Source organism: Glandiceps talaboti, unplaced genomic scaffold (assembly GCF_964340395.1).
Source record: "Glandiceps talaboti unplaced genomic scaffold, keGlaTala1.1 scaffold_32, whole genome shotgun sequence".
NCBI lineage: Eukaryota > Metazoa > Hemichordata > Enteropneusta > Spengelidae > Glandiceps > Glandiceps talaboti.
Window position 1 is genome coordinate 126,886 of NW_027554291.1, and position 72,089 is coordinate 198,974.

The 72,089-nt window shown below is 40.8% G+C and overlaps 1 protein-coding gene across 1 annotated transcript; it reads right to left on the reverse strand.

Moving 5' to 3' along the window:
* Positions 1-20,337: 20,337 nt before the first annotated feature.
* On the reverse strand, positions 20,338-21,606 carry LOC144453270 (uncharacterized). Its single transcript, XM_078144542.1, has one exon. It carries the CDS (start codon positions 21,604-21,606, stop codon positions 20,338-20,340), a length of 1,269 nt encoding a protein of 422 aa, XP_078000668.1.
* Positions 21,607-72,089: the final 50,483 nt, after the last annotated feature.

Genomic DNA, 72,089 nt, shown 5'->3' on the forward strand with positions numbered 1-72,089 from the left:
TTGACCGGTTTAAAACCAGTGTTGACTGGTTTTGATCAGTTTTGACTGGTTTTGATTAGTTTTGACTTGTTTGCACTGGTTTTCGACCGTTCTGGACCGGTTTTGAAAGGTTTGGACAGGTTTTGACAAGTTTTGATCGGTTTTGACGGGTTTTGTGTTGTTTGCACCTATTTTTGACCGGTTTGGACCGGTTTGACAGGTTTGCACAGGTTTTGACCTGATTTCACTGGTTTTAAACCGATTTGCGACAGGTTTTGACCAGTTTTTATCAGTTTTGACCGGTTTTAAACCTGTGTTGACTGGTTTCGATAGGTTTCGACAGGTTTGAACCGCTTTTTACAGGTTTTGACCAGTTTTGATCTGTTTTCACCTGTTTATAACCAATTTGGAAGGTTTTGACCGTTATTGATATGTTTGCACAGGTTTTGACCAGTTTTGATCGGTTTTGACGGGTTTTGAGTTGTTTGCACCTATTTTTGACCGGTTTGGACCGGTTTGACAGGTTTTGATCAGTTTTGACTTGTTTGCACTGGTTTTGGACCAGTTTCGATAGGTTTTCGACCGGTTTGGACCGGTTTTGACAGGTTTGGACAGGTTTGGAAAAGTTTTGACTGGTTTTGACGGGTTTTGCACCTATTTTAGACAGGTTTGGATAGGTTTTTGACCGGTTTGGAGAGGTTTGACCTGTTTGCACAGGTTTTGACCAGTTTTCACTGGTTTTAAACCGGTTTGCGACAGGTTTTGACCAGTTTTGATCGGTTTTGACGGGTTTTGAGTTGTTTGCACCTAGTTTTGACCGGTTTGGACCGGATTGATAGGTTTTGATCAGTTTTGACTTGTTTGCACTGGTTTTGGACCAGTTTCGATAGGTTTTCGACCGGTTTGGACCGGTTTGGACAGGTTTGGACAGGTTTGGAAAAGTTTTGACTGGTTTTGACGGGTTTTGCACCTATTTTAGACAGGTTTGGACAGGTTTTTGACCGGTTTGTAGAGGTTTGACCTGTTTGCACAAGTTTTGACCAGTTTTCACTGGTTTTAAACCGGTTTGCGACAGGTTTTGACCAGTTTTGATCGGTTTTAAACCGGTGTTGACTGGTTTTGATCGGTTTTGACTTGTTTTCACCAGTTTTGGAATGGTTTCGATAGGTTTCGACAGGTTTGACCAGTTTTGATCTGTTTTCACCTGTTTATAACCAATTTGGAAGGTTTTGACCGGTATTGACTCATTTTCACCAGTTTTGGTCTGCCTTGTATAGGTTTTCGACCGGTTTGGACCGTTTGGTCAGGTTTGCTCAGGTTTTGACTCATTTAAACCTGTACACAACAGGTTTGGAAAGGTGTCGACCGGTTTGCGGTTTGGTCGGGTTTTGACAGTATTGTTTATGTTTTAACTAATTGACCGATCGCCGAGATTGATTGACAGATTCTATTGACCAATCAAAGAGCGTAATTCCGCCATGTGCACTTGCACGTGTCACAGCCTACGACAAACAAAGCAATCTGTCGTAGGTTCTCAGCGTGTATTGAATGCAAGGGCCTTGACCTTACGATCGGTTCTCGTATATAATATTTGCTTACAAACATTAAAATTATCGTAAAATACTAGTCATGGGATCTGTATAATATAAATGATCACTATCCCGAAGGATAGAGAGGTTGAATATTATTTTTACACTTTCTGAAGCCGAAAAAATATCGACAATGCAATGTTGACCTACACGATCAAGAAGATGGACCGCCATTACGGCAATTTACGTGCATTTTCTGAGGTATGTATGTTGATATTACTGTGAGTCAAACTATTTCACCGATCTATTCATATAATTAGATTTTTTTCAGCCCAAAATTGCCTATGATTAGTGCTTTATCTTGTCGGTCATGGTGGCGGCCAAATTAAATGTTGGCCATACCGCATACGATATTGCCGTAGTTTCTGGCGTACCATGGGCGTACAGACGTGCATGTACGTGCAATGTCATGGTGTCATAGTGATACCCATGCCATACGCAGTTATTGGCGGTGTACCCCGTGCTTTCTGTGTGTCAAATTTTATACTCAACTAAAGACTTCATGTATATTTTCACATCTAATGCTAAAAATTCCTCTCTCAAGTTTGGCCCGCAAAAATCCATTGTCGACAGTCAAACTTGTATTTCTGAGTACGAGTGCATGCAGTGAATGGTTCGGCCTGTGTTTGAGCCGTACTACATCCATCCATGGTTTGACAGGCAAACACGATTAATCAAATGAAATTTCACTGTAAATGTGCAGGGACATAGTTTGGTAACATCAATGAACACCATTTCTTCATTTTTTATACTGGCCTTCCCGTAATATCGGTATACAGCCCTTTGAAAGAAAGTCGTCATTTCAATTTGTGACCTTTTGACGGGATTGACACACAGGGTGACCTGCATGTTTTTATTTATTGTTTATATTTTATAATTATATTCATTACTCCCCATTATGTACTCTTTGGTTTCAGGAATCACATCAATAACTGAATTTTTATCATAATGTGATATATCTTAATGGTGAAAGTATATGTAATATTGTTGGGCCTACATAGGCTATATATGCATTTTAGTAACTACCATTTTTTTTATTTTTGACTGTTTTATACTATTACCACTTTGACAAAGAAGTTATCAAATTTCTTTTAGATGGAATAAGAGGTCTTTTATCTCTAGGTGTATTTCCTGTTTGCTTTAGTGAATCCAGATACAAAACAAAAATGTCAAGCAACAAGATTGCAATTAGATATCAGAATTTGTAAATACCACTGACATGGCTCAAAATTAGTTATATTGTTGAAATATTTTACATCACTACTTGTGCATCTGATCCATTTCATTTTCAGTAAATTTTTTATTGAAATAATAAAAGCAAGAAATGTGATAAATATCTTCTGCAAGAGCAACCCCCAAAATAAATGAATAAACAAATGTAAGTAAATAAACAAAAAACAAAGATGATTTGTATATGGGGAAAGTATTTATACTTGTACAGTAGTGGCCTATTTTAATGTGTACAACTGGTACCTTATTTCCCATTTAGTGTAATAATTTAGTCATGTAAAAGTAAGGTGACCTTTACCAGAAATTAAAGCGAAAAGAATGTTTTTATATAGTGAAACAACATTACTACATTTGTTACTATATAACCCTTTGTAGTAACAGTTTAAAAGTAATATCATGTCAAAACGAATGAAAAATGGTACTTCATTCAGATTGTCAGGAAATTTTATTACAAGTAATTAATTTATATTCGTGTGTCATGCATCATAGACATAATAATGTACATCTCACTGTTGTGACACTATGAAATGTTGAAAATAAAAAAAGAACGATTGTTTTCAATATTTTCAGAAGACTTAGTGTTCTAAGTTGATGCATATACATTTCCTTTATTCATATTCCTTTGATGACTTGTGTGTTGATAATCCATCTAACACCTAATGGTGATCTCAGCATAGCTACCCATTGCTGTCATAGCAACTTGACAACAGTCAACTCATATTTTTTAGAAACAACATCTCCACAAACAATGTTGCAGTCGATTGATGCCTTGAATATTAGATACAGAAGTTCTTCCTGTAAAATAAAACAAAAATATACATGAAACATGAATAATAATGTCATCTCCTTTCTTGTAATTTCAGGAGTGGTTTCTAGTGGATGTTGGTTTGCAGAGTGATAAAGTAACCACATGAAAATGTCTTAACATTTGAAATCCTCTGACTATGAATTAAAAAGGAGATCTTGTAGTGTCTCTGATTTAAAGTTAGGAATTTTGCAGCTGATGGATACCATGGCTTATGTATCAAAAATATTCTACAAGCTACATGAAAACTCCTATCATACTTTGCTACACCTTATTTCATGACAATCAATAGTAACAATTCCTTTGGATTTTATTTTCTGTTTATAAATATTACAAGACATTATCAAAGACAAACACACATTGGACTTGTTATTGTCATTTTAAGGAGATTTTGTATTTGGTGTTGGATAATTAAATCACTTCATGAATTGTGAGTTTCAAGTTCTTTTCCTTGTGTAATAAATCAGAGATTGTAAAAAAAAATGTCAATTACTATTGTGTAGTTGAATGCAAACGAACTTTACAAATTCTATGGTCTAGGAATTTATTTTTTGCGTCTCTATATTTGCCATTTAAAAAAAAATATCTGGGCTTCACTGGCTTCACAGTTCATATTGGTTCACTTTTGTCAGTGTGGGGTGCCAGTAATGGATGATTGCTTGTAAATGCCAGACAAAGAAATATCCATTTTTGGAGAGCTACACCTTGTTCAGTGCCACAAAGTTAACACTGACTAGGCAAGTTTGAAATAAATATACAACTAGAAAAAAAATTAACATAAAATTAGGAAGTATTTGTTGATCCACTGGACTTCAGAAAGAAAAGAACGGTTTTTTTTATTACCATAAGTTATTGTTATGATTATGATTATCAGAAATTGATACTCTGAGAGTATCAGACAGTAAATAATCTGCAAAATAACTACAGTTTGAGGTAAACTTAAACGAGTGTCTATTTTTTCAAGTCTAATATGAGTTTCTTTTTTTTCACTGTGCAACTGCAATGCTTGTGAAAGAAATAGAATTTAGAATAGAAATGATATATGGTACGTTGTAGTTGACTTGCGTTGTCGTGTGCAGTGAATAGTTAATTGATGGCGACTGTTATTTCAGAAAATCGTTGAGGTTTGCAGTTATAACGGTCGGCACGACTGACATTTAAAATTGTGAATTCAAGGGTGTTTTTTCCCCTTCAGTTTGCCTACTATACGCCTCTACACTGCACGTACATCAACAAATTACATACCGTGCAGGCCAGGACGCTTATTTCAACTTTTTGATACATCGTATCCTGCAAGTCAAACAAGTGACCTCTCATACCGTAAAATGCTATAAATTGAGCTGTTTCTACTTTTTGCATTTATTTGTATTGATGGAATAGACGTGTGATTGTTATGTAATACCATTGAAGATACAAATCAAACCATTTTTCGTCAATAACAAACTTGTTATTCATAATATTCTATATCGTAGCGATGCAACGGTGAATCATATTAGTTTACTTCTCATCTGATGATTTATCACGGTCACCTAGTGGAATTTATTATAAAACAAAAAGTATTGCTATGAAATGTGAAAATCAATGAAAACATCAGTGAAATAAATAAATACGTACCCAGTTGTACAGGAACGGGGACGGCTATGATGTAAAATCTTATTCAACATGCATCTGCCATGTGGTTTCTCAGACTTCGATAAAATTTGATGAACTGACACTACCCGAACTAAAATAAATTGTTTCCATCGATGTGTCGACCGTAGGAAAGCCTGTGATACATCATCTTTGCCTTGGTGGCAGTGGAACGATAAAGAACTCTCAAATTATGAATAGCATTTTTCAGCGATCGCCACGTTGGACGCCATGTTTTACCTACGACAAACCATGCAAAACGTGCGAAGTTGTCGTAGTAGCAACGGTAACTAAGGGGGGCGTGGCTACAGTGCTCAGGGCGATCGGTCAATTATGATCGGATTTGACTGGTTTAAAACCCGTATGGACAGGTTTTGACCTTTTTTGTCTTGTTTGCAATGGTTGTGGACCGGTTTGGACAGGTTGTGACCGGTTTGAAATGGTTTTGGACCGGTTTGGACAGGTTTTGGACCGGTTTTGATATGTTTGCACAGGTTTTGACCAGTTTTGATCAGTTTTGACTGGTTTAAAACCAGTATTGACTGGTTTTGATTAGTTTTGAATTGTTTGCACTGGTTTTCGACCGGTTTGGACCGGTTATGAAAGGTTTGGACAGGTTTTGACAAGTTTTGATCGGTTTTGACGGGTTTTGAGTTGTTTGCACCTATTTTTGACCGGTTTGGACCGGTTTGACCGGTTTAAAACCAGTGTTGACTGGTTTTGATTAGTTTTGACTTGTTTGCACTGGTTTTCGACCGTTCTGGACCGGTTTTGAAAGGTTTGGACAGGTTTTGACAAGTTTTGATCGGTTTTAACGGGTTTTGAGTTGTTTGCACCTATTTTTGACCGGTTTGGACAGGTTTGACAGGTTTGCACAGGTTTTGACCTAATTTCATTGGTTTTAAACCGGTTTGCGACAGGTTTTGACCAGTTTTGATCAGTTTTGACTGGTTTTAAACCTGTGTTGACTGGTTTCGATAGGTTTCGACAGGTTTGAACCGGTTTTGACAGGTTTTGACCAGTTTTGATCAGTTTTGACCGGTTTTAAAACGGTGTTGACTGGTTTTGATCAGTTTTGACTTGTTTGCACTGGTTTTGGACCAGTTTCGATAGGTTTTCGACCGGTTTGGACCGGTTTTGACAGGTTTGGATAGGTTTAACTGGTTTTGACGGGTTTTGCACCTATTTTGGACAGGTTTAGATAGGTTTTTGACCGGTTTGGAGAGGTTTGACCTGTTTGCACAGGTTTTGACCAGTTTTGATCAGTTTTGATCGGTTTTAAACCGGTGTTGACTGGTTTTGATCAGTTTCGACTTGTTTGCACTGGTTTTGGACCAGTTTGGATGGGTTCTCGACCGGTTTTGAAAGGTTTGGACAGGTTTTGACAAGTTTTGATCGGTTTTGACGGGTTTTGAGTTGTTTGCACCTATTTTTGACCAGTTTGGACAGGTTTGAACCGGTTTGGACAGGTTTTGGACCGGTTTTGATATGTTTGCACAGGTTTTGACCAGTTTTGATCAGTTTTGACCGGTTTAAAACCAGTGTTGACTGGTTTTGATCAGTTTTGACTGGTTTTGATTAGTTTTGACTTGTTTGCACTGGTTTTCGACCGTTCTGGACCGGTTTTGTAAGGTTTGGACAGGTTTTGACAAGTTTTGATCGGTTTTGACGGGTTTTGTGTTGTTTGCACCTATTTTTGACCGGTTTGGACCGGTTTGACAGGTTTGCACAGGTTTTGACCTGATTTCACTGGTTTTAAACCGATTTGCGACAGGTTTTGACCAGTTTTTATCAGTTTTGACCGGTTTTAAACCTGTGTTGACTGGTTTCGATAGGTTTCGACAGGTTTGAACCGCTTTTTACAGGTTTTGACCAGTTTTGATCTGTTTTCACCTGTTTATAACCAATTTGGAAGGTTTTGACCGTTATTGATATGTTTGCACAGGTTTTGACCAGTTTTGATCGGTTTTGACGGGTTTTGAGTTGTTTGCACCTATTCTTGACCGGTTTGGACCGGTTTGACAGGTTTTGATCAGTTTTGACTTGTTTGCACTGGTTTTGGACCAGTTTGGATGGGTTTTCGACCGGTTTTGAAAGGTTTGGACAGGTTTTGACAAGTTTTGATCGGTTTTGACGGTTTTTGAGTTGTTTGCACCTATTTTTGACCAGTTTTGACCGGTTTGGACCGGTTTGCGACAGGTTTTGGACCGGTTTTGATATGTTTGCACAGGTTTTGACCAGTTTTGATCAGTTTTGACCGGTTTAAAACCAGTGTTGACTGGTTTTGATCAGTTTCGACTTGTTTAAAACCAGTGTTGACTGGTTTTGATTAGTTTTGACTTGTTTGCACTGGTTTTCGACCGTTCTGGACCGGTTTTGAAAGGTTTGGACAGGTTTTGACAAGTTTTGATCGGTTTTGACGGGTTTTGAGTTGTTTGCACCTATTTTTGACCGGTTTGGACCGGTTTGACAGGTTTGCACAGGTTTTGACCTAATTTCACTGGTTTTAAACCGGTTTGTGACAGGTTTTGACCAGTTTTGATCAGTTTTGACAGGTTTTGAACCTGTGTTGACTGGTTTCGATAGGTTTCGACAGGTTTGAACCGGTTTTGACAGGTTTTGACCAGTTTTGATCAGTTTTGACCGGTTTTAAAACGGTGTTGACTGGTTTTGATCAGTTTTGATCGGTTTTGACTTGTTTTCACCAGTTTTGGAATGTTTTCGATAGGTTTCGACAGGTTTGAACCAGTTTTGACAGGTTTTGACCAGTTTTGATCTGTTTTCACCTGTTTATAACCAATTTGGAATGTTTTGACCGGTATTGATATGTTTGCACAGGTTTTGACCAGTTTTGATCAGTTTTGACCGGTTTAAAACCAGTGTTGTCTGGTTTTGATTAGTTTCGAATTGTTTGCACTGGTTTTCGACCGGTTTGGACCGGTTATTAAAGGTTTGGACAGGTTTTGACAAGTTTTGATCGGTTTTGACGGGTTTTGAGTTGTTTGCACCTAGTTTTGACCGGTTTGGACCGGATTGATAGGTTTTGATCAGTTTTGACTTGTTTGCACTGGTTTTGGACCAGTTTCGATAGGTTTTCGACCGGTTTGGACCGGTTTGGACAGGTTTGGACAGGTTTGGAAAAGTTTTGACTGGTTTTGACGGGTTTTGCACCTATTTTAGACAGGTTTGGATAGGTTTTTGACCGGTTTGGAGAGGTTTGACCTGTTTGCACAGGTTTTGACCAGTTTTCACTGGTTTTAAACCGGTTTGCGACAGGTTTTGACCAGTTTTGATCGGTTTTAAACCGGTGTTGACTGGTTTTGATCGGTTTTGACTTGTTTTCACCAGTTTTGGAATGGTTTCGATAGGTTTCGACAGGTTTGACCAGTTTTGATCTGTTTTCACCTGTTTATAACCAATTTGGAAGGTTTTGACCGGTATTGACTCATTTTCACCAGTTTTGGTCCGCCTTGTATAGGTTTTCGACCGGTTTGGACCGTTTGGACAGGTTTGCTCAGGTTTTGACTCATTTAAACCTGTACACAACAGGTTTGGAAAGGTGTCGACCGGTTTGCGGTTTGGTCGAGTTTTGACAGTATTGTTTATGTTTTAATTAATTATGATCGGATTTGACTGGTTTAAAACCCGTATGGACAGGTTTTGACCTTTTTTGTCTTGTTTGCAATGGTTGTGGACCGGTTTGGACAGGTTGTGACCGGTTTGAAATGGTTTTGGACAGGTTTGGACCGGTTTGGACAGGTTTTGGACCGGTTTTGATATGTTTGCACAGGTTTTGACCAGTTTTGATCAGTTTTGACTGGTTTAAAACCAGTATTGACTGGTTTTGATTAGTTTTGAATTGTTTGCACTGGTTTTCGACCGGTTTGGACCGGTTATGAAAGGTTTGGACAGGTTTTGACAAGTTTTGATCGGTTTTGACGGGTTTTGAGTTGTTTGCACCTATTTTTGACCGGTTTGGACCGGTTTGACAGGTTTGCACAGGTTTTGACCTAATTTCACTGGTTTTAAACCGGTTTCCGACAGGTTTTGACCAGTTTTGATCAGTTTTGACTGGTTTTAAACCTGTGTTGACTGGTTTCGATAGGTTTCGACAGGTTTGAACCGGTTTTGACAGGTTTTGACCAGTTTTGATCAGTTTTGACCGGTTTTAAAACGGTGTTGACTGGTTTTGATCAGTTTTGATCGGTTTTGATTTGTTTTCACCAGTTTTGGAATGTTTTCGATAGGTTTCGACAGGTTTGAACCAGTTTTGACAGGTTTTGACCAGTTTTGATCTGTTTTCACCTGTTTATAACCAATTTGGAAGGTTTTGACCGGTATTGATATGTTTGCACAGGTTTTGACCAGTTTTGATCAGTTTTGACCGGTTTAAAACCAGTGTTGTCTGGTTTTGATTAGTTTCGAATAATTTGCACTGGTTTTCGACCGGTTTGGACCGGTTATTAAAGGTTTGGACAGGTTTTGACAAGTTTTGATCGGTTTTGACGGGTTTTGAGTTGTTTGCACCTATTTTTGACCAGTTTGGACAGGTTTAAACCGGTTTGGACAGGTTTTGGACCGGTTTTGATATGTTTGCACAGGTTTTGACCAGTTTTGATCAGTTTTGACCGGTTTAAAACCAGTGTTGACTGGTTTTGATCAGTTTTGACTGGTTTTGATTAGTTTTGACTTGTTTGCACTGGTTTTCGACCGTTGTGGACCGGTTTTGAAAGGTTTGGACAGGTTTTGACAAGTTTTGATCGGTTTTGACGGGTTTTGTGTTGTTTGCACTTATTTTTGACCGGTTTGGACCGGTTTCACAGGTTTGCACAGGTTTTGACCTGATTTCACTGGTTTTAAACCGATTTGCGACAGGTTTTGACCAGTTTTTATCAGTTTTGACCGGTTTTAAACCTGTGTTGACTGGTTTCGATAGGTTTCGACAGGTTTGAACCGCTTTTTACAGGTTTTGACCAGTTTTGATCTGTTTTCACCTGTTTATAACCAATTTGGAAGGTTTTGACCGTTATTGATATGTTTGCACAGGTTTTGACCAGTTTTGATCAGTTTTGACGGGTTTTGAGTTGTTTGCACCTATTTTTGACCGGTTTGGACCGGATTGATAGGTTTTGATCAGTTTTGACTTGTTTGCACTGGTTTTGGACCAGTTTCGATAGGTTTTCGACCGGTTTTTACCGGTTTTGACAGGTTTGGACAGGTTTGGAAAAGTTTTGACTGGTTTTGACGGGTTTTGCACCTATTTTAGACAGGTTTGGATAGGTTTTTGACCGGTTTGGAGAGGTTTGACCTGTTTGCACAGGTTTTGACCAGTTTTCACTGGTTTTAAACCAGTTTGCGACAGGTTTTGACCAGTTTTGATCGGTTTTAAACCGGTGTTGACTGGTTTTGATCGGTTTTGACTTGTTTTCACCAGTTTTGGAATGGTTTCGATAGGTTTTGACAGGTTTGACCAGTTTTGATCTGTTTTCACCTGTTTATAACCAATTTGGAAGGTTTTGACCGGTATTGACTCATTTTCACCAGTTTTGGTCCGCCTTGTATAGGTTTTCGACCGGTTTGGACCGTTTGGACAGGTTTGCTCAGGTTTTAACTCATTTAAACCTGTACACAACAGGTTTGGAAAGGTGTCGACCGGTTTGCGGTTTGGTCGGGTTTTGACAGTATTGTTTATGTTTTAACTAATTATGATCGGATTTGACTGGTTTAAAACCCGTATGGACAGGTTTTGACCTTTTTTGTCTTGTTTGCAATGGTTGTGGACCGGTTTGGACAGGTTGTGACCGGTTTGAAATGGTTTTGGACAGGTTTGGACCGGTTTGGACAGGTTTTGGACCGGTTTTGATATGTTTGCACAGGTTTTGACCAGTTTTGATCAGTTTTGACTGGTTTAAAACCAGTATTGACTGGTTTTGATTAGTTTTGAATTGTTTGCACTGGTTTTCGACCGGTTTGGACCGGTTACGAAAGGTTTGGACAGGTTTTGACAAGTTTTGATCGGTTTTGACGGGTTTTGAGTTGTTTGCACCTATTTTTGACCGGTTTGGACCGGTTTGACCGGTTTAAAACCAGTGTTGACTGGTTTTGATTAGTTTTGACTTGTTTGCACTGGTTTTCGACCGTTCTGGACCGGTTTGGACCGGTTTGACAGGTTTGCACAGGTTTTGACCTAATTTCACTGGTTTTAAACCGGTTTGCGACAGGTTTTGACAAGTTTTGATCGGTTTTGACGGGTTTTGAGTTGTTTGCACCTATTTTTGACCGGTTTGACCGGTTTAAAACCAGTGTTGACTGGTTTTGATTAGTTTTGACTTGTTTGCACTGGTTTTCGACCGTTCTGGACCGGTTTTGAAAGGTTTGGACAGGTTTTGACAAGTTTTGATCGGTTTTGACGGGTTTTGAGTTGTTTGCACCTATTTTTGACCGGTTTGGACCGGTTTGACAGGTTTGCACAGGTTTTGACCTAATTTCACTGGTTTTAAACCGGTTTGCGACAGGTTTTGACCAGTTTTGATCAGTTTTGACTGGTTTTAAACCTGTGTTGACTGGTTTCGATAGGTTTCGACAGGTTTGAACCGGTTTTGACAGGTTTTGACCAGTTTTGATCAGTTTTGACCGGTTTTAAAACGGTGTTGACTGGTTTTGATCAGTTTTGATCGGTTTTGACTTGTTTTCACCAGTTTTGGAATGTTTTCGATAGGTTTCGACAGGTTTGAACCAGTTTTGACAGGTTTTGACCAGTTTTGATCTGTTTTCACCTGTTTATAACCAATTTGGAATGTTTTGACCGGTATTGATATGTTTGCACAGGTTTTGACCAGTTTTGATCAGTTTTGACCGGTTTAAAACCAGTGTTGTCTGGTTTTGATTAGTTTCGAATTGTTTGCACTGGTTTTCGACCGGTTTGGACCGGTTATTAAAGGTTTGGACAGGTTTTGACAAGTTTTGATCGGTTTTGACGGGTTTTGAGTTGTTTGCACCTAGTTTTGACCGGTTTGGACCGGATTGATAGGTTTTGATCAGTTTTGACTTGTTTGCACTGGTTTTGGACCAGTTTCGATAGGTTTTCGACCGGTTTGGACCGGTTTGGACAGGTTTGGACAGGTTTGGAAAAGTTTTGACTGGTTTTGACGGGTTTTGCACCTATTTTAGACAGGTTTGGATAGGTTTTTGACCGGTTTGGAGAGGTTTGACCTGTTTGCACAGGTTTTGACCAGTTTTCACTGGTTTTAAACCGGTTTGCGACAGGTTTTGACCAGTTTTGATCGGTTTTAAACCGGTGTTGACTGGTTTTGATCGGTTTTGACTTGTTTTCACCAGTTTTGGAATGGTTTCGATAGGTTTCGACAGGTTTGACCAGTTTTGATCTGTTTTCACCTGTTTATAACCAATTTGGAAGGTTTTGACCGGTATTGACTCATTTTCACCAGTTTTGGTCCGCCTTGTATAGGTTTTCGACCGGTTTGGACCGTTTGGACAGGTTTGCTCAGGTTTTGACTCATTTAAACCTGTACACAACAGGTTTGGAAAGGTGTCGACCGGTTTGCGGTTTGGTCGAGTTTTGACAGTATTGTTTATGTTTTAATTAATTATGATCGGATTTGACTGGTTTAAAACCCGTATGGACAGGTTTTGACCTTTTTTGTCTTGTTTGCAATGGTTGTGGACCGGTTTGGACAGGTTGTGACCGGTTTGAAATGGTTTTGGACAGGTTTGGACCGGTTTGGACAGGTTTTGGACCGGTTTTGATATGTTTGCACAGGTTTTGACCAGTTTTGATCAGTTTTGACTGGTTTAAAACCAGTATTGACTGGTTTTGATTAGTTTTGAATTGTTTGCACTGGTTTTCGACCGGTTTGGACCGGTTATGAAAGGTTTGGACAGGTTTTGACAAGTTTTGATCGGTTTTGACGGGTTTTGAGTTGTTTGCACCTATTTTTGACCGGTTTGGACCGGTTTGACAGGTTTGCACAGGTTTTGACCTAATTTCACTGGTTTTAAACCGGTTTCCGACAGGTTTTGACCAGTTTTGATCAGTTTTGACTGGTTTTAAACCTGTGTTGACTGGTTTCGATAGGTTTCGACAGGTTTGAACCGGTTTTGACAGGTTTTGACCAGTTTTGATCAGTTTTGACCGGTTTTAAAACGGTGTTGACTGGTTTTGATCAGTTTTGATCGGTTTTGATTTGTTTTCACCAGTTTTGGAATGTTTTCGATAGGTTTCGACAGGTTTGAACCAGTTTTGACAGGTTTTGACCAGTTTTGATCTGTTTTCACCTGTTTATAACCAATTTGGAAGGTTTTGACCGGTATTGATATGTTTGCACAGGTTTTGACCAGTTTTGATCAGTTTTGACCGGTTTAAAACCAGTGTTGTCTGGTTTTGATTAGTTTCGAATAATTTGCACTGGTTTTCGACCGGTTTGGACCGGTTATTAAAGGTTTGGACAGGTTTTGACAAGTTTTGATCGGTTTTGACGGGTTTTGAGTTGTTTGCACCTATTTTTGACCAGTTTGGACAGGTTTAAACCGGTTTGGACAGGTTTTGGACCGGTTTTGATATGTTTGCACAGGTTTTGACCAGTTTTGATCAGTTTTGACCGGTTTAAAACCAGTGTTGACTGGTTTTGATCAGTTTTGACTGGTTTTGATTAGTTTTGACTTGTTTGCACTGGTTTTCGACCGTTGTGGACCGGTTTTGAAAGGTTTGGACAGGTTTTGACAAGTTTTGATCGGTTTTGACGGGTTTTGTGTTGTTTGCACTTATTTTTGACCGGTTTGGACCGGTTTCACAGGTTTGCACAGGTTTTGACCTGATTTCACTGGTTTTAAACCGATTTGCGACAGGTTTTGACCAGTTTTTATCAGTTTTGACCGGTTTTAAACCTGTGTTGACTGGTTTCGATAGGTTTCGACAGGTTTGAACCGCTTTTTACAGGTTTTGACCAGTTTTGATCTGTTTTCACCTGTTTATAACCAATTTGGAAGGTTTTGACCGTTATTGATATGTTTGCACAGGTTTTGACCAGTTTTGATCAGTTTTGACGGGTTTTGAGTTGTTTGCACCTATTTTTGACCGGTTTGGACCGGATTGATAGGTTTTGATCAGTTTTGACTTGTTTGCACTGGTTTTGGACCAGTTTCGATAGGTTTTCGACCGGTTTTTACCGGTTTTGACAGGTTTGGACAGGTTTGGAAAAGTTTTGACTGGTTTTGACGGGTTTTGCACCTATTTTAGACAGGTTTGGATAGGTTTTTGACCGGTTTGGAGAGGTTTGACCTGTTTGCACAGGTTTTGACCAGTTTTCACTGGTTTTAAACCAGTTTGCGACAGGTTTTGACCAGTTTTGATCGGTTTTAAACCGGTGTTGACTGGTTTTGATCGGTTTTGACTTGTTTTCACCAGTTTTGGAATGGTTTCGATAGGTTTTGACAGGTTTGACCAGTTTTGATCTGTTTTCACCTGTTTATAACCAATTTGGAAGGTTTTGACCGGTATTGACTCATTTTCACCAGTTTTGGTCCGCCTTGTATAGGTTTTCGACCGGTTTGGACCGTTTGGACAGGTTTGCTCAGGTTTTAACTCATTTAAACCTGTACACAACAGGTTTGGAAAGGTGTCGACCGGTTTGCGGTTTGGTCGGGTTTTGACAGTATTGTTTATGTTTTAACTAATTATGATCGGATTTGACTGGTTTAAAACCCGTATGGACAGGTTTTGACCTTTTTTGTCTTGTTTGCAATGGTTGTGGACCGGTTTGGACAGGTTGTGACCGGTTTGAAATGGTTTTGGACAGGTTTGGACCGGTTTGGACAGGTTTTGGACCGGTTTTGATATGTTTGCACAGGTTTTGACCAGTTTTGATCAGTTTTGACTGGTTTAAAACCAGTATTGACTGGTTTTGATTAGTTTTGAATTGTTTGCACTGGTTTTCGACCGGTTTGGACCGGTTACGAAAGGTTTGGACAGGTTTTGACAAGTTTTGATCGGTTTTGACGGGTTTTGAGTTGTTTGCACCTATTTTTGACCGGTTTGGACCGGTTTGACCGGTTTAAAACCAGTGTTGACTGGTTTTGATTAGTTTTGACTTGTTTGCACTGGTTTTCGACCGTTCTGGACCGGTTTGGACCGGTTTGACAGGTTTGCACAGGTTTTGACCTAATTTCACTGGTTTTAAACCGGTTTGCGACAGGTTTTGACAAGTTTTGATCGGTTTTGACGGGTTTTGAGTTGTTTGCACCTATTTTTGACCGGTTTGACCGGTTTAAAACCAGTGTTGACTGGTTTTGATTAGTTTTGACTTGTTTGCACTGGTTTTCGACCGTTCTGGACCGGTTTTGAAAGGTTTGGACAGGTTTTGACAAGTTTTGATCGGTTTTGACGGGTTTTGAGTTGTTTGCACCTATTTTTGACCGGTTTGGACCGGTTTGACAGGTTTGCACAGGTTTTGACCTAATTTCACTGGTTTTAAACCGGTTTGCGACAGGTTTTGACCAGTTTTGATCAGTTTTGACTGGTTTTAAACCTGTGTTGACTGGTTTCGATAGGTTTCGACAGGTTTGAACCGGTTTTGACAGGTTTTGACCAGTTTTGATCAGTTTTGACCGGTTTTAAAACGGTGTTGACTGGTTTTGATCAGTTTAGACTTGTTTGCACTGGTTTTGGACCAGTTTCGATAGGTTTTCGACCGGTTTGGACCGGTTTTGACAGGTTTGGATAGGTTTAACTGGTTTTGACGGGTTTTGCACCTATTTTGGACAGGTTTAGATAGGTTTTTGACCGGTTTGGAGAGGTTTGACCTGTTTGCACAGGTTTTGACCAGTTTTGATCAGTTTTGATCGGTTTTAAACCGGTGTTGACAGGTTTTGATCAGTTTTGACTTGTTTGCACTGGTTTTGGACCAGTTTGGATGGGTTTTCGACAGGTTTTGAAAGGTTTGGACAGGTTTTGACTGGTTTTGATTAGTTTTGACTTGTTTGCACTGGTTTTCGACCGTTCTGGACCTGTTTTGAAAGGTTTGGACAGGTTTTGACAAGTTTTGATCGGTTTTGACGGGTTTTGAGTTGTTTGCACCTATTTTTGACCGGTTTGGACCGGTTTGACAGGTTTGCACAGGTTTTGACCTAATTTCACTGGTTTTAAACCGGTTTGCGACAGGTTTTGACCAGTTTTGATCAGTTTTGACTGGTTTTAAACCTGTGTTGACTGGTTTCGATAGGTTTCGACAGGTTTGAACCGGTTTTGACAGGTTTTGATCAGTTTTGATCAGTTTTGACCGGTTTTAAAACGGTGTTGACTGGTTTTGATCAGTTTTGACTTGTTTGCACTGGTTTTGGACCAGTTTCGATAGGTTTTCGACCGGTTTGGACCGGTTTCGACAGGTTTGGATAGGTTTAACTGGTTTTGACGGGTTTTGCACCTATTTTGGACAGGTTTAGATAGGTTTTTGACCGGTTTGGAGAGGTTTGACCTGTTTGCACAGGTTTTGACCAGTTTTGATCAGTTTTGATCGGTTTTAAACCGGTGTTGACAGGTTTTGATCAGTTTTGACTTGTTTGCACTGGTTTTGGACCAGTTTGGATGGGTTTTCGACCGGTTTTGAAAGGTTTGGACAGGTTTTGACAAGTTTTGATCGGTTTTGACGGTTTTTGAGTTGTTTGCACCTATTTTTGACCAGTTTGGACAGGTTTGGACCGGTTTGGACAGGTTTTGGACCGGTTTTGATATGTTTGCACAGGTTTTGACCAGTTTTGATCAGTTTTGACCGGTTTAAAACCAGTGTTGACTGGTTTTGATCAGTTTTGACTTGTTTAAAACCAGTGTTGACTGGTTTTGATTAGTTTTGACTTGTGTGTACTGGTTTTCGACCGTTCTGGACCGGTTATTAAAGGTTTTGACAGGTTTTGACAAGTTTTGATCGGTTTTGACGGGTTTTGAGTTGTTTGCACCTAGTTTTGACCGGTTTGGACCGGATTGATAGGTTTTGATCAGTTTTGACTTGTTTGCACTGGTTTTGGACCAGTTTCGATAGGTTTTCGACCGGTTTGGACCGGTTTTGACAGGTTTGGACAGGTTTGGAAAAGTTTTGACTGGTTTTGACGGGTTTTGCACCTATTTTAGACAGGTTTGGATAGGTTTTTTATTATAACTTTATTGCAGGATACACTCCCATATACTATAAAAAACACAACATTTACATAGTACACAAGACAAACGTTAAAAAGAGCACTCTAAAATAGACAGACAGAAAAGATATTTTAAAAATACATTAAATTCATATATTTTGAAGTTATCTTCGAGCGTAAAAAACAGTCGGAGGAGAATACCGCCGAAATTAATAAGTTCGAGCTACTCTTCACCCTGTCAAAAAATCTGAAGAGTAATTTTCTTCTAAGAGCTTCAAAAGTTGGAACAGTATTTGACACGAACATAGCACTTGCACTGCAGTCACGTGCATAGCCCATAATGATTCGAAAGGCATTGTTATAAGCAACTCTGAGATCGTTTAAACTTTTGTTACTGTACATAGACCATAATTGTGAACAATACATATTTGTACAGAAACTTCTGAACAAATAAAGTTTGACATGAGTCGAACAGAGTGGAAACTTTCGAAGAAGCGTATTGGCACGAATATAGAAGCGCCTCATTTGACTCTTAATTGCTTCATCATCAAAACAATTATCTGACATAGCATAGCCAAGGTAAGAATGCCTATGTGCCACCTCAAGTGTTTTTCCGTCTAAAGTCACCCGAGGTAAGTAGTCTATCTTAAGAGGACTCTTGCGGGGTATGAAGTACATACATTTTGATTTCTTTGGGTGATACATTATGTCATGATCGATGCCATAGCTTTCACATATTGAAATAAGCTCACGGAGACCTCTTACTGAAGGACACATTAATGCCAGGTCATCAGCGTACATAAGATGATTAATAGTTACTCCACCTATATTACAACCCTTTTTATTCGTCATCAAACGAGTACTCAGCCCATCCATGTACACGTTGAAGAGCTGAGGTGATAAAACACTACCCTGGCGAACCCCATTTGTGACAGAAAAGAGAGATGACCTTGCCTGACCCCACTGTACACAAAAGGCCTGGGTACTGTACCAGACCATAAGTAAACGGATAAAGTGACTAGGTACACCCCTGGTGATTAGTTTTCTGAAAAGTGTCCAATGATTTACACGGTCAAAGGCTTTAGTTGCATCAAGGAAACAAACATATATAGGACTATTATATGACTGATAATAGTTAATAACTTCTTTCATGACATAAATGCACAGGTCTGTAGAATGATTCTGCTTAAATCCGAATTGAAAATCTTCCGTATTAAGCATAGCTTTGCAACGTTCTAAAATTATAAGTTCAAGTATTTTTGAAGACACAGTTGAAAGTGCAATCGGTCTATAATTGTCTTTGCTGGTAATATCTCCTGTTTTATCCTTGACAAGTGGAACAATCATAGTTTTCATTAGGTCCTCTGGTAGAAATGCATGGTGAATCATAGCTGAAAAAGACCAAGCTAATAAGAAATGAATACGATTACTTGCATGTTTGAAGTGTTCACTTGAAAGGGTATCTGAACCGGCAGCCTTTCCAGTGGAAAGACTGTTAGTTGCAGTCAAAATTTCAATACTTTTAATTTGAGTAAAGTCATCAAAATTGTCTTGTGTGTTCAGCCAAGACTTAACGTAATCCTCATTTGAATTGTTTGTAACAGAGTTCAGTAATGTGGCGTAGTGGTCACTCCACATCTCCGCAATATTGCCCTGACCAGATCTACCATCAATAGTTGATGAGAGGGGTGGTGTTTTACTGCTTACGAGACGAACTTTTTGCCAGAAGCTGTTGCAGTTATTTTGACTCAAAGAAGTTGCAAGGCCATCAGCTCGTGATGTATGCTCGTTTCGTTGACATACACGTAACGTGTGTTTAAACCTGGCACGTGCAGAGCTCATTATATTGTAAAGTGGCCCAAATCTAGGTTTGTTACATGAATTCCAAAGTTTAAAGGCATCCCTTGCTTGATCGTGGGCTTCTTTCACGTATTCATGCCAACCCGGAATAGGATGAAAATTTCTACTACCATTTTTAAAACATTGTAACGATGACTTACATAGAGCTTGGATGATGTCCTGGTAAAAGGTCGAAATACTTTCCTTGTGATGGTTACATATACATCTCCTAGTAGTACACAACAGTGCTTCAACTGGTATTCTTATTTGTTTAAGAAGGTGGTCCGAGACAGTTTTATACAAATGGATGTCATTGTCTTTAACACGGTTCCATTGCACTCGAGGATTAGTATGAGTAAACAAGTTATCCTCACTGCAGGATATGTCCAGTGGTGGGATATCATTCGTAGAAAGTTTAATAGATAGTGGTAGGTGATCGGATGCAACGACATCAAACAGGACCTTAATCGACTCAATACTAGCATGGGCTGACGGGGTCGACACACAGTGATCCAACCATGATGTGGTGTGGTGAGCATCACTTACATATGTAAATCGTTCAATGGTCGAGTTAACAAAGACACCATCTGACAAAGTGTAATTGTTTTCTGAGCAAAATGAATTCAGTTCTCTACCGAACGGTTTAGTCGGATCAGCATTCCAGTCACCCAAGACAAACACACTATTAATTCCGCTGTCCTGTATGATATTATTTATTTTGGATAGATAATTCAGGAATATATGGTAGTTATTGTCACAGTCAGTTGGCATATATACACAAATAATAAGAAGCGATCTGTCTTTATATTGTAGTTGAAGACCAATAATTCGGTCGTCATCATAGTAACAGACCTTTGGCTTCATGGTTGATGTCAGAGATTTTTTCCACATAATACCCACACCACCGTAGGGTCTACCAACTCTAATGCCGCTACCATCATTCATGGAAGTGGTACCGGTTGCGTAAAATTGATTGTGAATATTTGAGAGCAACGGAAGGTCACCTTTACTCAGCCAATGTTCCTGTAATAGGACAATGTCATGCTCGTTACACAACCACTTTACTGCTTCGGTTGCCGACTTCACACCACGACAATTATAGGTTGCTATACGTAGAGCCATCTAGTTCGATTTAGATTGGTAGTACCTTCTCACCAATGCTCCCTCGGGCCATACAGAGGCATTCATCAATTCTGGCAATTGAGCGTGTGGCACTTCAATAACAAACGAAGCATAACTTTCATACTTAGATTTTAGTCTTTCACATTTTGACTCTATATTTGTTTTAGATCTGATAAAATTCACGACTGTCTGACTTGAAGTGTGAGGTTGTAACCTGCTTACAAACACACGTGCTGGAGGACGCGAGTCAACAACCTGTAACATACCATCATTTTTATTTGGGTCACTGCCAATCACTGGTTTCAGCCGCCGATTTCTTTGACGCCGACGAGTCACGGTTGTGAAGCTGCCATCGTTGCAAGCAACAGCTCTCGGTTGGATAGTGCTACCAGATGCTGTGACATTCGCATATGACGGGCACTTTTGAGGGAATGATTCTTTATTATGTTGATGAGAGGGCTGCACCTCACCCATGTCATCCAATGGTTCAGCGGTAGGTCCAGATGTTGATTCATTGTCTGGAGAAGTCACATTCTCATTGACAGCTGTGCCAACTACACGTAACTGACAACTCTTAGATGATGTGACATTAATACTGTTCACATTGTCATTATCTCCGGAATGCTTGAACATCTCTTTTAGTTCCGTTACCTCGGATCGCAGAGAATTAAGATCGTCATGTATATCTAAATTTATCTTTTTTGATGTCTCTTCCTTCATTGTGGTAAGCTCATAGCGAAGACATCGGATTTCCTTTAACATTGTGGAAATGTCAACATGAGTTATATCAACAGGTGGTAGTTTTGACAAATCCTGAGCAACAAAACAAGGCATGTCACCTGGGTCAGTTTCGTGTATCATATTCAAGATGTCATTCAAATTGTTCGATTTCTTATGTTGACCTTGACGCTTTTTATAACGACCAAACTTTCCTTCACCTACAAAGTCGAAAAGGGTTTTCTTTGCCTTTTCTATTTCACTGTCCTCGAAGTTTTTGATACAGAGTTCTACGATAATGTCATTAGGTAGCACATGAACCTTATTCGCAATAAAGCACATTAACTCGTTGATTATTACCCCACATTGTGTTTGTGGTTCGGAGTTGGCTCTGCCTATATTATCATTTCTGCTACTTATAGAATTACTCACAAGGCTAGGCGGTGATCGATTTCCAAACCTCCTATTTTCACATGGAGGGCACAGAACAAGATCTCCTTGACAGATTCGGACTCGACTTGACACTTCTTCACAGTCGTTGCAGCCTGGCATTATGCAAGGTTAACACCTGGTAAACGCTCTAGTCCACGTAGACTTCAGCCACGCAAAACACCACACCAAGGCAGAGAGAAATAAACTCAGTTTCCTCACGCAATAGACAGTCTGAGTAACTCAATTCAGTGCAAGTGTAGTCACCGGGTCTTTATATCGATGCCGTTTACGAAAGACAGCATTAAATATGATTCAAATGCCAAAAAGAAGGAAAAAACCACGCAGCTCTTCAAGGCGATGTTTAGGCAGTTATCAAGGCAGTTATGTAAAAAGACTTGACCGGTTTGGAGAGGTTTGACCTGTTTGCACAGGTTTTGACCAGTTTTCACTGGTTTTAAACCGGTTTGCGACAGGTTTTGACCAGTTTTGATCGGTTTTGACGGGTTTTGAGTTGTTTGCACCTATTTTTGACCAGTTTGGACAGGTTTGGACCGGTTTGGACAGGTTTTGGACCGGTTTTGATATGTTTGCACAGGTTTTGACCAGTTTTGATCAGTTTTGACCGGTTTAAAACCAGTGTTGACTGGTTTTGATCAGTTTTGACTTGTTTAAAACCAGTGTTGACTGGTTTTGATTAGTTTTGACTTGTTTGCAGTGGTTTTCGACCGTTCTGGACCGGTTATTAAAGGTTTTGACAGGTTTTGACAAGTTTTGATCGGTTTTGACGGGTTTTGAGTTGTTTGCACCTAGTTTTGACCGGTTTGGACCGGATTGATAGGTTTTGATCAGTTTTGACTTGTTTGCACTGGTTTTGGACCAGTTTCGATAGGTTTTCGACCGGTTTGGACCGGTTTTGACAGGTTTGGACAGGTTTGGAAAAGTTTTGACTGGTTTTGACGGGTTTTGCACCTATTTTAGACAGGTTTGGATAGGTTTTTGACCGGTTTGGAGAGGTTTGACCTGTTTGCACAGGTTTTGACCAGTTTTCACTGGTTTTAAACCGGTTTGCGACAGGTTTTGACCAGTTTTGATCGGTTTTGACGGGTTTTGAGTTGTTTGCACCTATTTTTGACCGGTTTGGACCGGATTGATAGGTTTTGATCAGTTTTGACTTGTTTGCACTGGTTTTGGACCAGTTTCGATAGGTTTTCGACCGGTTTGGACCGGTTTTGACAGGTTTGGACAGGTTTGGAAAAGTTTTGACTGGTTTTGACGGGTTTTGCACCTATTTTAGACAGGTTTGGATAGGTTTTTGACCGGTTTGGAGAGGTTTGACCTGTTTGCACAGGTTTTGACCAGTTTTCACTGGTTTTAAACCGGTTTGCGACAGGTTTTGACCAGTTTTGATCGGTTTTGACGGGTTTTGAGTTGTTTGCACCTAGTTTTGACCGGTTTGGACCGGATTGATAGGTTTTGATCAGTTTTGACTTGTTTGCACTGGTTTTGGACCAGTTTCGATAGGTTTTCGACCGGTTTGGACCGGTTTGGACAGGTTTGGACAGGTTTGGAAAAGTTTTGACTGGTTTTGACGGGTTTTGCACCTATTTTAGACAGGTTTGGATAGGTTTTTGACCGGTTTGTAGAGGTTTGACCTGTTTGCGCAGGTTTTGACCAGTTCATTACAATTCTGCTGATGCTAAAAGTAACACCTTTTAGCACCTTCTTACACCTGTACCCATATGGTGAATAACGCCACCAGCCTATGCTTTGGGGCTATGTGTAAATAAAACTTGTTTGTCTAAACTAAGCATCTTGCTGGAACTCGTTGACACCTCTCAATCCGATAATGGTCAGTAGTTGTACCTCAGATCACAGACAAGAAACTGTGTTCCTTGCCTGTGCTCAGATGTTGTACCATGGATCACAGTCCTGCTTGCAGACGGTGCACGCGTTTCGCTCAACACCGTCCTACGAAAAGTAACCGTCCTATAGCGAGTGCGAAAACAAAATACTTTCGCACCAATAACAAAATAATTACATATAATTTTTTTTTTATAAAGCTATCAAATATTAGAAATCGGTCGAATATGTACTCATTTTACATCTTTTTGACGATAGTAGTCGCTGGTACGATCACAAAAAGTGTCGAAATCGGAACTTTTCCAGTTCCGACTGATTTCAAAGTCCCGCCTTACAAACTCCGCCACATTTGATCGGGCGTCCACTTGGGCATAAATTTTACGATTGAACTTATGATTCCGGGATTTTTGGTCCTCCGGACTGGGACTAGTACTTTTGTAGCCAAGTCGAGGTAAAATTACTAAATAATAGTCGATTTATTGCTGATATTTGAACACAGATGCGTTAAATCTTTAGTTACTAGCATTTCAGGTAAGCCCAGGTTTCACAACTGTAGGCGACTTACTCCGTATGCAAGTAGGGCGACATGGACCCTCAGACCACTAGTGGTCAACCGGTCTGAGATGGATCATAGACCCTACGAAATGGATGTAGCCTAGTAGAAATGTCTATATTTGTGAACAGTAAGGAATGTCTCTCAGATAGACTGTGTCCATGACTGTACAATGTTGTGTCAATCAAGGCCTCTTCGCAGGTTTGTGAAAATGATGCTGGGGAATAATCTCCATTTCAAAAAGGGAAGTTTTTCTAACTGAAAAAGGTGTTTGTCCTGAATGTTCGATAACTTGCATTTCCGTCATTTTCTCGTCTCTGTTAATTTTAGCGACGAAGGGATATGATATACCATAGAACGCCTTTTGTTTATCAATTACAAACAATAGCATGTGAAGGGTGATATAATGTTGCCTTGTCCGAGAAACGGGAAGTACACTAGCTGTTTTCACTTCACTGCTCACACTTACATTGAAGAGCTATGTAGTCAGTAATCTTGGCTAGTCTATTCTATTGTCAAACAGAATTTTCCCTCAAATTCAACATCACTGTCAGAATATATTCGAGAAAGGTTTACAACGTTTAAACTTTATTCATCCTGGATTCAATAGCAAGTGTACATTCTTTGATCACGGATTTGCGAGTGCAAAACATTATAAAAGCACGGGACTGCAATTTTGTGTTGCATGTCTGTGTAACCTCAGATCACTGAAAATATTCATTAGTGGTCTGAGTCTGAGTTGGAACACATCTGCGTTTATAGTGCTAGTTGTGTGTATTCACTAAGCCGTTTCAATATAATAATCATATGGGCGTTTTATTTTCAACATCACGCAAACCATTGGCCTCTTTTCATGGTAGCGATTAGTCTATCTGCTAGACCTCGGATGTTCTTCCGATACAAATGAAACACGACCGAACATCGCTATCGAGGTTGGAACATCCAAGGCAAGCCCTCACTGCGAACTTCGTTCGCTTCAATAGTACTTAGTATCGAAAGAAAGCACGAACATCTAGCAGCAAGACTAGGTAGCGATTTGACAGACGCCAACAAAATCGAATTTTAGACTCTAATATTACTCTTCGCACGTACAGAGTACTTTTTATAGGATAATATCATAAAAAGTGAATCAGAGCCACAAGCATCTAACCTAGAGTCTAAAATTAGATTTTATCCGATAATGGATATTTGTGTAAAGTCGCGTCTTCATGGGGTCAGGTGTAAAAAAGACGGGTCAAAGTTTGGAAATGTGCACTCAGAGAACTGCGACACAACTGCTGACAGAGAGTTCTCAAATCATATTTCAGAGCTAAGGTGGCTATTGTCCTGCGTGTTCATTATAAAACGGCCAAGTTCGCGTCACAATTTGTAAAATAACGCTACGACATTATACTAAACAATAAAGAATAAATAAGCCTTTGAAGTTTCTGTGCTCCTACTATAAATACTTCCTATGAATCTGGCCACAACTACTCATGTCCTAGTCTAGCTGCTAGACCTCAGGTGTTATTCCGAATTTACAATACGACAAGGATGGGCATTCGTCATCACGGCGAACTTCGTCGGGAGAAAGCCCGAACGTCTAGCAGCAAGACAACTTTCTATAGTGGTCTGAGCGCACCATGCATACAATGAAAAGATGGAAAAGAAGATTATGCAAATACCCGACACTTCTTTATTTCTGTTGATATAGATGATGAGGCCAATTAACACATTTCTACCAGCTTAGCATATTAACTAACCTCGGATTTTCGAGGTTGGGAAGTTCTCAATTGGTCATACTTTAGCATCGGAGAGAATTGTAATGTTCACTGGTTTTAAACCGGTTTGCGACAGGTTTTGACCAGTTTTGATCGGTTTTAAACCGGTGTTGACTGGTTTTGATCGGTTTTGACTTGTTTTGACCAGTTTTGGAATGGTTTCGATAGGTTTCGACAGCTTTGACCAGTTTTGATCTGTTTTCACCTGTTTATAACCAATTTGGAAGGTTTTGACCGGTATTGACTCATTTTCACCAGTTTTGGTCCGCCTTGTATAGGTTTTCGACCGGTTTGGACCGTTTGGACAGGTTTGCTCAGGTTTTGACTCATTTAAACCTGTACACAACAGGTTTGGAAAGGTGTCGACCGGTTTGCGGTTTGGTCGGGTTTTGACAGTATTGTTTATGTTTTAACTAATTATGATCGGATTTGACTGGTTTAAAACCCGTATGGACAGGTTTTGACCTTTTTTGTCTTGTTTGCAATGGTTGTGGACCGGTTTGGACAGGTTGTGACCGGTTTGAAATGGTTTTGGACAGGTTTGGACCGGTTTGGACAGGTTTTGGACCGGTTTTGATATGTTTGCACAGGTTTTGACCAGTTTTGATCAGTTTTGACTGGTTTAAAACCAGTATTGACTGGTTTTGATTAGTTTTGAATTGTTTGCACTGGTTTTCGACCGGTTTGGACCGGTTATGAAAGGTTTGGACAGGTTTTGACAAGTTTTGATCGGTTTTGACGGGTTTTGAGTTGTTTGCACCTATTTTTGACCGGTTTGGACCGGTTTGACCGGTTTAAAACCAGTGTTGACTGGTTTTGATTAGTTTTGACTTTTTTGCACTGGTTTTCGACCGTTCTGGACCGGTTTTGAAAGGTTTGGACAGGTTTTGACAAGTTTTGATCGGTTTTGACGGGTTTTGAGTTGTTTGCACCTATTTTTGACCGGTTTGGACCGGTTTGACAGGTTTGCACAGGTTTTGACCTAATTTCACTGGTTTTAAACCGGTTTCCGACAGGTTTTGACCAGTTTTGATCAGTTTTGACTGGTTTTAAACCTGTGTTGACTGGTTTCGATAGGTTTCGACAGGTTTGAACCGGTTTTGACAGGTTTTGACCAGTTTTGATCAGTTTTGACCGGTTTTAAAACGGTGTTGACTGGTTTTGATCAGTTTTGACTTGTTTGCACCGGTTTTGGACCAGTTTCGATAGGTTTTCGACCGGTTTGGACCGGTTTTGACAGGTTTGGATAGGTTTAACTGGTTTTGACGGGTTTTGCACCTATTTTGGACAGGTTTAGATAGGTTTTTGACCGGTTTGGAGAGGTTTGACCTGTTTGCACAGGTTTTGACCAGTTTTGATCAGTTTTGATCGGTTTTAAACCGGTGTTGACTGGTTTTGATCAGTTTTAACTTGTTTAAAACCAGTGTTGACTGGTTTTGATTAGTTTTGACTTGTTTGCTCTAGTTTTCGACCGTTCTGGACCGGTTTTGAAAAGTTTGGACAGGTTTTGACAAGTTTTGATCGGTTTTGACGGGTTTTGAGTTGTTTGCACCTATTTTTGACCGGTTTGGACCGGATTGATAGGTTTTGATCAGTTTTGACTGGTTTAAAACCAGTATTGACTGGTTTTGATTAGTTTTGACTTGTTTGCACTGGTTTTCGACCGTTCTGGACCGGTTTTGAAAGGTTTGGACAGGTTTTGACAAGTTTTGATCGGTTTTGACGGGTTTTGAGTTGTTTGCACCTATTTTTGACCGGTTTGGACCGGTTTGACAGGTTTGCACAGGTTTTGACCTAATTTCACTGGTTTTAAACCGGTTTGCGACAGGTTTTGACCAGTTTTGATCAGTTTTGACTGGTTTTAAACCTGTGTTGACTGGTTTCGATAGGTTTCGACAGGTTTGAACCGGTTTTGACAGGTTTTGACCAGTTTTGATCAGTTTTGACCGGTTTTAAAACGGTGTTGACTGGTTTTGATCAGTTTTGACTTGTTTGCACTGGTTTTGGACCAGTTTCGATAGGTTTTCGACCGGTTTGGACCGGTTTTGACAGGTTTGGATAGGTTTAACTGGTTTTGACGGGTTTTGCACCTATTTTGGACAGGTTTAGATAGGTTTTTGACCGGTTTGGAGAGGTTTGACCTGTTTGCACAGGTTTTGACCAGTTTTGATCAGTTTTGATCGGTTTTAAACCGGTGTTGACAGGTTTTGATCAGTTTTGACTTGTTTGCACTGGTTTTGGACCAGTTTGGATGGGTTTTGGACCGGTTTTGAAAGGTTTGGACAGGTTTTGACAAGTTTTGATCGGTTTTGACGGTTTTTGAGTTGTTTGCACCTATTTTTGACCAGTTTGGACAGGTTTGGACCGGTTTGGACAGGTTTTGGACCGGTTTTGATATGTTTGCACAGGTTTTGACCAGTTTTGATCAGTTTTGACCGGTTTAAAACCAGTGTTGACTGGTTTTGATCAGTTTTGACTTGTTTAAAACCAGTGTTGACTGGTTTTGATTAGTTTTGACTTGTTTGCACTGGTTTTCGACCGTTCTGGACCGGTTTTGAAAGGTTTGGACAGGTTTTGACCAGTTTTGATCAGTTTTGACTGGTTTAAAACCAGTATTGACTGGTTTTGATTAGTTTTGAATTGTTTGCACTGGTTTTCGACCGGTTTGGACCGGTTATGAAAGGTTTGGACAGGTTTTGACAAGTTTTGATCGGTTTTGACGGGTTTTGAGTTGTTTGCACCTAGTTTTGACCGGTTTGGACCGGATTGATAGGTTTTGATCAGTTTTGACTTGTTTGCACTGGTTTCGGACCAGTTTCGATAGGTTTTCGACCGGTTTGGACCGGTTTGGACAGGTTTGGACAGGTTTGGAAAAGTTTTGACTTGTTTTGACGGGTTTTACACCTATTTTAGACAGGTTTGTATAGGTTTTTGACCGGTTTGGAGAGGTTTGACCTGTTTGCACAGGTTTTGACCAGTTTTCACTGGTTTTAAACCGGTTTGCGACAGGTTTTGACCAGTTTTGATCGGTTTTAAACCGGTCTTGACTGGTTTTGATCGGTTTTGACTTGTTTTGACCAGTTTTGGAATGGTTTCGATAGGTTTCGACAGCTTTGACCAGTTTTGATCTGTTTTCACCTGTTTATAACCAATTTGGAAGGTTTTGACCGGTATTGACTCATTTTCACCAGTTTTGGTCCGCCTTGTATAGGTTTTCGACCGGTTTGGACCGTTTGGACAGGTTTGCTCAGGTTTTGACTCATTTAAACCTGTACACAACAGGTTTGGAAAGGTGTCGACCGGTTTGCGGTTTGGTCGGGTTTTGACAGTATTGTTTATGTTTTAACTAATTATGATCGGATTTGACTGGTTTAAAACCCGTATGGACAGGTTTTGACCTTTTTTGTCTTGTTTGCAATGGTTGTGGACCGGTTTGGACAGGTTGTGACCGGTTTGAAATGGTTTTGGACAGGTTTGGACCGGTTTGGACAGGTTTTGGACCGGTTTTGATATGTTTGCACAGGTTTTGACCAGTTTTGATCAGTTTTGACTGGTTTAAAACCAGTATTGACTGGTTTTGATTAGTTTTGAATTGTTTGCACTGGTTTTCGACCGGTTTGGACCGGTTATGAAAGGTTTGGACAGGTTTTGACAAGTTTTGATCGGTTTTGACGGGTTTTGAGTTGTTTGCACCTATTTTTGACCGGTTTGGACCGGTTTGACAGGTTTAAAACCAGTGTTGACTGGTTTTGATTAGTTTTGACTTTTTTGCACTGGTTTTCGACCGTTCTGGACCGGTTTTGAAAGGTTTGGACAGGTTTTGACAAATTTTGATCGGTTTTGACGGGTTTTGAGTTGTTTGCACCTATTTTTGACCGGTTTGGACCGGTTTGACAGGTTTGCACAGGTTTTGACCTAATTTCACTGGTTTTAAACCGGTTTCCGACAGGTTTTGACCAGTTTTGATCAGTTTTGACTGGTTTTAAAACTGTGTTGACTGGTTTCGATAGGTTTCGACAGGTTTGAACCGGTTTTGACAGATTTTGACCAGTTTTGATCAGTTTTGACCGGTTTTAAACCTGTGTTGACTGGTTTCGATAGGTTTCGACAGGTTTGAACCGGTTTTGACAGGTTTTGACCAGTTTTGATCAGTTTTGACCGGTTTTAAAACGGTGTTGACTGGTTTTGATCAGTTTTGACTTGTTTGCACTGGTTTTGGACCAGTTTCGATAGGTTTTCGACCGGTTTGGACCGGTTTTGACAGGTTTGGATAGGTTTAACTGGTTTTGACGGGTTTTACACCTATTTTGGACAGGTTTAGATAGGTTTTTGACCGGTTTGGAGAGGTTTGACCTGTTTGTACAGGTTTTGACCAGTTTTGATCAGTTTTGATCGGTTTTAAACCGGTGTTGACTGGTTTTGATCAGTTTTAACTTGTTTAAAACCAGTGTTGACTGGCTTTGATTAGTTTTGACTTGTTTGCACTGGTTTTCGACCGTTCTGGACCGGTTTTGAAAGGTTTGGACAGGTTTTGACAAGTTTTGATCGGTTTTGACGGGTTTTGAGTTGTTTGCACCTATTTTTGACGGGTTTGGACCGGATTGATAGGTTTTGATCAGTTTTGACTGGTTTAAAACCAGTATTGACTGGTTTTGATTAGTTTTGAATTGTTTGCACTGGTTTTCGACCGGTTTGGACCGGTTATGAAAGGTTTGGACAGGTTTTGACAAGTTTTGATCGGTTTTGACGGGTTTTGAGTTGTTTGCACCTATTTTTGACCGGTTTGGACCGGTTTGACCGGTTTAAAACCAGTGTTGACTGGTTTTGATTAGTTTTGACTTGTTTGCACTGGTTTTCGACCGTTCTGGACCTGTTATTAAAGGTTTGGACAGGTTTGGACAAGTTTTGATCGGTTTTGACGGGTTTTGAGTTGTTTGCACCTAGTTTTGACCGGTTTGGACCGGATTGATAGGTTTTGATCAGTTTTGACTTGTTTGCACTGGTTTTGGACCAGTTTCGATAGGTTTTCGACCGGTTTGGACCGGTTTTGACAGGTTTGGACAGGTTTGGAAAAGTTTTGACTGGTTTTGACGGGTTTTGCACCTATTTTAGACAGGTTTGGATAGGTTTTTGACCGGTTTGGAGAGGTTTGACCTGTTTGCACAGGTTTTGACCAGTTTTCACTGGTTTTAAACCGGTTTGCGACAGGTTTTGACCAGTTTTGATCGGTTTTGACGGGTTTTGAGTTGTTTGCACCTAGTTTTGACCGGTTTGGACCGGATTGATAGGTTTTGATCAGTTTTGACTTGTTTGCACTGGTTTTGGACCAGTTTCGATAGGTTTTCGACCGGTTTGGACCGGTTTTGACAGGTTTGGACAGGTTTGGAAAAGTTTTGACTGGTTTTGACGGGTTTTGCACCTATTTTAGACAGGTTTGGATAGGTTTTTGACCGGTTTGGAGAGGTTTGACCTGTTTGCACAGGTTTTGACCAGTTTTCACTGGTTTTAAACCGGTTTGCGACAGGTTTTGACCAGTTTTGATCGGTTTTGACGGGTTTTGAGTTGTTTGCACCTAGCTTTGACCGGTTTGGACCGGATTGATAGGTTTTGATCAGTTTTGACTTGTTTGCACTGGTTTTGGACCAGTTTCGATAGGTTTTCGACCGGTTTGGACCGGTTTTGACAGGTTTGGAAAAGTTTTGACTGGTTTTGACGGGTTTTGCACCTATTTTAGACAGGTTTGGATAGGTTTTTGACCGGTTTGGAGAGGTTTGACCTGTTTGCACAGGTTTTGACCAGTTTTCACTGGTTTTAAACCGGTTTGCGACAGGTTTTGACCAGTTTTGATCGGTTTTAAACCGGTGTTGACTGGTTTTGATCGGTTTTGACTTGTTTTCACCAGTTTTGGAATGGTTTCGATAGGTTTCGACAGCTTTGACCAGTTTTGATCTGTTTTCACCTGTTTATAACCAATTTGGAAGGTTTTGACCGGTATTGACTCATTTTCACCAGTTTTGGTCCGCCTTGTATAGGTTTTCGACCGGTTTGGACCGTTTGGACAGGTTTGCTCAGGTTTTGACTCATTTAAACCTGTACACAACAGGTTTGGAAAGGTGTCGACCGGTTTGCGGTTTGGTTGGGTTTTGACAGTATTGTTTATGTTTTAACTAATTATGATCGGATTTGACTGGTTTAAAACCGGTTTGGACAGGTTTTGACCTTTTTTGTCTTGTTTGCAATGGTTGTGGACCGGTTTGGACAGGTTGTGACCGGTTTGAAATGGTTTTGGACAGGTTTGGACCGGTTTGGACAGGTTTTGGACCGGTTTTGATATGTTTGCACAGGTTTTGACCAGTTTTGATCAGTTTTGACTGGTTTAAAACCAGTGTTGACTGGTTTTGATTAGTTTTGAATTGTTTGCACTGGTTTTCGACCGGTTTGGACCGGTTATGAAAGGTTTGGGCAGGTTTTGACAAGTTTTGATCGGTTTTGACGGGTTTTGAGTTGTTTGCACCTATTTTTGACCGGTTTGGACCGGTTTGACAGGTTTGCACAGGTTTTGACCTAATTTCACTGGTTTTAAACCGGTTTGCGACAGGTTTTGACCAGTTTTGATCAGTTTTGACCGGTTTTAAACCTGTGTTGACTGGTTTCGATAGGTTTCGACAGGTTTGAACCGGTTTTGACAGGTTTTGACCAGTTTTGATCAGTTTTGACCGGTTTTAAAACGGTGTTGACTGGTTTTGATCAGTTTTGATCGGTTTTGACTTGTTTTCACCAGTTTTGGAATGTTTTCGATAGGTTTCGACAGGTTTGAACCAGTTTTGACAGGTTTTGACCAGTTTTGATCTGTTTTCACCTGTTTATAACCAATTTGGAAGGTTTTGACCGGTATTGATATATTTGCACAGGTTTTGACCAGTTTTGATCAGTTTTGACCGGTTTAAAACCAGTGTTGACTGGTTTTGATCAGTTTTGACTTGTTTAAAACCAGTGTTGACTGGTTTTGATTAGTTTTGACTTGTTTGCACTGGTTTTCGACCGTTCTGGACCTGTTATTAAAGGTTTGGACAGGTTTTGACAAGTTTTGATCGGTTTTGAAGGGTTTTGAGTTGTTTGCACCTAGTTTTGACCGGTTTGGACCGGATTGATAGGTTTTGATCAGTTTTGACTTTATTTGCACTGGTTTTGGACCAGTTTCGATAGGTTTTCGACCGGTTTGGACCGGTTTGGACAGGTTTGGACAGGTTTGGAAAAGTTTTGACTGGTTTTGACGGGTTTTGCACCTATTTTAGACAGGTTTGGATAGGTTTTTGACCGGTTTGGAGAGGTTTGACCTGTTTGCACAGGTTTTGACCAGTTTTCACTGGTTTTAAACCGGTTTGCGACAGGTTTTGACCAGTTTTGATCGGTTTTGACGGGTTTTGAGTTGTTTGCACCTATTTTTGACCGGTTTGGACCGGTTTGACAGGTTTTGATCAGTTTTGACTTGTTTGCACTGGTTTTGGACCAGTTTGGATGGGTTTTCGACCGGTTTTGAAAGGTTTGGACAGGTTTTGACAAGTTTTGATCGGTTTTGACGGGTTTTGAGTTGTTTGCACCTATTTTTGACCAGTTTGGACCGGTTTGGACCGGTTTGGACAGGTTTTGGACCGGTTTTGATATGTTTGCACAGGTTTTGACCAGTTTTGATCAGTTTTGACCGGTTTAAAACCAGTGTTGACTGGTTTTGATCAGTTTTGACTTGTTTAAAACCAGTGTTGACTGGTTTTGATTAGTTTTGACTTGTTTGCACTGGTTTTCGACCGTTCTGGACCTGTTATTAAAGGTTTGGACAGGTTTTGACAAGTTTTGATCGGTTTTGACGGGTTTTGAGTTGTTTGCACCTAGTTTTGACCGGTTTGGACCGGATTGATAGGTTTTGATCAGTTTTGACTTGTTTGCACTGGTTTTGGACCAGTTTCGATAGGTTTTCGACCGGTTTGGACCGGTTTTGACAGGTTTGGACAGGTTTGGAAAAGTTTTGACTGGTTTTGACGGGTTTTGCACCTATTTTAGACAGGTTTGGATAGGTTTTTGACCGGTTTGGAGAGGTTTGACCTGTTTGCACAGGTTTTGACCAGTTTTCACTGGTTTTAAACCGGTTTGCGACAGGTTTTGACCAGTTTTGATCGGTTTTAAACCGGTGTTGACTGGTTTTGATCGGTTTTGACTTGTTTTCACCAGTTTTGGAATGGTTTCGATAGGTTTCGACAGCTTTGACCAGTTTTGATCTGTTTTCACCTGTTTATAACCAATTTGGAAGGTTTTGACCGGTATTGACTCATTTTCACCAGTTTTGGTCCGCCTTGTATAGGTTTTCGACCGGTTTGGACCGTTTGGACAGGTTTGCTCAGGTTTTGACTCATTTAAACCTGTACACAACAGGTTTGGAAAGGTGTCGACCGGTTTGCGGTTTGGTTGGGTTTTGACAGTATTGTTTATGTTTTAACTAATTATGATCGGATTTGACTGGTTTAAAACCGGTTTGGACAGGTTTTGACCTTTTTTGTCTTGTTTGCAATGGTTGTGGAAAGGTTTGGACAGGTTGTGACCGGTTTGAAATGGTTTTGGACAGGTTTGGACCGGTTTGGACAGGTTTTGGACCGGTTTTGATATGTTTGCACAGGTTTTGACCAGTTTTGATCAGTTTTGAATGGTTTAAAACCAGTGTTGACTGGGTTTGATTAGTTTTGAATTGTTTGCACTGGTTTTCGACCGGTTTGGACCGGTTATGAAAGGTTTTTACAGGTTTTGACAAGTTTTGATCGGTTTTGACGGGTGTTGAGTTGTTTGCACCTATTTTTGACCGGTTTGGACCGGTTTGACCGGTTTAAAACCAGTGTTGACTGGTTTTGATTAGTTTTGACTTGTTTGCACTGGTTTTCGACCGTTCTGGACCGGTTTTGAAAGGTTTGGACAGGTTTTGACAAGTTTTGATCGGTTTTGACGGGTTTTGAATTGTTTGCACCTATTTTTGACCGGTTTGGACCGGTTTGACAGGTTTGCACAGGTTTTGACCTAATTTCACTGGTTTTAAACCGGTTTGCGACAGGTTTTGACCAGTTTTGATCAGTTTTGACAGGTTTTAAACCTGTGTTGACTGGTTTCGATAGGTTTCGACAGGTTTGAACCGGTTTTGACAGGTTTTGACCAGTTTTGACCGGTTTTAAAACGGTGTTGACTGGTTTTGATCAGTTTTGATCGGTTTTGACTTGTTTTCACCAGTTTTGGAATGTTTTCGATAGGTTTCGACAGGTTTGAACCAGTTTTGACAGGTTTTGACCAGTTTTGATCTGTTTTCACCTGTTTATAACCAATTTGGAAGGTTTTGACCGGTATTGATATGTTTGCACAGGTTTTGACCAGTTTTGATCAGTTTTGACCGGTTTAAAACCAGTGTTGACTGGTTTTGATCAGTTTTGACTTGTTTAAAACCAGTGTTGACTGGTTTTGATTAGTTTTGACTTGTTTGCACTGGTTTTCGACCGTTCTGGACCTGTTATTAAAGGTTTGGACAGGTTTTGACAAGTTTTGATCGGTTTTGACGGGTTTTGAGTTGTTTGCACCTAGTTTTGACCGGTTTGGACCGGATTGATAGGTTTTGATCAGTTTTGACTTGTTTGCACTGGTTTTGGACCAGTTTCGATAGGTTTTCGACCGGTTTGGACCGGTTTGGACAGGTTTGGACAGGTTTGGAAAAGTTTTGACTGGTTTTGACGGGTTTTGCACCTATTTTAGACAGGTTTGGATAGGTTTTTGACCGGTTTGGAGAGGTTTGACCTGTTTGCACAGGTTTTGACCAGTTTACACTGGTTTTAAACCGGTTTGCGACAGGTTTTGACCAGTTTTGATCGGTTTTAAACCGGTGTTGACTGGTTTTGATCGGTTTTGACTTGTTTTCACCAGTTTTGGAATGGTTTTGATAGGTTTCGACAGCTTTGACCAGTTTTGATCTGTTTTCGCCTGTTTATAAACAATTTGGAAGGTTTTGACCGGTATTGACTCATTTTCACCAGTTTTGGTCCGCCTTGTATAAGTTTTCGACCGGTTTGGACCGTTTGGACAGGTTTGCTCAGGTTTTGACTCATTTAAACCTGTACACAACAGGTTTGGAAAGGTGTCGACCGGTTTGCGGTTTGGTTGGGTTTTGACAGTATTGTTTATGTTTTAACTAATTATGATCGGATTTGACTGGTTTAAAACCGGTTTGGACAGGTTTTGACCTTTTTTGTCTTGTTTGCAATGGTTGTGGACCGGTTTGGACAGGTTGTGACCGGTTTGAAATGGTTTTGGACAGGTTTGGACCGGTTTGGACAGGTTTTGGACCGGTTTTGATATGTTTGCACAGGTTTTGACCAGTTTTGATCAGTTTTGACTGGTTTAAAACCAGTGTTGACTGGTTTTGATTAGTTTTGAATTGTTTGCACTGGTTTTCGACCGGTTTGGACCGGTTATGAAAGGTTTTTACAGGTTTTGACAAGTTTTGATCGGTTTTGACGGGTTTTGAGTTGTTTGCACCTATTTTTGACCGGTTTGGACCGGTTTGACCGGTTTAAAACCAGTGTTGACTGGTTTTGATTAGTTTTGACTTGTTTGCACTGGTTTTCGACCGTTCTGGACCGGTTTTGAAAGGTTTGGACAGGTTTTGACAAGTTTTGATCGGTTTTGACGGGTTTTGAGTTGTTTGCACCTATTTTTGACCGGTTTGGACCGGTTTGACAGGTTTGCACAGGTTTTGACCTAATTTCACTGGTTTTAAACCGGTTTGCGACAGGTTTTGACCAGTTTTGATCAGTTTTGACCGGTTTTAAACCTGTGTTGACTGGTTTCGATAGGTTTCGACAGGTTTGAACCGGTTTTGACAGGTTTTGACCAGTTTTGATCAGTTTTGACCGGTTTTAAAACGGTGTTGACTGGTTTTGATCAGTTTTGATCGGTTTTGACTTGTTTTCACCAGTTTTGGAATGTTTTCGATAGGTTTCGACAGGTTTGAACCAGTTTTGACAGGTTTTGACCAGTTTTGATCTGTTTTCACCTGTTTATAACCAATTTGGAAGGTTTTGACCGGTATTGATATGTTTGCACAGGTTTTGACCAGTTTTGATCAGTTTTGACCGGTTTAAAACCAGTGTTGACTGGTTTTGATCAGTTTTGACTTGTTTAAAACCAGTGTTGACTGGTTTTGATTAGTTTTGACTTGTTTGCACTGGTTTTCGACCGTTCTGGACCTGTTATTAAAGGTTTGGACAGGTTTGGACAAGTTTTGATCGGTTTTGAAGGGTTTTGAGTTGTTTGCACCTAGTTTTGACCGGTTTGGACCGGATTGATAGGTTTTGATCAGTTTTGACTTGTTTGCACTGGTTTTGGACCAGTTTCGATAGGTTTTCGACCGGTTTGGACCGGTTTTGACAGGTTTGGACAGGTTTGGAAAAGTTTTGACTGGTTTTGACGGGTTTTGCACCTATTTTAGACAGGTTTGGATAGGTTTTTGACCGGTTTGGAGAGGTTTGACCTGTTTGCACAGGTTTTGACCAGTTTTCACTGGTTTTAAACCGGTTTGCGACAGGTTTTGACCAGTTTTGATCGGTTTTGACGGGTTTTGAGTTGTTTGCACCTATTTTTGACCGGTTTGGACCGGTTTGACAGGTTTTGATCAGTTTTGACTTGTTTGCACTGGTTTTGGACCAGTTTGGATGGGTTTTCGACCGGTTTTGAAAGGTTTGGACAGGTTTTGACAAGTTTTGATCGGTTTTGACGGGTTTTGAGTTGTTTGCACCTATTTTTGACCAGTTTGGACCGGTTTGGACAGGTTTTGGACCGGTTTTGATATGTTTGCACAGGTTTTGACCAGTTTTGATCAGTTTTGACCGGTTTAAAACCAGTGTTGACTGGTTTTGATCAGTTTTGACTTGTTTAAAACCAGTGTTGACTGGTTTTGATTAGTTTTGACTTGTTTGCACAGGTTTTCGACCGTTCTGGACCTGTTATTAAAGGTTTGGACAGGTTTTGACAAGTTTTGATCGGTTTTGACGGGTTTTGAGTTGTTTGCACCTAGTTTTGACCGGTTTGGACCGGATTGATAGGTTTTGATCAGTTTTGACTTGTTTGCACTGGTTTTGGACCAGTTTCGATAGGTTTTCGACCGGTTTGGACCGGTTTTGACAGGTTTGGACAGGTTTGGAAAAGTTTTGACTGGTTTTGACGGGTTTTGCACCTATTTTAGACAGGTTTGGATAGGTTTTTGACCGGTTTGGAGAGGTTTGACCTGTTTGCACAGGTTTTGACCAGTTTTCACTGGTTTTAAACCGGTTTGCGACAGGTTTTGACCAGTTTTGATCGGTTTTAAACCGGTGTTGACTGGTTTTGATCGGTTTTGACTTGTTTTCACCAGTTTTGGAATGGTTTTGATAGGTTTCGACAGCTTTGACCAGTTTTGATCTGTTTTCGCCTGTTTATAACCAATTTGGAAGGTTTTGACCGGTATTGACTCATTTTCACCAGTTTTGGTCCGCCTTGTATAGGTTGTCGACCGGTTTGGACCGTTTGGACAGGTTTGCTCAGGTTTTGACTCATTTAAACCTGTACACAACAGGTTTGGAAAGGTGTCGACCGGTTTGCGGTTTGGTTGGGTTTTGACAGTATTGTTTATGTTTTAACTAATTATGATCGGATTTGACTGGTTTAAAACCGGTTTGGACAGGTTTTGACCTTTTTTGTCTTGTTTGCAATGGTTGTGGACCGGTTTGGACAGGTTGTGACCGGTTTGAAATGGTTTTGGACAGGTTTGGACCGGTTTGGACAGGTTTTGGACCGGTTTTGATATGTTTGCACAGGTTTTGACCAGTTTTGATCAGTTTTGACTGGTTTAAAACCAGTGTTGACTGGTTTTGATTAGTTTTGAATTGTTTGCACTGGTTTTCGACCGGTTTGGACCGGTTATGAAAGGTTTGGACAGGTTTTGACAAGTTTTGATCGGTTTTGACGGGTTTTGAGTTGTTTGCACCTATTTTTGACCGGTTTGGACCGGTTTGACCGGTTTAAAACCAGTGTTGACTGGTTTTGATTAGTTTTGACTTGTTTGCACTGGTTTTCGACCGTTCTGGACCGGTTTTGAAAGGTTTGGACAGGTTTTGACAAGTTTTGATCGGTTTTGACGGGTTTTGAGTTGTTTGCACCTATTTTTGACCGGTTTGGACCGGTTTGACATTTTTGCACAGGTTTTGACCTAATTTCACTGGTTTTAAACCGGTTTGCGACAGGTTTTGACCAGTTTTGATCAGTTTTGACCGGTTTTAAACCTGTGTTGACTGGTTTCGATAGGTTTCGACAGGTTTGAACCGGTTTTGACAGGTTTTGACCAGTTTTGATCAGTTTTGACCGGTTTTAAAACGGTGTTGACTGGTTTTGATCAGTTTTGATCTGTTTTCACCTGTTTATAACCAATTTGGAAGGTTTTGACCGGTATTGATATGTTTGCACAGGTTTTGACCAGTTTTGATCAGTTTTGACCGGTTTAAAACCAGTGTTGACTGGTTTTGATCAGTTTTGACTTGTTTAAAACCAGTGTTGACTGGTTTTGATTAGTTTTGACTTGTTTGCACTGGTTTTCGACCGTTCTGGACCTGTTATTAAAGGTTTGGACAGGTTTTGACAAGTTTTGATCGGTTTTGACGGGTTTTGAGTTGTTTGCACCTAGTTTTGACCGGTTTGGACCGGATTGATAGGTTTTGATCAGTTTTGACTTGTTTGCACTGGTTTTGGACCAGTTTCGATAGGTTTTCGACAGGTTTGAACCGGTTTTGACAGGTTTTGACCAGTTTTGACCGGTTTTAAAACGGTGTTGACTGGTTTTGATCAGTTTTGATCGGTTTTGACTTGTTTTCACCAGTTTTGGAATGTTTTCGATAGGTTTCGACAGGTTTGAACCAGTTTTGACAGGTTTTGACCAGTTTTGATCTGTTTTCACCTGTTTATAACCAATTTGGAAGGTTTTGACCGGTATTGATATGTTTGCACAGGTTTTGACCAGTTTTGATCAGTTTTGACCGGTTTAAAACCAGTGTTGACTGGTTTTGATCAGTTTTGACTTGTTTAAAACCAGTGTTGACTGGTTTTGATTAGTTTTGACTTGTTTGCACTGGTTTTCGACCGTTCTGGACCTGTTATTAAAGGTTTGGACAGGTTTTGACAAGTTTTGATCGGTTTTGACGGGTTTTGAGTTGTTTGCACCTAGTTTTGACCGGTTTGGACCGGATTGATAGGTTTTGATCAGTTTTGACTTGTTTGCACTGGTTTTGGACCAGTTTCGATAGGTTTTCGACCGGTTTGGACAGGTTTGGACAGGTTTGGAAAAGTTTTGACTGGTTTTGACGGGTTTTGCACCTATTTTAGACAGGTTTGGATAGGTTTTTGACCGGTTTGGAGAGGTTTGACCTGTTTGCACAGGTTTTGACCAGTTTTCACTGGTTTTAAACCGGTTTGCGACAGGTTTTGACCAGTTTTGATCGGTTTTAAACCAGTGTTGACTGGTTTTGATCAGTTTTGACTTGTTTAAAACCAGTGTTGACTGGTTTTGATTAGTTTTGACTTGTTTGCACTGGTTTTCGACCGTTCTGGACCTGTTATTAAAGGTTTGGACAGGTTTTGACAAGTTTTGATCGGTTTTGACGGGTTTTGAGTTGTTTGCACCTAGTTTTGACCGGTTTGGACCGGATTGATAGGTTTTGATCAGTTTTGACTTGTTTGCACTGGTTTTGGACCAGTTTCGATAGGTTTTCGACCTGTTTGGACCGGTTTTGACAGGTTTGGACAGGTTTGGAAAAGTTTTGACTGGTTTTGACGGGTTTTGCACCTATTTTAGACAGGTTTGGATAGGTTTTTGACCGGTTTGGAGAGGTTTGACCTGTTTGCACAGGTTTTGACCAGTTTTCACTGGTTTTAAACCGGTTTGCGACAGGTTTTGACCAGTTTTGATCGGTTTTGACGGGTTTTGAGTTGTTTGCACCTAGTTTTGACCGGTTTGGACCGGTTTGACAGGTTTTGATCAGTTTTGACTTGTTTGCACTGGTTTTGGACCAGTTTCGATAGGTTTTCGACCGGTTTGGACCGGTTTGGACAGGTTTGGAAAAGTTTTGACTGGTTTTGACGGGTTTTGCACCTATTTTAGACAGGTTTGGATAGGTTTTTGACCGGTTTGGAGAGGTTTGACCTGTTTGCACAGGTTTTGACCAGTTTTCACTGGTTTTAAACCGGTTTGCGACAGGTTTTGACCAGTTTTGATCGGTTTTAAACCGGTGTTGACTGGTTTTGATCGGTTTTGACTTGTTTTCACCAGTTTTGGAATGGTTTTGATAGGTTTCGACAGCTTTGACCAGTTTTGATCTGTTTTCACCTGTTTATAACCAATTTGGAAGGTTTTGACCGGTATTGACTCATTTTCACCAGTTTTGGTCCGCCTTGTATAGGTTTTCGACCGGTTTGGACCGTTTGGACAGGTTTGCTCAGGTTTTGACTCATTTAAACCTGTACACAACAGGTTTGGAAAGGTGTCGACCGGTTTGCGGTTTGGTTGGGTTTTGACAGTATTGTTTATGTTTTAACTAATTATGATCGGATTTGACTGGTTTAAAACCGGTTTGGACAGGTTTTGACCTTTTTTGTCTTGTTTGCAATGGTTGTGGACCGGTTTGGACAGGTTGTGACCGGTTTTGATATGTTTGCACAGGTTTTGACCAGTTTTGATCAGTTTTGACTGGTTTAAAACCAGTGTTGACTGGTTTTGATTAGTTTTGAATTGTTTGCACTGGTTTTCGACCGGTTTGGACCGGTTATGAAAGGTTTTTACAGGTTTTGACAAGTTTTGATCGGTTTTGACGGGTTTTGAGTTGTTTGCACCTATTTTTGACCGGTTTGGACCGGTTTGACCGGTTTAAAACCAGTGTTGACTGGTTTTGATTAGTTTTGACTTGTTTGCACTGGTTTTCGACCGTTCTGGACCGGTTTTGAAAGGTTTGGACAGGTTTTGACAAGTTTTGATCGGTTTTGACGGGTTTTGCACCTATTTTAGACAGGTTTGGATAGGTTTTTGACCGGTTTGGAGAGGTTTGACCTGTTTGCACAGGTTTTGACCAGTTTTCACTGGTTTTAAACCGGTTTGCGACAGGTTTTGACCAGTTTTGATCGGTTTTGACGGGTTTTGAGTTGTTTGCACCTATTTTTGACCGGTTTGGACCGGTTTGACAGGTTTTGATCAGTTTTGACTTGTTTGCACTGGTTTTGGACCAGTTTGGATGGGTTTTCGACCGGTTTTGAAAGGTTTGGACAGGTTTTGACAAGTTTTGATCGGTTTTGACGGGTTTTGAGTTGTTTGCACCTATTTTTGACCAGTTTGGACCGGTTTGGACAGGTTTTGGACCGGTTTTGATATGTTTGCACAGGTTTTGACCAGTTTTGATCAGTTTTGACCGGTTTAAAACCAGTGTTGACTGGTTTTGATCAGTTTTGACTTGTTTAAAACCAGTGTTGACTGGTTTTGATTAGTTTTGACTTGTTTGCACTGGTTTTCGACCGTTCTGGACCTGTTATTAAAGGTTTGGACAGGTTTTGACAAGTTTTGATCGGTTTTGACGGGTTTTGAGTTGTTTGCACCTAGTTTTGACCGGTTTGGACCGGATTGATAGGTTTTGATCAGTTTTGACTTGTTTGCACTGGTTTTGGAACAGTTTCGATAGGTTTTCGACCGGTTTGGACCGGTTTTGACAGGTTTGGACAGGTTTGGAAAAGTTTTGACTGGTTTTGACGGGTTTTGCACCTATTTTAGACAGGTTTGGATAGGTTTTTGACCGGTTTGGAGAGGTTTGACCTGTTTGCACAGGTTTTGACCAGTTTTCACTGGTTTTAAACCGGTTTGCGACAGGTTTTGACCAGTTTTGATCGGTTTTAAACCGGTGTTGACTGGTTTTGATCGGTTTTGACTTGTTTTCACCAGTTTTGGAATGGTTTCGATAGGTTTCGACAGCTTTGACCAGTTTTGATCTGTTTTCACCTGTTTATAACCAATTTGGAAGGTTTTGACCGGTATTGACTCATTTTCACCAGTTTTGGTCCGCCTTGTATAGGTTTTCGACCGGTTTGGACCGTTTGGACAGGTTTGCTCAGGTTTTGACTCATTTAAACCTGTACACAACAGGTTTGGAAAGGTGTCGACCGGTTTGCGGTTTGGTTGGGTTTTGACAGTATTGTTTATGTTTTAACTAATTATGATCGGATTTGACTGGTTTAAAACCGGTTTGGACAGGTTTTGACCTTTTTTGTCTTGTTTGCAATGGTTGTGGACCGGTTTGGACAGGTTGTGACCGGTTTGAAATGGTTTTGGACAGTTTTGGACAGGTTTGGACAGGTTTTGGACCGGTTTTGATATGTTTGCACAGGTTTTGACCAGTTTTGATCAGTTTTGACTGGTTTAAAACCAGTGTTGACTGGTTTTGATTAGTTTTGAATTGTTTGCACTGGTTTTCGACCGGTTTGGACCGGTTATGAAAGGTTTTTACAGGTTTTGACAAGTTTTGATCGGTTTTGACGGGTTTTGAGTTGTTTGCACCTATTTTTGACCGGTTTGGACCGGTTTGACCGGTTTAAAACCAGTGTTGACTGGTTTTGATTAGTTTTGACTTGTTTGCACTGGTTTTCGACCGTTCTGGACCGGTTTTGAAAGGTTTGGACAGGTTTTGACAAGTTTTGATCGGTTTTGACGGGTTTTGAGTTGTTTGCACCTATTTTTGACCGGTTTGGACCGGTTTGTCAGGTTTGCACAGGTTTTGACCTAATTTCACTGGTTTTAAACCGGTTTGCGACAGGTTTTGACCAGTTTTGATCAGTTTTGTCCGGTTTTAAACCTGTGTTGACTGGTTTCGATAGGTTTCGACAGGTTTGAACCGGTTTTGACAGGTTTTGACCAGTTTTGACCGGTTTTAAAACGGTGTTGACTGGTTTTGATCAGTTTTGATCGGTTTTGACTTGTTTTCACCAGTTTTGGAATGTTTTCGATAGGTTTCGACAGGTTTGAACCACTTTTGACAGGTTTTGACCAGTTTTGATCTGTTTTCACCTGTTTATAACCAATTTGGAAGGTTTTGACCGGTATTGATATGTTTGCACAGGTTTTGACCAGTTTTGATCAGTTTTGACTTGTTTAAAACCAGTGTTGACTGGTTTTGATTAGTTTTGACTTGTTTGCACTGGTTTTCGACCGTTCTGGACCTGTTATTAAAGGTTTGGACAGGTTTTGACAAGTTTTGATCGGTTTTGACGGGTTTTGAGTTGTTTGCACCTAGTTTTGACCGGTTTGGACCGGATTGATAGGTTTTGATCAGTTTTGACTTGTTTGCACTGGTTTTGGACCAGTTTCGATAGGTTTTCGACCGGTTTGGACCGGTTTGGACAGGTTTGGACAGGTTTGGAAAAGTTTTGACTGGTTTTGACGGGTTTTGCACCTATTTTAGACAGGTTTGGATAGGTTTTTGACCGGTTTGGAGAGGTTTGACCTGTTTGCACAGGTTTTGACCAGTTTTCACTGGTTTTAAACCGGTTTGCGACAGGTTTTGACCAGTTTTGATCGGTTTTGACGGGTTTTGAGTTGTTTGCACCTAGTTTTGACCGGTTTGGACCGGATTGATAGGTTTTGATCAGTTTTGACTTGTTTGCACTGGTTTTGGACCAGTTTCGATAGGTTTTCGACCGGTTTGGACCGGTTTGGACAGGTTTGGAAAAGTTTTGACTGGTTTTGACGGGTTTTGCACCTATTTTAGACAGGTTTGGATAGGTTTTTGACCGGTTTGGAGAGGTTTGACCTGTTTGCACAGGTTTTGACCAGTTTTCACTGGTTTTAAACCGGTTTGCGACAGGTTTTGACCAGTTTTGATCGGTTTTAAACCGGTGTTGACTGGTTTTGATCGGTTTTGACTTGTTTTCACCAGTTTTAGAATGGTTTTGATAGGTTTCGACAGCTTTGACCAGTTTTGATCTGTTTTCGCCTGTTTATAACCAATTTGGAAGGTTTTGACCGGTATTGACTCATTTTCACCAGTTTTGGTCCGCCTTGTATAGGTTTTCGACCGGTTTGGACCGTTTGGACAGGTTTGCTCAGGTTTTGACTCATTTAAACCTGTACACAACAGGTTTGGAAAGGTGTCGACCGGTTTGCGGTTTGGTTGGGTTTTGACAGTATTGTTTATGTTTTAACTAATTATGATCGGATTTGACTGGTTTAAAACCGGTTTGGACAGGTTTTGACCTTTTTTGTCTTGTTTGCAATGGTTGTGGACCGGTTTGGACAGGTTGTGACCGGTTTGAAATGGTTTTGGACAGGTTTGGACCGGTTTGGACAGGTTTTGGACCGGTTTTGATATGTTTGCACAGGTTTTGACCAGTTTTGATCAGTTTTGACTGGTTTAAAACCAGTGTTGACTGGTTTTGATTAGTTTTGAATTGTTTGCACTGGTTTTCGACCGGTTTGGACCGGTTATGAAAGGTTTTTACAGGTTTTGACAAGTTTTGATCGGTTTTGACGGGTTTTGAGTTGTTTGCACCGATTTTTGACCGGTTTGGACCGGTTTGACCGGTTTAAAACCAGTGTTGACTGGTTTTGATTAGTTTTGACTTTTTTGCACTGGTTTTCGACCGTTCTGGACCGGTTTTGAAAGGTTTGGACAGGTTTTGACAAGTTTTGATCGGTTTTGACGGGTTTTAAGTTGTTTGCACCTATTTTTGACCGGTTTGGACCGGTTTGACAGGTTTGCACAGGTTTTGACCTAATTTCACTGGTTTTAAACCGGTTTGCGACAGGTTTTGACCAGTTTTGATCAGTTTTGACCGGTTTTAAACCTGTGTTGACTGGTTTCGATAGGTTTCGACAGGTTTGAACCGGTTTTGACAGGTTTTGACCAGTTTTGATCAGTTTTGACCGGTTTTAAAACGGTGTTGACTGGTTTTGATCAGTTTTGATCGGTTTTGACTTGTTTTCACCAGTTTTGGAATGTTTTCGATAGGTTTCGACAGGTTTGAACCAGTTTTGACAGGTTTTGACCAGTTTTGATCTGTTTTCACCTGTTTATAACCAATTTCGAAGGTTTTGACCGGTATTGATATGTTTGCACAGGTTTTGACCAGTTTTGATCAGTTTTGACCGGTTTAAAACCAGTGTTGACTGGTTTTGATCAGTTTTGACTTGTTTAAAACCAGTGTTGACTGGTTTTGATTAGTTTTGACTTGTTTGCACTGGTTTTCGACCGTTCTGGACCTGTTATTAAAGGTTTGGACAGGTTTTGACAAGTTTTGATCGGTTTTGACGGGTTTTGAGTTGTTTGCACCTAGTTTTGACCGGTTTGGACCGGATTGATAGGTTTTGATCAGTTTTGACTTGTTTGCACTGGTTTTGGACCAGTTTCGATAGGTTTTCGACCGGTTTGGACCGGTTTGGACAGGTTTGGACAGGTTTGGAAAAGTTTTGACTGGTTTTGACGGGTTTTGCACCTATTTTAGACAGGTTTGGATAGGTTTTTGACCGGTTTGGAGAGGTTTGACCTGTTTGCACAGGTTTTGACCAGTTTTCACTGGTTTTAAACCGGTTTGCGACAGGTTTTGACCAGTTTTGATCGGTTTTGACGGGTTTTGAGTTGTTTGCACCTAGTTTTGACCGGTTTGGACCGGATTGATAGGTTTTGATCAGTTTTGACTTGTTTGCACTGGTTTTGGACCAGTTTCGATAGGTTTTCGACCGGTTTGGACCGGTTTGGACAGGTTTGGACAGGTTTGGAAAAGTTTTGACTGGTTTTGACGGGTTTTGCACCTATTTTAGACAGGTTTGGATAGGTTTTTGACCGGTTTGGAGAGGTTTGACCTGTTTGCACAGGTTTTGACCAGTTTTCACTGGTTTTAAACCGGTTTGCGACAGGTTTTGACCAGTTTTGATCGGTTTTAAACCGGTGTTGACTGGTTTTGATCGGTTTTGACTTGTTTTCACCAGTTTTGGAATGGTTTTGATAGGTTTCGACAGCTTTGACCAGTTTTGATCTGTTTTCACCTGTTTATAACCAATTTGGAAGGTTTTGACCGGTATTGACTCATTTTCACCAGTTTTGGTCCGCCTTGTATAGGTTGTCGACCGGTTTGGACCGTTTGGACAGGTTTGCTCAGGTTTTGACTCATTTAAACCTGTACACAACAGGTTTGGAAAGGTGTCGACCGGTTTGCGGTTTGGTTGGGTTTTGACAGTATTGTTTATGTTTTAACTAATTATGATCGGATTTGACTGGTTTAAAACCGGTTTGGACAGGTTTTGACCTTTTTTGTCTTGTTTGCAATGGTTGTGGACCGGTTTGGACAGGTTGTGACCGGTTTGAAATGGTTTTGGACAGGTTTGGACCGGTTTGGACAGGTTTTGGACCGGTTTTGATATGTTTGCACAGGTTTTGACCAGTTTTGATCAGTTTTGACTGGTTTAAAACCAGTGTTGACTGGTTTTGATTAGTTTTGAATTGTTTGCACTGGTTTTCGGCCGGTTTGGACCGGTTATGAAAGGTTTGGACAGGTTTTGACAAGTTTTGATCGGTTTTGACGGGTTTTGAGTTGTTTGCACCTATTTTTGACCGGTTTGGACCGGTTTGACCGGTTTAAAACCAGTGTTGACTGGTTTTGATTAGTTTTGACTTGTTTGCACTGGTTTTCGACCGTTCTGGACCGGTTTTGAAAGGTTTGGACAGGTTTTGACAAGTTTTGATCGGTTTTGACGGGTTTTGAGTTGTTTGCACCTATTTTTGACCGGTTTGGACCGGTTTGACAGGTTTGCACAGGTTTTGACCTAATTTCACTGGTTTTAAACCGGTTTGCGACAGGTTTTGACCAGTTTTGATCAGTTTTGACCGGTTTTAAACCTGTGTTGACTGGTTTCGATAGGTTTCGACAGGTTTGAACCGGTTTTGACAGGTTTTGACCAGTGTTGATCAGTTTTGACCGGTTTTAAAACGATGTTGACTGGTTTTGATCAGTTTTGATCTGTTTTCACCTGTTTATAACCAATTTGGAAGGTTTTGACCGGTATTGATATGTTTGCACAGGTTTTGACCAGTTTTGATCAGTTTTGACCGGTTTAAAACCAGTGTTGACTGGTTTTGATCAGTTTTGACTTGTTTAAAACCAGTGTTGACTGGTTTTGATTAGTTTTGACTTGTTTGCACTGGTTTTCGACCGTTCTGGACCTGTTATTAAAGGTTTGGACAGGTTTTGACAAGTTTTGATCGGTTTTGACGGGTTTTGAGTTGTTTGCACCTAGTTTTGACCGGTTTGGACCGGATTGATAGGTTTTGATCAGTTTTGACTTGTTTGCACTGGTTTTGGACCAGTTTCGATAGGTTTTCGACCTGTTTGGACCGGTTTTGACAGGTTTGGGCAGGTTTGGAAAAGTTTTGACTGGTTTTGACGGGTTTTGCACCTATTTTAGACAGGTTTGGATAGGTTTTTGACCGGTTTGGAGAGGTTTGACCTGTTTGCACAGGTTTTGACCAGTTTTCACTGGTTTTAAACCGGTTTGCGACAGGTTTTGACCAGTTTTGATCGGTTTTGAAGGGTTTTGAGTTGTTTGCACCTAGTTTTGACCGGTTTGGACCGGATTGATAGGTTTTGATCAGTTTTGACTTGTTTGCACTGGTTTTGGACCAGTTTGGATAGGTTTTCGACCGGTTTGGACCGGTTTGGACAGGTTTGGACAGGTTTGGAAAAGTTTTGACTGGTTTTGACGGGTTTTGCACCTATTTTAGACAGGTTTGGATAGGTTTTTGACCGGTTTGGAGAGGTTTGACCTGTTTGCACAGGTTTTGACCAGTTTTCACTGGTTTTAAACCGGTTTGCGACAGGTTTTGACCAGTTTTGATCGGTTTTAAACCGGTGTTGACTGGTTTTGATCGGTTTTGACTTGTTTTCACCAGTTTTGGAATGGTTTCGATAGGTTTCGACAGGTTTGACCAGTTTTGATCTGTTTTCACCTGTTTATAACCAATTTGGAAGGTTTTGACCGGTATTGACTCATTTTCACCAGTTTTGGTCCGCCTTGTATAGGTTTTCGACCGGTTTGGACCGTTTGGACAGGTTTGCTCAGGTTTTGACTCATTTAAACCTGTACACAACAGGTTTGGAAAGGTGTCGACCGGTTTGCGGTTTGGTTGGGTTTTGACAGTATTGTTTATGTTTTAACTAATTATGATCGGATTTGACTGGTTTAAAACCGGTTTGGACAGGTTTTGACCTTTTTTGTCTTGTTTGCAATGGTTGTGGACCGGTTTGGACAGGTTGTGACCGGTTTGAAATGGTTTTGGACAGGTTTGGACCGGTTTGGACAGGTTTTGGACCGGTTTTGATATGTTTGCACAGGTTTTGACCAGTTTTGATCAGTTTTGACTGGTTTAAAACCAGTGTTGACTGGTTTTGATTAGTTTTGAATTGTTTGCACTGGTTTTCGACCGGTTTGGACCGGTTATGAAAGGTTTTTACAGGTTTTGACAAGTTTTGATCGGTTTTGACGGGTTTTGAGTTGTTTGCACCTATTTTTGACCGGTTTGGACCGGTTTGACCGGTTTAAAACCAGTGTTGACTGGTTTTGATTAGTTTTGACTTGTTTGCACTGGTTTTCGACCGTTCTGGACCGGTTTTGAAAGGTTTGGACAGGTTTTGACAAGTTTTGATCGGTTTTGACGGGTTTTGAGTTGTTTGCACCTATTTTTGACCGGTTTGGACCGGTTTGACAGGTTTGCACAGGTTTTGACCTAATTTCACTGGTTTTAAACCGGTTTGCGACAGGTTTTGACCAGTTTTGATCAGTTTTGACCGGTTTTAAACCTGTGTTGACTGGTTTCGATAGGTTTCGACAGGTTTGAACCGGTTTGGACAGGTTTTGACCAGTTTTGATCAGTTTTGACCGGTTTTAAAACGGTGTTGACTGGTTTTGATCAGTTTTGATCGGTTTTGACTTGTTTTCACCAGTTTCGGAATGTTTTCGATAGGTTTCGACAGGTTTGAACCAGTTTTGACAGGTTTTGACCAGTTTTGATCTGTTTTCACCTGTTTATAACCAATTTGGAAGGTTTTGACCGGTATTGATATGTTTGCACAGGTTTTGACCAGTTTTGATCAGTTTTGACCGGTTTAAAACCAGTGTTGACTGGTTTTGATCAGTTTTGACTTGTTTAAAACCAGTGTTGACTGGTTTTGATTAGTTTTGACTTGTTTGCACTGGTTTTCGACCGTTCTGGACCTGTTATTAAAGGTTTGGACAGGTTTTGACAAGTTTTGATCGGTTTTGAAGGGTTTTGAGTTGTTTGCACCTAGTTTTGACCGGTTTGGACCGGATTGATAGGTTTTGATCAGTTTTGACTTGTTTGCACTGGTTTTGGACCAGTTTCGATAGGTTTTCGACCGGTTTGGACCGGTTTTGACAGGTTTGGACAGGTTTGGAAAAGTTTTGACTGGTTTTGACGGGTTTTGCACCTATTTTAGACAGGTTTGGATAGGTTTTTGACCGGTTTGGAGAGGTTTGACCTGTTTGCACAGGTTTTGACCAGTTTTCACTGGTTTTAAACCGGTTTGCGACAGGTTTTGACCAGTTTTGATCGGTTTTGACGGGTTTTGAGTTGTTTGCACCTATTTTTGACCGGTTTGGACCGGTTTGACAGGTTTTGATCAGTTTTGACTTGTTTGCACTGGTTTTGGACCAGTTTGGATTGGTTTTCGACCGGTTTTGAAAGGTTTGGACAGGTTTTGACAAGTTTTGATCGGTTTTGACGGGTTTTGAGTTGTTTGCACCTATTTTTGACCAGTTTGGACCGGTTTGGACCGGTTTGGACAGGTTTTGGACCGGTTTTGATATGTTTGCACAGGTTTTGACCAGTTTTGATCAGTTTTGACCGGTTTAAAACCAGTGTTGACTGGTTTTGATCAGTTTTGACTTGTTTAAAACCAGTGTTGACTGGTTTTGATTAGTTTTGACTTGTTTGCACTGGTTTTCGACCGTTCTGGACCTGTTATTAAAGGTTTGGACAGGTTTTGACAAGTTTTGATCGGTTTTGACGGGTTTTGAGTTGTTTGCACCTAGTTTTGACCGGTATGGACCGGATTGATAGGTTTTGATCAGTTTTGACTTGTTTGCACTGGTTTTGGACCAGTTTCGATAGGTTTTCGACCGGTTTGGACCGGTTTGGACAGGTTTGGACAGGTTTGGAAAAGTTTTGACTGGTTTTGACGGGTTTTGCACCTATTTTAGACAGGTTTGGATAGGTTTTTGACCGGTTTGGAGAGGTTTGACCTGTTTGCACAGGTTTTGACCAGTTTTCACTGGTTTTAAACCGGTTTGCGACAGGTTTTGACCAGTTTTGATCGGTTTTAAACCGGTGTTGACTGGTTTTGATCGGTTTTGACTTGTTTTCACCAGTTTTGAAATGGTTTCGATAGGTTTCGACAGCTTTGACCAGTTTTGATCTGTTTTCGCCTGTTTATAACCAATTTGGAAGGTTTTGACCGGTATTGACTCATTTTCACCTGTTTTGGTCCGCCTTGTATAGGTTTTCGACCGGTTTGGACCGTTTGGACAGGTTTGCTCAGGTTTTGACTCATTTAAACCTGTACACAACAGGTTTGGAAAGGTGTCGACCGGTTTGCGGTTTGGTTGGGTTTTGACAGTATTGTTTATGTTTTAACTAATTATGATCGGATTTGACTGGTTTAAAACCGGTTTGGACAGGTTTTGACCTTTTTTGTCTTGTTTGCAATGGTTGTGGACCGGTTTGGACAGGTTGTGACCGGTTTGAAATGGTTTTGGACAGGTTTGGACCGGTTTGGACAGGTTTTGGACCGGTTTTGATATGTTTGCACAGGTTTTGACCAGTTTTGATCAGTTTTGACTGGTTTAAAACCAGTGTTGACTGGTTTTGATTAGTTTTGAATTGTTTGCACTGGTTTTCGACCGGTTTGGACCGGATTGATAGGTTTTGATCAGTTTTGACTTGTTTGCACTGGTTTTGGACCAGTTTCGATAGGTTTTCGACCGGTTTGGACCGGTTTGGACAGGTTTGGACAGGTTTGGAAAAGTTTTGACTGGTTTTGACGGGTTTTGCACCTATTTTAGACAGGTTTGGATAGGTTTTTGACCGGTTTGGAGAGGTTTGACCTGTTTGCACAGGTTTTGACCAGTTTTCACTGGTTTTAAACCGGTTTGCGACAGGTTTTGACCAGTTTTGATCGGTTTTAAACCGGTGTTGACTGGTTTTGATCGGTTTTGACTTGTTTTCACCAGTTTTGGAATGGTTTCGATAGGTTTCGACAGGTTTGACCAGTTTTGATCTGTTTTCACCTGTTTATAACCAATTTGGAAGGTTTTGACCGGTATTGACTCATTTTCACCAGTTTTGGTCCGCCTTGTATAGGTTTTCGACCGGTTTGGACCGTTTGGACAGGTTTGCTCAGGTTTTGACTCATTTAAACCTGTACACAACAGGTTTGGAAAGGTGTCGACCGGTTTGCGGTTTGGTTGGGTTTTGACAGTATTGTTTATGTTTTAACTAATTATGATCGGATTTGACTGGTTTAAAACCGGTTTGGACAGGTTTTGACCTTTTTTGTCTTGTTTGCAATGGTTGTGGACCGGTTTGGACAGGTTGTGACCGGTTTGAAATGGTTTTGGACAGGTTTGGACCGGTTTGGACAGGTTTTGGACCGGTTTTGATATGTTTGCACAGGTTTTGACCAGTTTTGATCAGTTTTGACTGGTTTAAAACCAGTGTTGACTGGTTTTGATTAGTTTTGAATTGTTTGCACTGGTTTTCGACCGGTTTGGACCGGTTATGAAAGGTTTTTACAGGTTTTGACAAGTTTTGATCGGTTTTGACGGGTTTTGAGTTGTTTGCACCTATTTTTGACCGGTTTGGACCGGTTTGACCGGTTTAAAACCAGTGTTGACTGGTTTTGATTAGTTTTGACTTGTTTGCACTGGTTTTCGACCGTTCTGGACCGGTTTTGAAAGGTTTGGACAGGTTTTGACAAGTTTTGATCGGTTTTGACGGGTTTTGAGTTGTTTGCACCTATTTTTGACCGGTTTGGACCGGTTTGACAGGTTTGCACAGGTTTTGACCTAATTTCACTGGTTTTAAACCGGTTTGCGACAGGTTTTGACCAGTTTTGATCGGTTTTGACCGGTTTTAAACCTGTGTTGACTGGTTTCGATAGGTTTCGACAGGTTTGAACCGGTTTTGACAGGTTTTGACCAGTTTTGATCAGTTTTGACCGGTTTTAAAACGGTGTTGACTGGTTTTGATCAGTTTTGATCGGTTTTGACTTGTTTTCACCAGTTTTGGAATGTTTTCGATAGGTTTCGACAGGTTTGAACCAGTTTTGACAGGTTTTGACCAGTTTTGATCTGTTTTCACCTGTTTATAACCAATTTGGAAGGTTTTGACCGGTATTGATATGTTTGCACAGGTTTTGACCAGTTTTGATCAGTTTTGACCGGTTTAAAACCAGTGTTGACTGGTTTTGATCAGTTTTGACTTGTTTAAAACCAGTGTTGACTGGTTTTGATTAGTTTTGACTTGTTTGCACTGGTTTTCGACCGTTCTGGACCTGTTATTAAAGGTTTGGACAGGTTTTGACAAGTTTTGATCGGTTTTGAAGGGTTTTGAGTTGTTTGCACCTAGTTTTGACCGGTTTGGACCGGATTGATAGGTTTTGATCAGTTTTGACTTGTTTGCACTGGTTTTGGACCAGTTTCGATAGGTTTTCGACCGGTTTGGACCGGTTTTGACAGGTTTGGACAGGTTTGGAAAAGTTTTGACTGGTTTTGACGGGTTTTGCACCTATTTTAGACAGGTTTGGATAGGTTTTTGACCGGTTTGGAGAGGTTTGACCTGTTTGCACAGGTTTTGACCAGTTTTCACTGGTTTTAAACCGGTTTGCGACAGGTTTTGACCAGTTTTGATCGGTTTTGACGGGTTTTGAGTTGTTTGCACCTATTTTTGACCGGTTTGGACCGGTTTGACAGGTTTTGATCAGTTTTGACTTGTTTGCACTGGTTTTGGACCAGTTTGGATGGGTTTTCGACCGGTTTTGAAAGGTTTGGACAGGTTTTGACAAGTTTTGATCGGTTTTGACGGGTTTTGAGTTGTTTGCACCTATTTTTGACCAGTTTGGACCGGTTTGGACCGGTTTGGACAGGTTTTGGACCGGTTTTGATATGTTTGCACAGGTTTTGACCAGTTTTGATCAGTTTTGACCGGTTTAAAACCAGTGTTGACTGGTTTTGATCAGTTTTGACTTGTTTAAAACCAGTGTTGACTGGTTTTGATTAGTTTTGACTTGTTTGCACTGGTTTTCGACCGTTCTGGACCTGTTATTAAAGGTTTGGACAGGTTTTGACAAGTTTTGATCGGTTTTGACGGGTTTTGAGTTGTTTGCACCTAGTTTGGACCGGTTTGGACCGGATTGATAGGTTTTGATCAGTTTTGACTTGTTTGCACTGGTTTTGGACCAGTTTCGATAGGTTTTCGACCGGTTTGGACCGGTTTGGACAGGTTTGGACAGGTTTGGAAAAGTTTTGACTGGTTTTGACGGGTTTTGCACCTATTTTAGACAGGTTTGGATAGGTTTTTGACCGGTTTGGAGAGGTTTGACCTGTTTGCACAGGTTTTGACCAGTTTTCACTGGTTTTAAACCGGTTTGCGACAGGTTTTGACCAGTTTTGATCGGTTTTAAACCGGTGTTGACTGGTTTTGATCGGTTTTGACTTGTTTTCACCAGTTTTGAAATGGTTTCGATAGGTTTCGACAGCTTTGACCAGTTTTGATCTGTTTTCGCCTGTTTATAACCAATTTGGAAGGTTTTGACCGGTATTGACTCTTTTTCACCTGTTTTGGTCCGCCTTGTATAGGTTTTCGACCGGTTTGGACCGTTTGGACAGGTTTGCTCAGGTTTTGACTCATTTAAACCTGTACACAACAGGTTTGGAAAGGTGTCGACCGGTTTGCGGTTTGGTTGGGTTTTGACAGTATTGTTTATGTTTTAACTAATTATGATCGGATTTGACTGGTTTAAAACCGGTTTGGACAGGTTTTGACCTTTTTTGTCTTGTTTGCAATGGTTGTGGACCGGTTTGGACAGGTTGTGACCGGTTTGAAATGGTTTTGGACAGGTTTGGACCGGTTTGGACAGGTTTTGGACCGGTTTTGATATGTTTGCACAGGTTTTGACCAGTTTTGATCAGTTTTGACTGGTTTAAAACCAGTGTTGACTGGTTTTGATTAGTTTTGAATTGTTTGCACTGGTTTTCGACCGGTTTGGACCGGTTATGAAAGGTTTGGACAGGTTTTGACAAGTTTTGATCGGTTTTGACGGGTTTTGAGTTGTTTGCACCTATTTTTGACCGGTTTGGACCGGTTTGACCGGTTTAAAACCAGTGTTGACTGGTTTTGATTAGTTTTGACAGGTTTGCACTGGTTTTGACCTAATTTCACTGGTTTTAAACCGGTTTGCGACAGGTTTTGACCAGTTTTGATCAGTTTTGACCGGTTTTAAACCTGTGTTGACTGGTTTCGATAGGTTTCGACAGGTTTGAACCGGTTTGGACAGGTTTTGACAAGTTTTGATCGGTTTTGACGGGTTTTGAGTTGTTTGCACCTAGTTTTGACCGGTTTGGACCGGATTGATAGGTTTTGATCAGTTTTGACTTGTTTGCACTGGTTTTGTACCAGTTTCGATAGGTTTTCGACCGGTTTGGACCGGATTTGACAGGTTTGGACAGGTTTGGAAAAGTTTTGACTGGTTTTAAAACGGTGTTGACTGGTTTTGATCAGTTTTGATCGGTTTTGACTTGTTTTCACCAGTTTTGGAATGTTTTCGATAGGTTTCGACAGGTTTGAACCAGTTTTGACAGGTTTTGACCAGTTTTGATCTGTTTTCACCTGTTTATAACCAATTTGGAAGGTTTTGACCGGTATTGATATGTTTGCACAGGTTTTGACCAGTTTTGATCAGTTTTGACCGGTTTAAAACCAGTGTTGACTGGTTTTGATCAGTTTTGACTTGTTTAAAACCAGTGTTGACTGGTTTTGATTAGTTTTGACTTGTTTGCACTGGTTTTCGACCGTTCTGGACCTGTTATTAAAGGTTTGGACAGGTTTTGACAAGTTTAGATCGGTTTTGAAGGGTTTTGAGTTGTTTGCACCTAGTTTTGACCGGTTTGGACCGGATTGATAGGTTTTGATCAGTTTTGACTTGTTTGCACTGGTTTTGGACCAGTTTCGATAGGTTTTCGACCGGTTTGGACCGGTTTTGACAGGTTTGGACAGGTTTGGAAAAGTTTTGACTGGTTTTGACGGGTTTTGCACCTATTTTAGACAGGTTTGGATAGGTTTTTGACCGGTTTGGAGAGGTTTGACCTGTTTGCACAGGTTTTGACCAGTTTTCACTGGTTTTAAACCGGTTTGCGACAGGTTTTGACCAGTTTTGATCGGTTTTGACGGGTTTTGAGTTGTTTGCACCTATTTTTGACCGGTTTGGACCGGTTTGACAGGTTTTGATCAGTTTTGACTTGTTTGCACTGGTTTTGGACCAGTTTGGATGGGTTTTCGACCGGTTTTGAAAGGTTTGGACAGGTTTTGACAAGTTTTGATCGGTTTTGACGGGTTTTGAGTTGTTTGCACCTATTTTTGACCAGTTTGGACCGGTTTGGACAGGTTTTGGACCGGTTTTGATATGTTTGCACAGGTTTTGACAAGTTTTGATCAGTTTTGACCGGTTTAAAACCAGTGTTGACTGGTTTTGATCAGTTTTGACTTGTTTAAAACCAGTGTTGACTGGTTTTGATTAGTTTTGACTTGTTTGCACTGGTTTTCGACCGTTCTGGACCTGTTATTAAAGGTTTGGACAGGTTTTGACAAGTTTTGATCGGTTTTGACGGGTTTTGAGTTGTTTGCACCTAGTTTTGACCGGTTTGGACCGGATTGATAGGTTTTGATCAGTTTTGACTTGTTTGCACTGGTTTTGGACCAGTTTCGATAGGTTTTCGACCGGTTTGGACCGGTTTTGACAGGTTTGGACAGGTTTGGAAAAGTTTTGACTGGTTTTGACGGGTTTTGCACCTATTTTAGACAGGTTTGGATAGGTTTTTGACCGGTTTGGAGAGGTTTGACCTGTTTGCACAGGTTTTGACCAGTTTTGATCGGTTTTGACGGGTTTTGAGTTGTTTGCACCTTTTTTTGACCGGTTTGGACCGGATTGATAGGTTTTGATCAGTTTTGACTTGTTTGCACTGGTTTTGGACCAGTTTCGATAGGTTTTCGACCGGTTTGGACCGGTTTGGACAGGTTTCGACAGGTTTGGAAAAGTTTTGACTGGTTTTGACGGGTTTTGCACCTATTTTAGACAGGTTTGGATAGGTTTTTGACCGGTTTGGAGAGGTTTGACCTGTTTGCACAGGTTTTGACCAGTTTTCACTGGTCTTAAACCGGTTTGCGACAGGTTTTGACCAGTTTTGATCGGTTTTAAACCGGTGTTGACTGGTTTTGATCGGTTTTGACTTGTTTTCACCAGTTTTGGAATGGTTTCGATAGGTTTCGACAGGTTTGACCAGTTTTGATCTGTTTTCACCTGTTTATAACCAATTTGGAAGGTTTTGACCGGTATTGACTCATTTTCACCAGTTTTGGTCCGCCTTGTATAGGTTTTCGACCGGTTTGGACCGTTTGGACAGGTTTGCTCAGGTTTTGACTCATTTAAACCTGTACACAACAGGTTTGGAAAGGTGTCGACCGGTTTGCGGTTTGGTTGGGTTTTGACAGTATTGTTTATGTTTTAACTAATTATGATCGGATTTGACTGGTTTAAAACCGGTTTGGACAGGTTTTGACCTTTTTTGTCTTGTTTGCAATGGTTGTGGACCGGTTTGGACAGGTTGTGACCGGTTTGAAATGGTTTTGGACAGGTTTGGACCGGTTTGGACAGGTTTTGGACCGGTTTTGATATGTTTGCACAGGTTTTGACCAGTTTTGATCAGTTTTGACTGGTTTAAAACCAGTGTTGACTGGTTTTGATTAGTTTTGAATTGTTTGCACTGGTTTTCGACCGGTTTGGACCGGTTATGAAAGGTTTTTACAGGTTTTGACAAGTTTTGATCGGTTTTGACGGGTTTTGAGTTGTTTGCACCTATTTTTGACCGGTTTGGACCGGTTTGACCGGTTTAAAACCAGTGTTGACTGGTTTTGATTAGTTTTGACTTGTTTGCACTGGTTTTCGACCGTTCTGGACCGGTTTTGAAAGGTTTGGACAGGTTTTGACAAGTTTTGATCGGTTTTGACGGGTTTTGAGTTGTTTGCACCTATTTTTGACCGGTTTGGACCGGTTTGACAGGTTTGCACAGGTTTTGACCTAATTTCACTGGTTTTAAACCGGTTTGCGACAGGTTTTGACCAGTTTTGATCAGTTTTGACCGGTTTTAAACCTGTGTTGACTGGTTTCGATAGGTTTCGACAGGTTTGAACCGGTTTTGACAGGTTTTGACCAGTTTTGACCGGTTTTAAAACGGTGTTGACTGGTTTTGATCAGTTTTGATCGGTTTTGACTTGTTTTCACCAGTTTTGGAATGTTTTCGATAGGTTTCGACAGGTTTGAACCAGTTTTGACAGGTTTTGACCAGTTTTGATCTGTTTTCACCTGTTTATAACCAATTTGGAAGGTTTTGACCGGTATTGATATGTTTGCACAGGTTTTGACCAGTTTTGATCAGTTTTGACCGGTTTAAAACCAGTGTTGACTGGTTTTGATCAGTTTTGACTTGTTTAAAACCAGTGTTGACTGGTTTTGATTAGTTTTGACTTGTTTGCACTGGTTTTCGACCGTTCTGGACCTGTTATTAAAGGTTTGGACAGGTTTTGACAAGTTTTGATCGGTTTTGACGGGTTTTGAGTTGTTTGCACTGGTTTTGGACCAGTTTCGATATGTTTTTGACCGGTTTGGACTGGTTTGGACAGGTTTGGACAGGTTTGGAAAAGTTTTGACTGGTTTTGACGGGTTTTGCACCTATTTTAGACAGGTTTGGATAGGTTTTTGACCGGTTTGGAGAGGTTTGACCTGTTTGCACAGGTTTTGACCAGTTTTCACTGGTTTTAAACCGGTTTGCGACAGGTTTTGACCAGTTTTGATCGGTTTTAAACCGGTGTTGACTGGTTTTGATCGGTTTTGACTTGTTTTCACCAGTTTTGAAATGGTTTCGATAGGTTTCGACAGCTTTGACCAGTTTTGATCTGTTTTCGCCTGTTTATAACCAATTTGGAAGGTTTTGACCGGTATTGACTCATTTTCACCAGTTTTGGTCCACCTTGTATAGGTTTTCGACCGGTTTGGACCGTTTGGACAGGTTTGCTCAGGTTTTGACTCATTTAAACCTGTACACAACAGGTTTGGAAAGGTGTCGACCGGTTTGCGGTTTGGTTGGGTTTTGACAGTATTGTTTATGTTTTAACTAATTATGATCGGATTTGACTGGTTTAAAACCGGTTTGGACAGGTTTTGACCTTTTTTGTCTTGTTTGCAATGGTTGTGGACCGGTTTGGACAGGTTGTGACCGGTTTGAAATGGTTTTGGACAGGTTTGGACCGGTTTGGACAGGTTTTGGACCGGTTTTGATATGTTTGCACAGGTTTTGACCAGTTTTGATCAGTTTTGACTGGTTTAAAACCAGTGTTGACTGGTTTTGATTAGTTTTGAATTGTTTGCACTGGTTTTCGACCGGTTTGGACCGGTTATGAAAGGTTTGGACAGGTTTTGACAAGTTTTGATCGGTTTTGACGGGTTTTGAGTTGTTTGCACCTATTTTTGACCGGTTTGGACCGGTTTGACAGGTTTGCACAGGTTTTGACCTAATTTCACTGGTTTTAAACCGGTTTGCGACAGGTTTTGACCAGTTTTGATCAGTTTTGACCGGTTTTAAACCTGTGTTGACTGGTTTCGATAGGTTTCGACAGGTTTGAACCGGTTTGGACAGGTTTTGACAAGTTTTGATCGGTTTTGACGGGTTTTGAGTTGTTTGCACCTAGTTTTGACCGGTTTGGACCGGATTGATAGGTTTTGATCAGTTTTGACTTGTTTGCACTGGTTTTGTACCAGTTTCGATAGGTTTTCGACCGGTTTGGACCGGATTTGACAGGTTTGGACAGGTTTGGAAAGTTTTGACTGGTTTTGACGGGTTTTGCACCTATTTTAGACAGGTTTGGATAGGTTTTTGACCGGTTTGGAGAGGTTTGACCTGTTTGCACAGGTTTTGACCAGTTTTCACTGGTTTTAAACCGGTTTGCGACAGGTTTTGACCAGTTTTGATCGGTTTTGACGGGTTTTGAGTTGTTTGCACCTAGTTTTGACCGGTTTGGACCGGATTGATACGTTTTGATCAGTTTTGACTTGTTTGCACTGGTTTTGGACCAGTTTCGATAGGTTTTCGACCGGTTTGGACAGGTTTGGACAGGTTTGGAAAAGTTTTGACTGGTTTTGACGGGTTTTGCACCTATTTTAGACAGGTTTGGATAGGTTTTTGACCGGTTTGGAGAGGTTTGACCTGTTTGCACAGGTTTTGACCAGTTTTCACTGGTTTTAAACCGGTTTTGACTTGTTTTCACCAGTTTTGGAATGGTTTCGATAGGTTTCGACAGCTTTGACTAGTTTTGATCTGTTTTCACCTGTTTATAACCAATTTGGAAGGTTTTGACCGGTATTGACTCATTTTCACCAGTTTTGGTCCGCCTTGTATAGGTTTTCGACCGGTTTGGACCGTTTGGACAGGTTTGCTCAGGTTTTGACTCATTTAAACCTGTACACAACAGGTTTGGAAAGGTGTCGACCAGTTTGCGGTTTGGTTGGGTTTTGACAGTATTGTTTATGTTTTAACTAATTATGATCGGATTTGACTGGTTTAAAACCGGTTTGGACAGGTTTTGACCTTTTTTGTCTTGTTTGCAATGGTTGTGGACCGGTTTGGACAGGTTGTGACCGGTTTGAAATGGTTTTGGACAGGTTTGGACCGGTTTGGACAGGTTTTGGACCGGTTTTGATATGTTTGCACAGGTTTTGACCAGTTTTGATCAGTTTTGACTGGTTTAAAACCAGTGTTGACTGGTTTTGATTAGTTTTGAATTGTTTGCACTGGTTTTCGACCGGTTTGGACCGGTTATGAAAGGTTTGGACAGGTTTTGACAAGTTTTGATCGGTTTTGACGGGTTTTGAGTTGTTTGCACCTAGTTTTGACCGGTTTGGACCGGATTGATAGGTTTTGATCAGTTTTGACTTGTTTGCACTGGTTTTGTACCAGTTTCGATAGGTTTTCGACCGGTTTGGACCGGATTTGACAGGTTTGGACAGGTTTGGAAAGTTTTGACTGGTTTTGACGGGTTTTGCACCTATTTTAGACAGGTTTGGATAGGTTTTTGACCGGTTTGGAGAGGTTTGACCTGTTTGCACAGGTTTTGACCAGTTTTCACTGGTTTTAAACCGGTTTGCGACAGGTTTTGACCAGTTTTGATCGGTTTTGACGGGTTTTGAGTTGTTTGCACCTAGTTTTGACCGGTTTGGACCGGATTGATACGTTTTGATCAGTTTTGACTTGTTTGCACTGGTTTTGGACCAGTTTCGATAGGTTTTCGACCGGTTTGGACCGGTTTTGACAGGTTTGGACAGGTTTGGAAAAGTTTTGACTGGTTTTGACGGGTTTTGCACCTATTTTAGACAGGTTTGGATAGGTTTTTGACCGGTTTGGAGAGGTTTGACCTGTTTGCACAGGTTTTGACCAGTTTTGATCGGTTTTGACGGGTTTTGAGTTGTTTGCACCTTTTTTTGACCGGTTTGGACCGGATTGATAGGTTTTGATCAGTTTTGACTTGTTTGCACTGGTTTTGGACCAGTTTCGATAGGTTTTCGACCGGTTTGGACCGGTTTGGACAGGTTTCGACAGGTTTGGAAAAGTTTTGACTGGTTTTGACGGGTTTTGCACCTATTTTAGACAGGTTTGGATAGGTTTTTGACCGGTTTGGAGAGGTTTGACCTGTTTGCACAGGTTTTGACCAGTTTTCACTGGTTTTAAACCGGTTTGCGACAGGTTTTGACCAGTTTTGATCGGTTTTAAACCGGTGTTGACTGGTTTTGATCGGTTTTGACTTGTTTTCACCAGTTTTGGAATGGTTTCGATAGGTTTCGACAGGTTTGACCAGTTTTGATCTGTTTTCACCTGTTTATAACCAATTTGGAAGGTTTTGACCGGTATTGACTCATTTTCACCAGTTTTGGTCCGCCTTGTATAGGTTTTCGACCGGTTTGGACCGTTTGGACAGGTTTGCTCAGGTTTTGACTCATTTAAACCTGTACACAACAGGTTTGGAAAGGTGTCGACCGGTTTGCGGTTTGGTTGGGTTTTGACAGTATTGTTTATGTTTTAACTAATTATGATCGGATTTGACTGGTTTAAAACCGGTTTGGACAGGTTTTGACCTTTTTTGTCTTGTTTGCAATGGTTGTGGACCGGTTTGGACAGGTTGTGACCGGTTTGAAATGGTTTTGGACAGGTTTGGACCGGTTTGGACAGGTTTTGGACCGGTTTTGATATGTTTGCACAGGTTTTGACCAGTTTTGATCAGTTTTGACTGGTTTAAAACCAGTGTTGACTGGTTTTGATTAGTTTTGAATTGTTTGCACTGGTTTTCGACCGGTTTGGACCGGTTATGAAAGGTTTGGACAGGTTTTGACAAGTTTTGATCGGTTTTGACGGGTTTTGAGTTGTTTGCACCTATTTTTGACCGGTTTGGACCGGTTTGACCGGTTTAAAACCAGTGTTGACTGGTTTTGATTAGTTTTGACTTGTTTGCACTGGTTTTCGACCGTTCTGGACCGGTTTTGAAAGGTTTGGACAGGTTTTGACAAGTTTTGATCGGTTTTGACGGGTTTTGAGTTGTTTGCACCTATTTTTGACCGGTTTGGACCGGTTTGACAGGTTTGCACAGGTTTTGACCTAATTTCACTGGTTTTAAACCGGTTTGCGACAGGTTTTGACCAGTTTTGATCAGTTTTGACCGGTTTTAAACCTGTGTTGACTGGTTTCGATAGGTTTCGACAGGTTTGAACCGGTTTTGACAGGTTTTGACCAGTTTTGACCGGTTTTAAAACGGTGTTGACTGGTTTTGATCAGTTTTGATCGGTTTTGACTTGTTTTCACCAGTTTTGGAATGTTTTCGATAGGTTTCGACAGGTTTGAACCAGTTTTGACAGGTTTTGACCAGTTTTGATCTGTTTTCACCTGTTTATAACCAATTTGGAAGGTTTTGACCGGTATTGATATGTTTGCACAGGTTTTGACCAGTTTTGATCAGTTTTGACCGGTTTAAAACCAATGTTGACTGGTTTTGATCAGTTTTGACTTGTTTAAAACCAGTGTTGACTGGTTTTGATTAGTTTTGACTTGTTTGCACTGGTTTTCGACCGTTCTGGACCTGTTATTAAAGGTTTGGACAGGTTTGGACAAGTTTTGATCGGTTTTGACGGGTTTTGAGTTGTTTGCACTGGTTTTGGACCAGTTTCGATAGGTTTTCGACCGGTTTGGACTGGTTTGGACAGGTTTGGACAGGTTTGGAAAAGTTTTGACTGGTTTTGACGGGTTTTGCACCTATTTTAGACAGGTTTGGATAGGTTTTTGACCGGTTTGGAGAGGTTTGACCTGTTTGCACAGGTTTTGACCAGTTTTCACTGGTTTTAAACCGGTTTGCGACTTGTTTTCACCAGTTTTGAAATGGTTTCGATAGGTTTCGACAGCTTTGACCAGTTTTGATCTGTTTTCGCCTGTTTATAACCAATTTGGAAGGTTTTGACCGGTATTGACTCATTTTCACCAGTTTAGTCCGCCTTGTATAGGTTTTCGACCGGTTTGGACCGTTTGGACAGGTTTGCTCAGGTTTTGACTCATTTAAACCTGTACACAACAGGTTTGGAAAGGTGTCGACCGGTTTGCGGTTTGGTTGGGTTTTGACAGTATTGTTTATGTTTTAACTAATTATGATCGGATTTGACTGGTTTAAAACCGGTTTGGACAGGTTTTGACCTTTTTTGTCTTGTTTGCAATGGTTGTGGACCGGTTTGGACAGGTTGTGACCGGTTTGAAATGGTTTTGGACAGGTTTGGACCGGTTTGGACAGGTTTTGGACCGGTTTTGATATGTTTGCACAGGTTTTGACCAGTTTTGATCAGTTTTGACTGGTTTAAAACCAGTGTTGACTGGTTTTGATTAGTTTTGAATTGTTTGCACTGGTTTTCGACCGGTTTGGACCGGTTATGAAAGGTTTGGACAGGTTTTGACAAGTTTTGATCGGTTTTGACGGGTTTTGAGTTGTTTGCACCTATTTTTGACCGGTTTGGACCGGTTTGACAGGTTTGCACAGGTTTTGACCTAATTTCACTGGTTTTAAACCGGTTTGCGACAGGTTTTGACCAGTTTTGATCAGTTTTGACCGGTTTTAAACCTGTGTTGACTGGTTTCGATAGGTTTGGACAGGTTTGAACCGGTTTGGACAGGTTTTGACAAGTTTTGATCGGTTTTGACGGGTTTTGAGTTGTTTGCACCTAGTTTTGACCGGTTTGGACCGGATTGATAGGTTTTGATCAGTTTTGACTTGTTTGCACTGGTTTTGTACCAGTTTCGATAGGTTTTCGACCGGTTTGGACCGGATTTGACAGGTTTGGACAGGTTTGGAAAGTTTTGACTGGTTTTGACGGGTTTTGCACCTATTTTAGACAGGTTTGGATAGGTTTTTGACCGGTTTGGAGAGGTTTGACCTGTTTGCACAGGTTTTGACCAGTTTTCACTGGTTTTAAACCGGTTTGCGACAGGTTTTGACCAGTTTTGATCGGTTTTGACGGGTTTTGAGTTGTTTGCACCTAGTTTTGACCGGTTTGGACCGGATTGATACGTTTTGATCAGTTTTGACTTGTTTGCACTGGTTTTGGACCAGTTTCGATAGGTTTTCGACCGGTTTGGACAGGTTTGGACAGGTTTGGAAAAGTTTTGACTGGTTTTGACGGGTTTTGCACCTATTTTAGACAGGTTTGGATAGGTTTTTGACCGGTTTGGAGAGGTTTGACCTGTTTGCACAGGTTTTGACCAGTTTTCACTGGTTTTAAACCGGTTTTGACTTGTTTTCACCATTTTTTTAATGGTTTCGATAGGTTTCGACAGCTTTGACCAGTTTTGATCTGTTTTCACCTGTTTATAACCAATTTGGAAGGTTTTGACCGGTATTGACTCATTTTCACCAGTTTTGGTCCGCCTTGTATAGGTTTTCGACCGGTTTGGACCGTTTGGACAGGTTTGCTCAGGTTTTGACTCATTTAAACCTGTACACAACAGGTTTGGAAAGGTGTCGACCAGTTTGCGGTTTGGTTGGGTTTTGACAGTATTGTTTATGTTTTAACTAATTATGATCGGATTTGACTGGTTTAAAACCGGTTTGGACAGGTTTTGACCTTTTTTGTCTTGTTTGCAATGGTTGTGGACCGGTTTGGACAGGTTGTGACCGGTTTGAAATGGTTTTGGACAGGTTTGGACCGGTTTGGACAGGTTTTGGACCGGTTTTGATATGTTTGCACAGGTTTTGACCAGTTTTGATCAGTTTTGACTGGTTTAAAACCAGTGTTGACTGGTATTGATTAGTTTTGAATTGTTTGCACTGGTTTTCGACCGGTTTGGACCGGTTATTAAAGGTTTGGACAGGTTTTGACAAGTTTCGATCGGTTTTGAAGGGTTTTGAGTTGTTTGCACCTAGTTTTGACCGGTTTGGACCGGATTGATAGGTTTTGATCAGTTTTGACTTGTTTGCACTGGTTTTGGACCAGTTTCGATAGGTTTTCGACCGGTTTGGACCGGTTTTGACAGGTTTGATCGGTTTTGACTTGTTTTCACCAGTTTTGGAATGTTTTCGATAGGTTTCGACAGGTTTGAACCAGTTTTGACAGGTTTTGACCAGTTTTGATATGTTTTCACCTGTTTATAACCAATTTGGAAGGTTTTGACCGGTATTGATATGTTTGCACAGGTTTTGACCAGTTTTGATCAGTTTTGACCGGTTTAAAACCAATGTTGACTGGTTTTGATCAGTTTTGACTTGTTTAAAACCAGTGTTGACTGGTTTTGATTAGTTTTGACTTGTTTGCACTGGTTTTCGACCGTTCTGGACCTGTTATTAAAGGTTTGGACAGGTTTTGACAAGTTTTGATCGGTTTTGACGGGTTTTGAGTTGTTTGCACTGGTTTTGGACCAGTTTCGATAGGTTTTCGACCGGTTTGGACTGGTTTGGACAGGTTTGGACAGGTTTGGAAAAGTTTTGACTGGTTTTGACGGGTTTTGCACCTATTTTAGACAGGTTTGGATAGGTTTTTGACCGGTTTGGAGAGGTTTGACCTGTTTGCACAGGTTTTGACCAGTTTTCACTGGTTTTAAACCGGTTTGCGACAGGTTTTGACCAGTTTTGATCGGTTTTAAACCGGTGTTGACTGGTTTTGATCGGTTTTGACTTGTTTTCACCAGTTTTGAAATGGTTTCGATAGGTTTCGACAGCTTTGACCAGTTTTGATCTGTTTTCGCCTGTTTATAACCAATTTGGAAGGTTTTGACCGGTATTGACTCATTTTCACCAGTTTAGTCCGCCTTGTATAGGTTTTCGACCGGTTTGGACCGTTTGGACAGGTTTGCTCAGGTTTTGACTCATTTAAACCTGTACACAACAGGTTTGGAAAGGTGTCGACCGGTTTGCGGTTTGGTTGGGTTTTGACAGTATTGTTTATGTTTTAACTAATTATGATCGGATTTGACTGGTTTAAAACCGGTTTGGACAGGTTTTGACCTTTTTTGTCTTGTTTGCAATGGTTGTGGACCGGTTTGGACAGGTTGTGACCGGTTTGAAATGGTTTTGGACAGGTTTGGACCGGTTTGGACAGGTTTTGGACCGGTTTTGATATGTTTGCACAGGTTTTGACCAGTTTTGATCAGTTTTGACTGGTTTAAAACCAGTGTTGACTGGTTTTGATTAGTTTTGAATTGTTTGCACTGGTTTTCGACCGGTTTGGACCGGTTATGAAAGGTTTGGACAGGTTTTGACAAGTTTTGATCGGTTTTGACGGGTTTTGAGTTGTTTGCACCTATTTTTGACCGGTTTGGACCGGTTTGACAGGTTTGCACAGGTTTTGACCTAATTTCACTGGTTTTAAACCGGTTTGCGACAGGTTTTGACCAGTTTTGATCAGTTTTGACCGGTTTTAAACCTGTGTTGACTGGTTTCGATAGGTTTCGACAGGTTTGAACCGGTTTGGACAGGTTTTGACAAGTTTTGATCGGTTTTGACGGGTTTTGAGTTGTTTGCACCTAGTTTTGACCGGTTTGGACCGGATTGATAGGTTTTGATCAGTTTTGACTTGTTTGCACTGGTTTTGTACCAGTTTCGATAGGTTTTCGACCGGTTTGGACCGGATTTGACAGGTTTGGACAGGTTTGGAAAGTTTTGACTGGTTTTGACGGGTTTTGCACCTATTTTAGACAGGTTTGGATAGGTTTTTGACCGGTTTGGAGAGGTTTGACCTGTTTGCACAGGTTTTGACCAGTTTTCACTGGTTTTAAACCGGTTTGCGACAGGTTTTGACCAGTTTTGATCGGTTTTGACGGGTTTTGAGTTGTTTGCACCTAGTTTTGACCGGTTTGGACCGGATTGATACGTTTTGATCAGTTTTGACTTGTTTGCACTGGTTTTGGACCAGTTTCGATAGGTTTTCGACCGGTTTGGACAGGTTTGGACAGGTTTGGAAAAGTTTTGACTGGTTTTGACGGGTTTTGCACCTATTTTAGACAGGTTTGGATAGGTTTTTGACCGGTTTGGAGAGGTTTGACCTGTTTGCACAGGTTTTGACCAGTTTTCACTGGTTTTAAACCGGTTTTGACTTGTTTTCACCAGTTTTGGAATGGTTTCGATAGGTTTCGACAGCTTTGACTAGTTTTGATCTGTTTTCACCTGTTTATAACCAATTTGGAAGGTTTTGACCGGTATTGACTCATTTTCACCAGTTTTGGTCCGCCTTGTATAGGTTTTCGACCGGTTTGGACCGTTTGGACAGGTTTGCTCAGGTTTTGACTCATTTAAACCTGTACACAACAGGTTTGGAAAGGTGTCGACCAGTTTGCGGTTTGGTTGGGTTTTGACAGTATTGTTTATGTTTTAACTAATTATGATCGGATTTGACTGGTTTAAAACCGGTTTGGACAGGTTTTGACCTTTTTTGTCTTGTTTGCAATGGTTGTGGACCGGTTTGGACAGGTTGTGACCGGTTTGAAATGGTTTTGGACAGGTTTGGACCGGTTTGGACAGGTTTTGGACCGGTTTTGATATGTTTGCACAGGTTTTGACCAGTTTTGATCAGTTTTGACTGGTTTAAAACCAGTGTTGACTGGTTTTGATTAGTTTTGAATTGTTTGCACTGGTTTTCGACCGGTTTGGACCGGTTATTAAAGGTTTGGACAGGTTTTGACAAGTTTCGATCGGTTTTGAAGGGTTTTGAGTTGTTTGCACCTAGTTTTGACCGGTTTGGACCGGATTGATAGGTTTTGATCAGTTTTGACTTGTTTGCACTGGTTTTGGACCAGTTTCGATAGGTTTTCGACCGGTTTGGACCGGTTTTGACAGGTTTGGACAGGTTTGGAAAAGTTTTGACTGGTTTTGACGGGTTTTGCACCTATTTTAGACAGGTTTGGATAGGTTTTTGACCGGTTTGGAGAGGTTTGACCTGTTTGCACAGGTTTTGACCAGTTTTCACTGGTTTTAAACCGGTTTGCGACAGGTTTTGACCAGTTTTGATCGGTTTTGACGGGTTTTGAGTTGTTTGCACCTATTTTTGACCGGTTTGGACCGGTTTGACAGGTTTTGATCAGTTTTGACTTGTTTGCACTGGTTTTGGACCAGTTTGGATGGGTTTTCGACCGGTTTTGAAAGGTTTGGACAGGTTTTGACAAGTTTTGATCGGTTTTGACGGGTTTTGAGTTGTTTGCACCTATTTTTGACCAGTTTGGACCGGTTTGGACCGGTTTGGACAGGTTTTGGACCGGTTTTGATATGTTTGCACAGGTTTTGACCAGTTTTGATCAGTTTTGACCGGTTTAAAACCAGTGTTGACTGGTTTTGATCAGTTTTGACTTGTTTAAAACCAGTGTTGACTGGTTTTGATTAGTTTTGACTTGTTTGCACTGGTTTTCGACCGTTCTGGACCTGTTATTAAAGGTTTGGACAGGTTTTGACAAGTTTTGATCGGTTTTGACGGGTTTTGAGTTGTTTGCACCTAGTTTTGACCGGTTTGGACCGGATTGATAGGTTTTGATCAGTTTTGACTTGTTTGCACTGGTTTTGGACCAGTTTCGATAGGTTTTCGACCGGTTTGGACCGGTTTGGACAGGTTTGGACAGGTTTGGAAAAGTTTTGACTGGTTTTGACGGGTTTTGCACCTATTTTAGACAGGTTTGGATAGGTTTTTGACCGGTTTGGAGAGGTTTGACCTGTTTGCACAGGTTTTGACCAGTTTTCACTGGTTTTAAACCGGTTTGCGACAGGTTTTGACCAGTTTTGATCGGTTTTAAACCGGTGTTGACTGGTTTTGATCGGTTTTGACTTGTTTTCACCAGTTTTGAAATGGTTTCGATAGGTTTCGACAGCTTTGACCAGTTTTGATCTGTTTTCGCCTGTTTATAACCAATTTGGAAGGTTTTGACCGGTATTGACTCATTTTCACCTGTTTTGGTCCGCCTTGTATAGGTTTTCGACCGGTTTGGACCGTTTGGACAGGTTTGCTCAGGTTTTGACTCATTTAAACCTGTACACAACAGGTTTGGAAAGGTGTCGACCGGTTTGCGGTTTGGTTGGGTTTTGACAGTATTGTTTATGTTTTAACTAATTATGATCGGATTTGACTGGTTTAAAACCGGTTTGGACAGGTTTTGACCTTTTTTGTCTTGTTTGCAATGGTTGTGGACCGGTTTGGACAGGTTGTGACCGGTTTGAAATGGTTTTGGACAGGTTTGGACCGGTTTGGACAGGTTTTGGACCGGTTTTGATATGTTTGCACAGGTTTTGACCAGTTTTGATCAGTTTTGACTGGTTTAAAACCAGTGTTGACTGGTTTTGATTAGTTTTGAATTGTTTGCACTGGTTTTCGACCGGTTTGGACCGGTTATGAAAGGTTTGGACAGGTTTTGACAAGTTTTGATCGGTTTTGACGGGTTTTGAGTTGTTTGCACCTATTTTTGACCGGTTTGGACCGGTTTGACCGGTTTAAAACCAGTGTTGACTGGTTTTGATTAGTTTTGACAGGTTTGCACTGGTTTTGACCTAATTTCACTGGTTTTAAACCGGTTTGCGACAGGTTTTGACCAGTTTTGATCAGTTTTGACCGGTTTTAAACCTGTGTTGACTGGTTTCGATAGGTTTCGACAGGTTTGAACCGGTTTGGACAGGTTTTGACAAGTTTTGATCGGTTTTGACGGGTTTTGAGTTGTTTGCACCTAGTTTTGACCGGTTTGGACCGGATTGATAGGTTTTGATCAGTTTTGACTTGTTTGCACTGGTTTTGTACCAGTTTCGATAGGTTTTCGACCGGTTTGGACCGGATTTGACAGGTTTGGACAGGTTTGGAAAAGTTTTGACTGGTTTTAAAACGGTGTTGACTGGTTTTGATCAGTTTTGATCGGTTTTGACTTGTTTTCACCAGTTTTGGAATGTTTTCGATAGGTTTCGACAGGTTTGAACCAGTTTTGACAGGTTTTGACCAGTTTTGATCTGTTTTCACCTGTTTATAACCAATTTGGAAGGTTTTGACCGGTATTGATATGTTTGCACAGGTTTTGACCAGTTTTGATCAGTTTTGACCGGTTTAAAACCAGTGTTGACTGGTTTTGATCAGTTTTGACTTGTTTAAAACCAGTGTTGACTGGTTTTGATTAGTTTTGACTTGTTTGCACTGGTTTTCGACCGTTCTGGACCTGTTATTAAAGGTTTGGACAGGTTTTGACAAGTTTAGATCGGTTTTGAAGGGTTTTGAGTTGTTTGCACCTAGTTTTGACCGGTTTGGACCGGATTGATAGGTTTTGATCAGTTTTGACTTGTTTGCACTGGTTTTGGACCAGTTTCGATAGGTTTTCGACCGGTTTGGACCGGTTTTGACAGGTTTGGACAGGTTTGGAAAAGTTTTGACTGGTTTTGACGGGTTTTGCACCTATTTTAGACAGGTTTGGATAGGTTTTTGACCGGTTTGGAGAGGTTTGACCTGTTTGCACAGGTTTTGACCAGTTTTCACTGGTTTTAAACCGGTTTGCGACAGGTTTTGACCAGTTTTGATCGGTTTTGACGGGTTTTGAGTTGTTTGCACCTATTTTTGACCGGTTTGGACCGGTTTGACAGGTTTTGATCAGTTTTGACTTGTTTGCACTGGTTTTGGACCAGTTTGGATGGGTTTTCGACCGGTTTTGAAAGGTTTGGACAGGTTTTGACAAGTTTTGATCGGTTTTGACGGGTTTTGAGTTGTTTGCACCTATTTTTGACCAGTTTGGACCGGTTTGGACAGGTTTTGGACCGGTTTTGATATGTTTGCACAGGTTTTGACAAGTTTTGATCAGTTTTGACCGGTTTAAAACCAGTGTTGACTGGTTTTGATCAGTTTTGACTTGTTTAAAACCAGTGTTGACTGGTTTTGATTAGTTTTGACTTGTTTGCACTGGTTTTCGACCGTTCTGGACCTGTTATTAAAGGTTTGGACAGGTTTTGACAAGTTTTGATCGGTTTTGACGGGTTTTGAGTTGTTTGCACCTAGTTTTGACCGGTTTGGACCGGATTGATAGGTTTTGATCAGTTTTGACTTGTTTGCACTGGTTTTGGACCAGTTTCGATAGGTTTTCGACCGGTTTGGACCGGTTTTGACAGGTTTGGACAGGTTTGGAAAAGTTTTGACTGGTTTTGACGGGTTTTGCACCTATTTTAGACAGGTTTGGATAGGTTTTTGACCGGTTTGGAGAGGTTTGACCTGTTTGCACAGGTTTTGACCAGTTTTGATCGGTTTTGACGGGTTTTGAGTTGTTTGCACCTTTTTTTGACCGGTTTGGACCGGATTGATAGGTTTTGATCAGTTTTGACTTGTTTGCACTGGTTTTGGACCAGTTTCGATAGGTTTTCGACCGGTTTGGACCGGTTTGGACAGGTTTCGACAGGTTTGGAAAAGTTTTGACTGGTTTTGACGGGTTTTGCACCTATTTT

Coding starts and splice junctions, on each gene's coding strand:
- LOC144453270 (XM_078144542.1), bottom strand. CDS start 21,606: ATGCCAGGCTGCAACGACTGTGAAGAAGTGTCAAGTCGAGTCCGAATC.